Consider the following 72,089-nt stretch of genomic DNA (forward strand, 5'->3'; position numbering starts at 1 on the left):
AAAAGTTCTGGCTGGGGAGATAACTCGAGGTGGAGGGCTGCTGGAACCACTGTTTCAGTTCTAATTTCTCCAGAGGAGGGAGGGCGGGTGGGAGGCTGGGACCAGAGGAACGAGGCAGCTGTCAAGGACAAAGCTCATGGCCAAATCCAGAAGATGATCCAAAAATTCAGGAAGCTGGGGCAAAGCCAAAGCCATTGGCCCTCCCCAGCATGTTAAGACCGTGGTGGTGAAGGGAGGAGAGCACCAGAGATGAGGCAGGCAGCCATTATGGGGACTAATCTAGCTAAGGTCATGGTCTGGGCAATCTTTGCAGTGTGGTTAACCAACTCCCACACATCCACGACCTCTTCCCTGAGTAGCCCTCCACTTCCCTGCATTAATTGAGGATTGGCTTTCCTCTGGTAATACCAATTCCTTTGCAGCCACCTCACGTGGAATCTGCCCCTTCTCAACACATCCTTCCACATTGCTCAGAGTTGTTATCACCATGCTGGTGCCCAGTGCCACTCCCAGCTGCCTGTGCTCTTGTGTTAAAAATCCCTTTCCTCCTGAGCCTCAGTTCCCCCAGCCATCACCCAGTCTCTACCTCCATTACCATGGTTTCCAACCACCACTTGGCCTTTATTCATTCTGTCAATGGCCTAAAAGATGGTTTGATGTTGATGGCTGTTGCGTCTGGCCCACAGCTTCCCCTTCATCCCATATCACCCCACGGGACTGCAGCATTCACAATGCCAGACTATACAATCGCCAGACTTCTCAGGTCCATGATCCTGCATGCCCAAGTCTCTCTTCTCTTCTGCATATAGCACTCGCTTCTACGCAACATTCAACAAACAGTAACCAGCATCTACCAGAGCCTACCATTCACTGTGCACTGGGAATGGTGCTGGGGATACTCAAGTGAACAAATTCCCTGCCCTTGAGTTTATAACCTAATGTGAGAGAGAGTCACAGAGAAGAAGAACACGGAGAAACCCAATCTTGTGAGAAGAGTGGGGCAACAGAGCCCCTTCTCAGTGAAAAGCGTGGCCTGCAGTGTTGAGATGGTAGGTAACCCATCCGGGCTAGAGAAGGACCCCATCAGTGGAGCCCATCAGAGGGATCCAACTCCAGTAGAAGACTAGGGGAAATTAGCATTAGCTACATAGTGTCTCACAAACCCTGTTAAGGGTTCTGATTAAGTCTTCAGATGAAGAAAACAGATTACCAACCAGTAATCAAGCTAGAAGCCCAGTCCTAAGCATAGGATCTTATTCATCTCTGTAACCTGGCATCTAATGTTATACGAGCTCACAGGAGGTGCTGGATAAATGTTTTCCACAAAGAATTCATCCATGATGAACATAATAAGCAGGATAAGAGATAGAAGGGAAAGCTACAGCACATTCATTCTACAGGGCAGCAAGCAGGGAGGCTAGATTCCTAAGTAAGACCAATTCTAGGTCCCACTTACCCTTGTTCATGGTGCTCCTAAAATACTCTACCTCTTGGTTTTCCAGGGACCAGGCCTGGCTGAGACTACAGGGGGGGGAGTGATAAGCATCAGGAGCTAGATGGGCATGAGACAATCATGGCTCACTCCAGCTCAGCCTAGCTCAGAAGTAGTATGTGGCAGTAAGAGGAACCTGAAGCCAATCCACCTTCCAAATGAAGCCTCTTCTACACGTTTTGTTGTGATGAGAACTGACCTTATTGGAATATGGACCACCAGACTCTAAAGCAGCACCTGCCCAACCTGGATCCCTGGCAGAATCCCCAGACCCACATGAGTCTTCAGAGGTGACCAGGGAACTCATGGGGGTGTTTTTATCATCCTTAAGTTTCAACATAATTTAAGGCTGTGCAGGCTAACCAAGTGTCCTTGTTCTCAACTCAAATTAGAACCAACTCAGTGTGCTAACACCAGTCATGTAGATCAGAAACTTTGATTAGAGGTTATATGTGCATTTGATTAAATTTAAATGGAAAAAATGAATCAAATATTTATCATTAGGTACAGTTTGCTTGACAAAATCTTTCAAAACATGTTGTACTTTGCAGGGAGTTAATAAAAGAGGTCCTTTCGGTGCAGAAAAGTTGAAATCATTTGACAAGAAGCAAGAAAATGCTTAGATATTTCATCAGCTTTTTACATGAGGCCAGAAGCATCTCATTCCTTGCCTGAAGAGGTGCTGAAAATGTGTGTTAATCCCAGCCTCTTCTTCAGAGAACAGCGCAGCTTAGAGGAAGAGGCTGGTTTACAAATCAAGCATGTACCCTGCCTTTCCTATACAAAGCATGTCTGAAGGTAATCAAAGAGTTAATGAAGTGTCTTCTTTATAGAAATATTCAGCTGTAGCCCTTGCCCACCATTCTCCGTATCATTTAATAAGAGAACACAAGCTTCAGATGTTAACAAACCTGGAGTTGAGACCCAGGTCTCCTATATGATGAGTACCTGACTTTGGACAAACGTAGCATGGAAAACATGCAGCTGCAAATATCAAAAATGGAACTTGAGAAACTCAACAGAAGACCATGGGAGGAAGGCCAGGGGGGAAATAGATACAGACAGAGAGGGAGAAAGGCAAACCATAAGAGACTCTTAAATACAGAGAACAAACTGAGGGTTGATGAGGGGGTGGGGGAGAGGGGAAAATTGATGATGGGCATTGAGGAGAACACTTGTTGGGATGAGCACTGGGTGTTGTATGGAAGCGATGAATCATGGGAATCTACCCCCAAAACCAAGAGCACAGTGTACACACTTGTACGTTGGCCAATTTGACAATAAATTATATTTTTAAAAAATGCCAATAAATGGTGGCTTAAAAAACTGTTTTTTTTTTTCTCAAATAACAGGAGGTCAGCTACAGTAATCTCAAAATGAAACAATTCCATAAGAGCATCATCAAAAAACTAGGCGCCAATGCAATTTCTGCTCCTATCTGAGTATGCATAGAAGTGTTCATCTTCTTTTTGGTATGATCACTGTTACTTCTCTAGCCTTTGCATCCACATCCCAGGCAGGGAAAACAGGGATGGGAAAGGGGCAGAAAGGATGCACCAGCTGAATCTATTTTTATCAGGAAAACATTAGCTTATCTGGAAGCCTCATTCAGCAGATTTCTGCTTATGTGTATGTATTGGCACATTGCAGGGAGAGTCTGGATAATAGCCAACTGGAAAAGAATTGACATTTACTGAAGGCATATAATCAAGTACATATACATAAGGATTTTCTTCAAATAGAAATAAAGACCTAAAATTATAAATTAATGACTCCTATCGAAACCCATCACATGTGTTAAAAACTAGTTCAGATGTTTTAGTTCTAAATATAGTTAACAATATATTTAAATGGGTTAATAATGGGGGGGAAGGAAGGCTTGAATGAAGGAAGGGAAAAGGAGTTGGAGAAGAAATAAGGAGATGAAAGGAGAAAGGTAAGGAGAAAATCTCCTTGATCTCTTGTGTTGCTTTGAAAATTGGTAAATAAAAGTAAAAGGAATCAAGCATTTTATCTGCCTTTTCTGTACAAAGCATATCTGAGCGTATTCAAAACCATAATGAGGGGATTCTCTCTATAGCAGTCTCCCAACTTCCAAGAGAAGTGAAGAGTGATAAAATTACGACCTAACATTTTGTGAACTCGAAAGATAATGGATCCAGGCAATGATGATGAAGTACTGCTCACATCACAGAAAGCCCATTAGATGCGAGGGAAAAATACACCACCATCTACAGACTGCGTTATTCTTGCCCAAAACTCCAAACTGAATCTATCAAGCTTCTAGATCTAACTACCAATTTACCAGAGATAGAGAGGTAGTGGAACATGTTAAATGATGCCACAGGGATTCAACCAGCAAAGTCCAGAACATGGGAAAGGCTACAGGCCAAACAGGTAGTTTTGCCACAAGTAAATTACAAAGGGAATAAAAGACTAGAGAAAGACATGGAAGAGGTTTCTTTTTAAAATTGAGGCATATCCAATAATTTAATGTATGACATTTATTTGACTGCCAATAGAAAGAACTATAAAAAGAATATAAACTGGGACGCCTGGGTGGTTCAGTGAGTTGTGCGGCTGACTTCAGCTCAGGTCATTATCTCATGGTTAGTGAGTTCAAGCCCTGCATCAGTCTCGCTGCTGTCAGCATGGAGCCCACTTCAGATCCTCTGTCCCCTTCTCTCTCTGCCCCTCCCCCAGTCATACTCCCTCTCTCTCTCTCTTAAAAATGCATAAACATTTTTTTTAAAGAACATATACTAATTGGAAGAATTTGAGCACTGACTCAGTATTTCATGGTTATAAGCAATTATTTTTAATTATGTAGATGTAAAAATAGTATTGTCATTATGTTTCCTTAAAGAGTACTTCCTTCTTAAAAACTTGCTGAAAATCTATATGGATTAAATTATGTAATGTCCAGGATTTGCTCTAAAATAATTCGGGGGACAGGGGGAGGATGGAGGAGGTGGTTGGAGGCACACGCGATATAACATTGGCCATGAGTTGATAACTTGAAATTGCCTCATGGGTACATGGAAGTCATTTATTATATTATGCTCTCTACTTTTTATATGTCTGAAATTTTCCATAATAGTTTTTAAAATGCTAACCAACCTCAGAATGAATAGCATTAGGCAAAAAACACCACTGAACTTAGCCCAAAGTGAAGAAGCCATTCCGAGCCAGTCATTTCCCTCAGAACTGGTGACAATTTCTCCCCAATGCCCTATTTGAGGATCCTACAGTTAACATCAGAACCAGAGAGCCCTTAAGCAGAAAGCAAAAGTATAACAAAACCTATGATTTCCATGCAAGACCTCTCCTTATATCTTTTCTGTGTATCATCTTCACAAAACCCTGAATTTTAAAAATCTCTTTAGATGTTATTATAAATACATAAACTGTATCATCCTACCTTACCACAAAAATAAATGTATAATGTCCCTAAATGATCAAAGACAGGTAAATAGCTCCTGAGGGATGTTGACTTTACAGAGCTTCTTTTTTTCTCTCCAGGGAAGCTCCAGGTTTACACATTGACATATATTTTCACATAATTATGAGAAGTTAAAGAAAAGAAAATGTGACCACAGAGAAGTAAGAGCATTTTCAATATATTCCAAATTAAATTTGTCCGTTCACTTAGTCAACAAATATTCGAGTTGCCTACACTCCACTGAGCATTGTCCCAGGGTCTAAGAAATGGTGCTGAGGAAAAACAAAAGGTACATCTTTTGCCAGGTAGAATTCCCAGCATGGAGAGACCTCAGGAGACAGAGCATAACCAAAAACACCTATGAGTTAGTGTAAATGGCAAACGAAGTTCACAGTAGTATTGTTCTCAATGTCAAAGAGACGGAATGAGCCCAACTGTCTATCAACAGGTGAATGTAAAAAATAATGTGGTAAATACATATCATGGAATATTATTTGACCTTAAGAAGAAAGGACAAGGACACCCTGGCACCTGGTACAGATAGATGGATGAACCTTAAGAACATTATACTAAGTGAAATAAGCCAATCACAAAAGGACAAATACTGTATGAGTCCACATATATGAGGTATTTCAAATAGTCAAGTACATGGAGATGGAAACTAGAACAATGGTTGCCAGCGCTCTTGGGACACTCATTCTAGGGGAAGCCAGACCTTATAAGTGGTCCAACAAGTCTGAGCCCACCAAACTGGGGAGGTCACTTATAGGTACTCTGGTTGTCAGATTTCATTGAGCTCCTGGTCAACAGTCAGTGCTAACGTGGCAGCCAGGTGCGGGAGCCATCTTGGAAATGCATCTTCTGGCTCCATTCTGGTCACCAGCACTGTCACCATGAGGAGCAGAAATAAGTCATCCCCATTGAGTCCTGCCCCAAAGAAAATAATAGCTAATTGAGCAAAATAACTGATTACCGTTGCTCTCTTATGGCACTAAGTTTTGGTGGGGTTTAGACGACTCTGCCCACCATCACATCAGTGGAGAAATGAAGACTGACAGAGATTAATGCAACTTGCCTAGGGTCACAGAGCTAGTGAGCACAGCAGCTGGAATTAAAACCAAATCTCTCTGGCCCAGAACCTGGGCTGATTCTTAAATCTCATTGCTGCCACACTTCTGGTCACATCCCAAAATTAAACTGCTGTTTCTATTTCAAATCTTGCACCTTATCCCAAAACATGTCTGCAAACCCAACCTCAAACACATGCAATTTGAAAGTAATCTATTTTGCTTAAAAGCAGCAATTTGCCAGTAAAACATGGAGATTTGTAAGCGCTTGCAAAGTTGTGTGTGTGTGTGTGTGTGCGTGTGTGTGTGTGTGTGTGTGTGTGTGTCCCATCCCTCTTCCCAAGTGGTAGGGAATTGATAGGAAATTAAAAGAGACAACTTCCATTTTCTTTCAAGAGAGATTTATGACCACTGTCTACAGAATCTCAAGCTGTGAAGTGAACTGTAAAACAAAATGTTTTAAAATAATATGTTTAAAGCAAAGCAGTGTTATGTGCAATTAATGTAAAAAATATCAGAAGTGATAGTTGCTGAGAAAAAGTAAAAGTAGAGAAATATGACTTACAAGGGTACTGGCATTTCGTGAAGCACTAATCCATCAGCAAGGAGCATGAATCAAGGAGATAATCAGGTATATTAAGGACTTCAGAGTAACTTCTTACTAATCAGACATCTCAAAGTGGAACTCAATCCCTTTGTCACTGCCTTCAGCCAGCCCTTAGGATTTTGCCCTTATCCCCCCGAACCCCTCCTTAGCTGGTCACTCTATCCCCATCCTCACCACCAATTTTACACCAACATCCCACACTCCAACCCACACCCCATTCCCTCTGCTAGGAATGCCCATCATCTGCCCCTGGCCAGGATAAATCTTGCTCAAGCTACGGATTTCCACTTACATGCTAGCTCCTCACTGCACACTGGGGTGTTTTCCAATCAGAAACAGGGTACTTTTCTATGAACTCCCACAAAACAGCAAACTTAATTCAGGCAGCTCTCCGGCCAGCTTGTCAACCCGCATTTACCCAGCATACACTACATAAACACATCATTCTAGGCACTGGAGATATGATAGAGAACGAGGCAGGATATTTCTGCTTTGAGAGATAGACCTGAAATCAGTGCTTCTCACCTGGGGATGATTTTCCCCTGGGGGACACTTGGCATGTCTGGAGACATACTTTATTGTCATCCCTGGGAGGGGTGCTCCTGGCTTCTAGTGGGTACAGCCCAGGGATATTGTTAAACATCCTAGAGCCCACAACAGAATACGATTTGGCCCAAAATGTCAGTAGTGCTGAGGTTGAGAAGACCTATCCTAAACAACAATCAATAAATATGATCATTTCTGTGCTGAGATACAGAAAAAATAAATAGGAAAATGTGGTAGAGAACTGGGGCAAGAGAGGAGGAAGCTGTCCTAGAGAGGGGGTGAGTGGAGACTGGAGAAGCTGAGATTCCAACTCAACCAGTCTGGCTTGAGCCCATGGTCTATCTACTGCCTCTCCTGATGTTACAATAACACCTGCTGGTACTGAGTGCCTGCTGAGTGCCAGGACTGGCTCAGAAACACACATTCTACTCACCATCTCATCTCATTTGATCAGCCTCCTGATGTGAATTCCTCATTTCCCTAAACTGAAGGTAACTTGGGAACATGCGTTTCTTATAAAATGCTCAGCACAGCCATGCACATGAAGGAAGGAAGGAAGGAAGGAAGGAAGGAAGGAAGGAAGGAAGGAAGGAAGGAAAGAAGGAAGGAAAGAAGGAAGGAAGGAAGGAAGGAAAGAAGGAAGGAAGGAAGGAAGGAAGGAAGGAAGGAAGGAAGGAAGGAAAGAAGGAAGGAAGGAAAGAAGGAAGGAAGGAAAGAAGGAAGGAAGGAAGGAAGGAAGGAAGGAAGGAAGGAAGGAAGGAAGGAAAGAAGGAAGGAAAGAAGGAAGGAAAGAAGGAAGGAAGGAAGGAAGGAAGGAAAGAAGGAAGGAAAGAAGGAAGGAAAGAAGGAAGGAAGGAAGGAAGGAAGGAAAGAAGGAAGGAAGGAAGGAAGGAAGGAAGGAAGGAAGGAAGGAAGGAAGGAAGGAAGGAAGGAAGGGGAGATCTTTGCAGAGCATGGATGAGACTCTCAGGAGCTGACCTCTGCCAGCCTGAAGGTGATGGAGGGTAACGTATGCAGTTCTTGTGGCTGCTGTAACAAAGTGCCACAAGCTGGGTGGCTTTACACAGCAGAAATGTATTCTTTCACAGTTCGAGACAGCAGAACTCCAAAATCAAGGTATCAGCAAGGCTATGCTCTCTCTCTAGGAAGTGCTGGGTAGAATTTTTCTTTGCCTCTTTTCTGGTTTCTGCCAGTGGCTGGTGACCCTTGCTGTCTCTGGCTTGCCGGTGCGTCACCCCCTTCTCTGCCTGTGTTGTCACATGGCGTTCTCCCTGAATGTCTCTGTCTCTTCTTATAAGGACACCCATCATGTGGGAAAGAGCCTACACCAACTACCTCGTTTTAACCTCATCACATCTGCTAAGACCCTACATATCCAACTAGGGTCACATGCACAGAGACTGGGGGTTAGGGCTTCAATATATCGTTTGCGGGGATACCAATCAGTCCGTAACAAGTAGAAGGGGCACGAGGGAGGGAACACCAACTTCCATAGGCCTGAAGTGGTCCGGCTGCAAGTGAGAACCACAGCAGCCAAGGCCAATCTCATAAAAGTGGCCGTAAGGCACTTCATAAAATCAGAGCCAGCTGCAGTGGGGAAGAAGCACCAGCATTATGACATCAGTGACCCTGACACTGCAACTGGCCAGCCCAGGCAGACAGCGCACATCCCTCACCTCCTCTCTGCTTTGGTCCCTCATCCAGAAAGTAAAAACTGGCAATAAACCCTTGCATTTTCCCAGGGCTCGCATGACCAAGCACCCTCCACAGACATGAGCTGCCCGCTAACCTGTGAAGAGGCAGGACCAGGGTTATTGCCCCAACTCTGAAAGCCTCAGCTTCCTCATCTGTCAGGCATTAACTACAATACCAATCCTTACCTGCTGGGCTAGGATCCTGTGAAACAATATATGGAAAAATCTGAATCATAGTGGGGACTCAATGAATCTTTTGTGACCAAATCAGTAAACGACCTGGCACAAATATAATTTAAGTCTCTCCTTCTGGACTCACAGGTTTCCTTAATTTTTTAAGGTTTTTTTTTTAATATTTATTTATTTTTGAAAGAGAGAGAGACAGAGCACAAGTGGGGAAGGGGCAGAGAGAGAGAGAGAGACAGAGAGACAGAGAGAGACAGAATCTGAAGCAGGTTCCAGGCTCTGAACTGTCAGCACAGAGCCCGATACAGGGCTTGAACTCACAAGCCGTGAGATCATGACCTGAGCAGAAGTCGGACGCTTAACTGACTGAGCCACTCAGGTGTCCCCTGAGTTTTAAATACAGTGACACAAGTCCACATCCTACATGTTTCTGCATGAAAGGCAGGCCCCCTGTATACATCTGTGGATTGGATTGGGGGGGAAGGAATTTCTGGTGCATGTAGCCTCCCATGTGTGGCCTCTCTCCTCCTGTTCCAAATGCCTCCTCCCAGGTTCCTCCAGCCTGTGTTGGCATCTTGCATATGCTCCTGCTGGCTGGCTTCTGTTCTCTCTACATCTCCTCACCCCATGGAAGATGGAGACAAAGCATCCAAACACAATGCTGTTCTGTGAGGCAGGTGGTCCTGAGAGCTTCACAAACATGCAAAGTCCTTGCAGTATGAGGTAGAAGAGAAATTCGCTCTAGGGCATCCATCACTGCTTCTAAAGCTCATCGGTCAAGCCTTCCCAGGCCCTCTCTCTCCCGGGTGTACGCCTCCTGCCATGTTGTCGGGACCTGGATTCTCCCAACAGATCACCTCACCCATCACCTGTACCCCACCCACCCCAGTGGGCGGGTGCCAACTCTCGTCCTCACCCGGTTCGCTGACTCCCACCCCCCCGAGTCTCTAAGATCCCTATTAAGAACCTGAAAAATCCTATTGCTGTGTGATATGAAAAGGTTTTAGATCCCTCTGGTCAATCTCCCCACTCCAAAGTATCCTCAGGGTCCTTATCTTTTGTAGCCAAAGAGTTCATTGAATAACAATAAAGCAGAAATTCTGCTAGGAAATGTAACTGGAGAGGTGGGGCTGGGGCCAAGTGGCAGAGGGACAGGGCTGAGGGCAGTGTGGAACACACTCGGGTAGAGAAAACTGTGGCACTATCAGTGAGCATGTCCATCATGTAGATGGGCTACAGCTAAGGGGAGACATTGGAAACAGTACACAGGATGGGTAAGAGTGTACTGGTGTTCAAAGCCATTACATGAGTCTACCCAAAGAGCGCTCATGGAGAATAAAAGCGGATCAATGCCAGAACTGGGGTGGCATGACATTTTCCAGGTTTTAATTTTTTTTTAAGTTTATTTATTTTTGAGACAGAGAGAGACAGAGCATGAACGGGGGAGGGTCAGAGAGAGAGGGAGACACAGAATCGGAAGCAGGCTCCAGGCTCTGAGCCATCAGCCCAGAGCCCGACGCGGGGCTCGAACTCACGGACCGCGAGATCGTGACCTGAGCTGAAGTCGGACGCTTAACTGACTGAGCCACCCAGGCACCCCCCAGGTTTTAGAACTAAACATCCCATGTTACAGAAAACGCCTCGATACCAGGCAGTTCACAACCCACCGTGCAGGCAGCAGGAAATAAGAGGGAGATGATTTGCCCAAGGTCATCTAGCCAGTTGGCTGCGAAACCGTGCCCAGAACCCAGACTTCCTAACTCCCAGGTACTTCCTTCACCATCTGCAGGACAAAAACTAAATTGAAGGAAACAAGTAGGAAAGTGAAGGCCTAGGGTCCAAATCCTAGACGTCTGCCTTACTAGGTATATGACTTCGGCAAACAGTGACTCTCTCTGAGAGTTACTTCCCCACCTAAGAACACAAAGGTAATCCATGTCTATTCCCTAATCCCAGGAAGAAACGTAAGATCAAATAAAAACACAGAGGTGATGAAACATGAAGACTCTGTAGGCAAGCTGATGAAAGAGGGAAAGAACCGTGGACAAATGTACCTTCCCCTGACTTGGGAATCTAAGCCCAGGGGAGCTGGACTCTCTTGGCCCAGACTTCACACTGGTTTGAAAAGTTGAACCCTCACTAGAGTGTCCTCGCCACTCCTTGGAAAAATATGGTCCCACTACTAAAACTGTCTGGAGTAAAATATGTTTCTCCCAGAAAATGCTAGTGGATTTATCATGACCGGGCCATTCATCTGTGAAAAAGCAGAATGGCATTTATTGCCAATCGTTCCCTTTATGGGAGAAAAGAAACAGGGAGCCTAATAAGCTTGGTTAATTTTTTTCTTTTATGGCTCCAGCAACTGCACTAAATATTCCATCTGCTTTCCTTATGCAGTTTGGAGGTGGCTCTGAACTTCGGAAGTGTTTCGAGGAAGATTCCAGCAGAGCCACATGCTGCAGCCTCAGGAGGAGACGTTGGGTAGAAAGGGGCTCTGAGAAGCAACCCCAGTAAACACGTCTGCTGGCAGTTACAGGATCACTGATCAGTTTACAGCAAGCTGCCACTTTCAAAGATCGTCGGTCAATGGGCAAGCTATCTGTAGTGATTTGGCGGAAATAATTCTGAAATACCTTGGGCTTTTTAGTGAAATAGAAAAGCAGTGTAGGTTTCTGAAGGAAAGGGCTCTGAAGGTACACGGAGGTCTGAGCCCCAACACTAGTTAATTGTGTTCACTTGGTTGACATCAGGGGACCTCACAAGGCCTATTGCAAGCGTCCTCCCTTCAACATCCCAGCGCACCCAAATATCCACCCTGATGCTTCTGCTAATTTCATTCACCCCCCTCCCCCACTTAAGGAGTTAGAGAGCATCTGCTATAGATGACTTTCTCTGGAGCACAGCACTGCACAAACAAACAAACAAAAAATCAAAGGTGTTGTTTTTAGATCCCAGCTCTACCATTTAAATGAACTTCCTGAGATGATGGGAATATTCTCATATGCACCGTCCAATATGGTAGCCGCGAGCCACGTGTAGCGAATGAGCACTTGAAATGTGGCTGGGGTGACTGGTGAATTGAATTTTTAAGTTTATTCCATTTTAATTAGCGCAAATGTAAATCTAAATAGCCATACGTGGCTAGTGGCTATCACATTGGGCAGTTCACATCTAGCTTGTTTGAGCCTCAGCAACTTCCTCTGTAAAGTATATCCTGTGCCAGGTCGCCTTGAGGATCATATGTTATAATGTATGGAAAGCCCCTAGACTTGTGCCCAGCATGGAGTGAAGGCTGGTAAGACAATAAAGTGGGACCCTTCATGGATCTGTCTTTATTTGGCCGTGGAATCGTACTTTGAGGTGTGATATTAACTGGGGGTGTCAGGCAGCATACAGATTCCGACCAGCAGTTGTCCTGAGGCCACAAGAAAGCAATCCATCTTTTAGAGACCTTTTCCATCGGTGGCCAAGAATGTTCTGCATGAGGAAACCTACTAGCTGCTCCATGTGAGCGAATATTTACAGGAAGTTAGAAAATGCTGACTTTAGCTAAGGAAAATGCCCCTCTGTGGAGTTTCATGGCCAATTAATGCTCTGGGATTTCTTTGAGGGGATTTATAGATAAAGGCTACTAACTAACTATACAAGTGCATTCTTAATCATGTTCTTACAAACTGGAGGTTCTATTCGAGATATGGCACTGAGAGCTTCCAATGAGCAAAGGCGAGCTCTTTTACGTGTGATATTGTTAGAAAGAACTTCCCCATGGTGCTCCAAAATCCAGAGGAGAAACATGGTATCTCAGAAGAGTTTTGAGCTCTGATGTTTTCAACTCCGAGCTTCAGACTCTTCAGACATAAAAGGGGGATGGTGAAAATGTAGTGTAGGGTTGTTGGAAAGACTAAGCTAGACAGAGATGCGGTGTCGTATGTTCCATTCCGTTCCTCCCACTGGCTCTGCTTCTTCAGCTCTGGAAGCAAGCTAAAGGTGGCTAATTTCTCACAGTGTCTGTCCCCACAGTGGTAATAGCAGTGGTAGCAGAAGTAGTCACACAACTATCGTCGTAACTTGTGTTTTTACTAATATTATCACTCCTAATAATTCTTCCACAGACTTGTGAATACATAGACACGGGCCATCTTCCTTTGCCAGCCTCGGCGACCTTACCTCCATTGATACCTCTTGTGTGTTAGAGTTTCAGATGCCCCATGGTCTTAAAAATTCAACGAGCATGAACTGCTGTGCTGGAGACCAGATGACACTTGGAACTGCAATGTAGCTCACATCTGGAACCTGTCCTTCCCTCCAGCTTCACTTTCTATGCGGTTAGTGGTGGCGGTGGTCGTATTACAAGCAACATATAACATTGAGTTTTTAAGATGACCATGAATCAGGCACTATGATAAGTGCTGAGCATAGATGTTTAATCTCCACCAATAGGTGTTTAGTCTCCAAAACCACGTTGGGAGGTAGGTATTATTATTGCCTACAGATAGGAAAACGGAACAAGACAAGTAACCTGTCCAAAAAGATATAAATGAAGTTGGGAATAAATCTCTTTCCTACTGCATAATAGAGGGTATTAAAAGTGTAAACTCTGAAGTCAGCCCTGAAGGGTTTCTATCCCAAAGACAGAGACACTAGCAAGAGATTATTATATAGTAACAGTCCCAGCAAGAGACAAGGGGACCTCGACCCAAGAGTGGAAAAAGAGAGGATCAGGTGAGTGGATTCACAGGACTCGGGTCTTGATGGGGTGGGAGATGACAAGATCTTTTACTAACAGGAATGCGCTAAAGAAGGATAGGAAGAGATAGAGGAAGGGTAGCAAAGCCAGTGCCCGTCATGGGAATAGGTTCCTGAAAATTTGCAAAATGCTGAAACGTCAAGACCCTGGAGGAGAGAACTCAAATGCTTTTAAAAAGAAAGGATACGAGGGGTGCCTGGGTGGCTCAGTTGGTTAAGTGTCTGACTTCGGCTCAGGTCATGATCTTGTGGTCCATGAGTTTGAGCCCTGCGTTGGGCTCTGTGCTGACAGCTCGGAACCTGGAGCCTGTTTCAGATTCTGTGTCTCCCTCTCTCTCTCTGCCCCTCTCCTGCTCACACTCTCTCTCTGTCTCTCTCTCTCTCTCAAAAATAAATAAACATTAAATTTTTTTTTCAAAAAAAAGGATATGAAACTAAACATACTCTTACCATGCTATCCAGCAATCTTGCTCCCTAGCATTTACTCAAAGGAATTGAAAACTTATGTCCGTACAAAAACTTGCACATGGAAGTTTACAGCAGTTTAATGCCTATTTGCCAAAAACTCTGAAGCAACCAAGATGTCCTCTAGTAGGTGAATGGGGTAAATTGTGGAACACTTAGACAATGGCTTAGTACTCAGTACTAAAAAGAAATGAGCTATCAAGCCACAAAAAAGACACAGAGGAACCTTAAATGCATATTACTGAAAGGATGCATACTTTATAATTCCAACTATATGATATTCTAGAAAAGGCAGAACTATGGAGACACTAAAAAGATCAGAGGTAGGGGTTTAGGGGAGGGATGGGTAGGGGAGGAAGAGATGAATAGAGCAAAGAGAATTTTAGGGAAGTGAATATACTCTGTATGATATCACAATGATAAATATATGCCATTATACATGTGCCAAACTCATAAAATGTATAACATCAAGAGTAAACCCTGGACTTTGAGTGATTATGATGTGTCAGCGGAGGCTTATACTTGGTTTAAAAAATAAAAAGTACATTTCTGGTGAGTGATGTTGATAAGGTGGAAGGAGATGTATGTGTGGGGTCAGGAGATACACAGGAAATCTTCTCTCGACTGTGTTATAAACCTAAAACTGCTCTTAAAAATTAAGACTCTAAAAATTAAGAAAACAAAAACAAAGAAAGGACAATCACCTACAGAAAAATAACTTTGACGCTTGGGTCATCAGAATGAGCATTATTCCCAGAGACCTGGTTCTCAGGTCCCTACCTCATTAGCCATTTTTCATTTTGTAGCCTTCCCTCTGCCCTTTAAACATGCTTATCTCCAAGACAAAGTTGCAACCTCTTCTAGTGGTCCAGAGAACTCCATTTTGACCCCCACATCTGGTCCTGTCCTCTGCTCAGTTCCACTTTGGACCTCAGTACCTGAAGTGGATTTTATAAAAACCATGGGTAAACATCAGGGTTCTGCATTCGGCGTGAAAGTGTTTTCCATATTTCTTAACCAGTCAAGAGCCACTGGTATTCACTGAGCACCTACTATGAGCCAGGCACTGCTGTAGCACTTATATTTATTAGCTACTTTACTCCTTGCTTGACCTGGTGAGATAGGTACTATTAACCACCCCAGTTTTATACATGGGGATACAGAGATCAAGTAACTTGTTAAATACTAACTAGTTAAGCCAGAATTTGAACCCAAGCAGCCTGATGTCAGAACCTATGATTTAAAGCATTTGGTAAATTTTTTATTCAGTTCATCAAGATTGTTGAGCACTTAGCATGTGTCTTTCAACGTGTGAGGGACTATAGCTTCCACTTTAAATAAGACAAAGTATCAAAGCATCATAGAAAAGCAGAGTTCAGATCCCACATCAGACAGGTAAAGTGACACCCAAGGAAAGACAGTGACTTATCTAAGGTCATTTTGCCATGATAAAACCTGATTCAAGCTTCAGTCTCTCATTTCACTGCACTTTCAATGATACAAAGCAGTACATGAAAATCCTTTGAAAAAAATCTACTCTACAAGTTCACGATATATTTATTACTGTTAACATTCCTTTCCCACAAGCCAAAATGTTTTTCACACAATAGGTGGCCGACAGATATGTTTAGACTATAAAAAAGTGGACCTAGGAACATAATTTAAAATTCAAGGTCTTAGGTAAGAAAGGCCTTTTTGGAAATATATAGAAAGGCATTTTTGCAGGGCCAACATTCCATTAGTACTCCAAATCATTAATCATATTTTGTGCTTCAAGTCAACCCAATGCCTTTGCCTGTAAACTTTTAACAGATTGGAAACAGGTTACCTGCTTCCTGGACTCTCCTTCAGCAGTGCAACACTTGGGAAAAACTGCAGGGGGTAGAAACTCAGGTCCAGGCTAATGAGGCCTGGACTGCCTATAAAATGACATTGTGGAATCAGCTGATGTGTCATAGGAGCTCACAGCTCAGACCAAAGAAGCCAATCAGGGAAACAAGATGATAGCTTAACAGAGTAGAAAACTAAAGTTCCCCCAGGGGCTTTGGGCACAGTGGCTGAACAAAGACTAATGGAAGTGGAAACCAAACTCATAATTTACAACCCCAAAATTCTATGGCCTTAACCAAGTATCTTCATTTTAAAGAGATGATTCCATTATGAAGGGAAAATAATCCAGAGCTAATCAACACACATCTATTGATCAACTGCCTCTTCTCCAGAACTAGACTGAGTATCTTGAGATTTCATAGTAAGTGTTGGACATGATTTCACCCACTCAGAGTGTCTATCTATGTCGGCAATTAGCATTAGAAATATTTCGGAGAAATCTCTAAGGGCCCTTTCAATTCTTGCATGATTCTGCATTGATCCTAAAGCCACATAAAAGAATGGCTAAGAACATGGACTGGGGAACCAGATTCTGGCGCTTCGAATCCTATCTCTGACACTTACTAGCTTGATCTCAGGCAAATTACTATCTTTCTAAGCCTCGATTGCCCCTTCTGTAAAATGGAGCAATATTAGTACCTCAAGGGTTGTTGCAAAGATTAAATGAGTTAGAATCTGTAAAGCCCTATGTGATGGTTGAGCATGCGCTAAGCATTTTGTCCATACTCATTATGTCTCTGTAGACTGGAAAACCAAGGCTGACAAGTGTCTTACAGTGTCAGTGTAAGAGTGAGAAGCTCAAGGCCTGTTGCTGTGATCACATGCCAGAAGGGATGGTTCTTCCTTTGACCCCTTCAGGATTGCAGAAGGAATCCTCAAGCTACCCCACCAGCACTGGAAATGGGCAACTCTACTCAACCTGCTTGGGGTAGGTACTTGTTTGGATGTAATAATCTGTTTTTAATCTTGTGTGTAAATGAATACAGAGGTTAGTCACTGGGTGCATATTAATCTAAAATAAATGAATACATTTGAATTAATCAGATCTTCAGTCTATGTAAATTGATGATTTATAATGATATTAGCACAAATTACAACGATAAATCATTTTAAAATTAGATCCACTGTTCCTTAAGGCAGCAAGGACTCTGGAAATTTGAGCATAACTTGTGACAACTTTAAAATGTAGATTGGTCTGGCTGTAGCTTGAGGGCAGAAGCAAGGGGCCAGAAGACCAGAGGGCAATGTTGAAGCACATCCTATGAAGGGGCAATGATAATGGGATCTACAAGGTCACAAAAATAAGAAAAGAGCAAGAGAAAGTCAAGGAAACAGACACATTCTGCATTTCACAGTTTATTTTCTGGCTTGGGACAGAAGACCTTGAGACTTTGATTCAATTCACTGCAACAAGGAGAAAGTAAATTGAGGCAGCCTAATGAAAAAGAAAGATTTCAGGGGGTTCCTCCACTTACTGATGAGTTAGGGCAAACTAACTTTGCCGAGGCTGGAAATTTCATCTGAAAAGTGGGCTTCATCATCTCAACTTTAAAGTACTGCTACAAGAATTAATAGCACTGGATGCTAAGTGAAAATCCCAGTTTATAAAGAATTGAGTAGTAATTCAAAAAACGGAGTCAGACTGCCTAGGTACAAATCCTGGCATTGCCACTTGCTGGCTGTAAGACTTTCAGGTAACTCTATAGTCTTTCTGAGCCTTTATTTTCTCCATTATGGAATGGGAATAACATTAGAGCCAGTCTCTTAGAATTGGTAAGGGAATTAAATTGTTTTTCACACGTATTCATTTTTGAGAGAGAAAGAGAGACAGAGCACAAGTAGGGGAGGGGCAGAGAGAGAATGAGACACAGAATCCAAAGCGGGCTCCAGGCTCTGAGCTGTCAGCACAGAGCCCGACGCGGGGCTCGAGCCCACAAATCATGAGATCATGACCTGAACCAAAGTCAGATGCTTAACTGACTAAGCCACCCAGGTGCCCCAGGATTAGTAAGAGAATTAAGTGTAAACATGCAGGTCCTCTAACTAAGGAGATATTTGGTGAATGTTAGCTGTTAGTATAAATGATTGTCATTGACATTACCATGAATTCTGCATGGTGATATCGTGGAAAACTGACCTAAGAAGAAAGGAACAACTATGATGAGCATTCCAATGGAAGAGAGAATAAGTGGCCAGAGAATCGAGAGGAGGAGGAAGCAAGTATCTGTACAGCAGGGAGGCAAATGTACAGCATCCAGACTCAATCCTCTCCTCGTGCAAGAAAGACACTGCTGACCACATAGGATATCTCCCCTGTCACCCCCTAGACTGTCACTCTTTTCACATGTACAAGGCTAGAGAACTGCCTAAAGACAGCATTACCTAAAGGTAAAAAACTGAGCAATATTTTGCACAACAAGGGGGTCAGAATCACTCCGGGCTTCCTCTCGTGGGAATGAGCCCTGAATAAAAGATAATTAAGGTCTGTGATGAACTGAAATTTGCCCTAGTGTCCAAAGCTGTGATTCTCATCTGTAACTATTTCTAAATAAAGTACCAATGCCCTGGGATCCCTTCAGAATTTTTGAACCATCTGGCTGATGGAATCACTTCGGAGCCTTAAAAAGAAGATCCCAAGATGAGAGTAGAACACTGCTCCATAACCATCATAGGTGGGAAAGGAGAGTGAATAAGAAAGAAATTGTGGCAAGAAAGCATCATTAATTACAAATTTGTGAACCACAAGAAAATCTTTGTACACATGTCACAGAAGGACTTACTGAGGCCATTCTTCTAAGGGCTTGGGATGAGGACGTAACCACTTTTTTATGAGCTGAGTATTTGTGTCCCCTCAAAATTCATATTTTGAACTCTTACCCTTCAGCAAAATGGTTTTTGCAGATAGGGTCTCTGGGAGATAATTAGGTTTAGATGATGTGTTATAAGTTTAGGGCCCTCATGATGCAATCAGTGCCCTCCTAAGAAGACGAAGTTGTAAGGGGCGCATGGGTGGCTCAGTCGGTTGAGCTTCCGACTCTCGGTTTTGGCTCAGGTCATGGTCTCATGATCTCACAGTTCGTGGGTCTGAGCCCCACATCGGGCCTCACACTGACAGGGCGGAGCCTGCTTGGGATTCTCTCTCTCCCTCTCTCTCTGCTCCTACCTCTCTCGCTCTGTCTCTAAATAAATAAATAAATAAATAAATAAATAAATAAATAAATAACTTTAAAAAATAAGAGGAAGTTGTAAGTGCCCTTATAAGGGCATCTTACCTTGTTCTTGGACTTCCCAGGCTCCAGAGATAAGTAATAAATGTCTGTTGTTGAAGTCACCCAATCTAGCAGCCTGGGCAGACTCACTGTTATTCTATAAACAGCACTTGCCAGAGTTAGGGTAGCAATTTAGGAACATCACACCCCATCTTTAAATTACAATCCTCTTGTGTGTATAATTGTGCCTGTATGCACGCAGACACACACACGCACGCGCGCGCGCACACACACACACACACACACATTCATGACACAGGCAAACATATTTGACTGTAAGTTGCAAAATCATAACATTAACCATTTATTCTTTTTCCCCTTCAAAATCACACTTTCTCAATTATCTTACAATTTACAATACACAAAAATATAACGCTTTCCTCTAGCCAAAAATTTTCTCCCCCTGACAATCAATTTATAGCCAGCCTATCCACCACCAAATTGTTCCTCATAATGCATAACTACTATAACTTTGACGCACTGATTCTAAGTCATCAAATCATCACTAAATAAACTGTTTCTAAAAGGGTCAAAGCAGATCATGGAAAGGACACCAGAATTTTCAAAGGCACACAGCACATTTGTTCAAAGATAACCTCTTAGGAAAACACTCAACATGGGTCCAAGGAATCATGCACAAGATGTTCATTACATCACCATTTGAAATGATATCTAAAGTTAGGAAACAACCTATATATCCCTCAACAGGGGAATGGGTGGGCAAAGGTGTTTTGCCTTGTTTTGCTTTTAATGTGGCAGCTTTATAAATATTAGGTGTCCAAAAAGTATTCTTGACTGAAAAGAAAACCTTGGTGGGTATACAAACATGACATTTTTTATGTCAAATAAAACACAAATATGGGGCACTTGGGTGGCTCAGTCGGGGAAACATCTGACTTTGGCTCAGGTCATGATCTCCTGGTTCATGGGTTCGAGCCCTGTGTTGGGTTTTGTGCTGACAGCTCAGAGCCTGGAGCCTGCTTCACATTCTGTGTCTCCCTCTCTCTGCCCCTCTACCACTCGTGCTTTGTCTTTCTCTCTCAAAAGTAAATACACGTTTAAAACTAAATACATAAATACATAAATAAACAAACCACAAACACAAAATAACACTCTGTGTCGTCTATGGAGACACGTCAGAAAATGCCTCAAAAGAACGGGAAAACTGGATAACAAAGTAACCAAAGTTGTTTACTTTGAGAAGAAGGGAAATTAGGCTAGAGAAGAGATGGAAAAAGGGTATTTCGACCTGTATAAAACTCCAGTTTTAATAAGGATGCATATATATACATATACATATATATGTGTGTATATGTGTATATATACACACATTATTATTACACAGTAAAAATACCAACTTTTTAAAGAAAGTACATAAAGTCACCCAGGCCACTTGCAATATTGCAGTGCAGTTCTCATGCTAACCGTGCAGAGGAAATGTAGATTCCGCGGGTTAGAGGCACAGTCCCCAACTAGACTGCCCACACTTCAGACACCTGCCACAAATTTGGGAGTTCCCAGGCCACCTGCACTTCTGACCAATTCACTACACATCCAGAGCTTCCCATGACACCCCTCAGTTTTGATAATTTGCTGAAACAACTCACGAACTCTACCCTTATGACTACAGTTTTATTATAGAGGATATAAATCAGGACCAAGCGAATGAAAAAACACAGGGCAAATTCTAGGAGGGTCCTGAAGGCAGAGCTTCTTGCTCTCAACCTGTGGAATCAGGATATGTCACCCCTTTGGCACACTGATGTTTTCACCAACCAGAAAGCTGTCAAGTTCAAAAGTTTTACTGGGGACTCGTTACGAGGGCATGCTTGTTGGACTCATTGGCCACATGATTGAAGGCACTCTCCAGCCCCTCACTTCCCTCCCCCCCACCGGTTACTGAGAGATCTGGCTCAAAGCCCCAACCCTCTAATTACCCGGTTTGCCTTTCCAATAGGACCAACCCATGATCTGAGTCACCTCACTAGCATAAACTCAGGTATGTCTGAGCGGCTCATAAATAACAGGCTCTTATTACTGAAGAAATTCCAAGGATTTAGAGTCTCCTTCCCAGAACTAGAACAAAGGCTCGTCACATTCTTTATTATATAGTACCCTTCTTCTGGTGCCAAGCACAACTGCTCCTAACACATTTCGGGCTGCTGGATCTGTAAAGCGTCGAGGAGGCATAACCTATTAAATGTGAGCTCACATGTTACAGAAGAAGGAACATGTTAGATGTGACTAGAGAAACCGCTCTGCATTATCTATGTACATGTTATAAAACTGATTTTGTTTTCATACGTATAAATTTTCTTCTCTATTCTCTTTATTACTCTATTTTATTATTATATTATTATCATATTATTATATATTATTATTATATTATTATTATACTCTACTATTATATTCTCTGTATTACTCATCGTTGTAGTCACATTTTGGTTAAACATAAGTTTATTCTGTAATACGTCGTGGTATTCCAATCTAATGCAAAAAAAAAAAAAAAACAACAACAACCACAGAAATTTGTCTTCTATCTGCCCCTAAGTTTTCCGTGTAGCAGTGCTAATGCCACGAGCACCAGCCAAGTGGAGAAGAGCTTTAGTTATCAAGCCAGATCAACTTGGATTCAAATCCCAGGTCCGCCTCACACTCTGACTCAGTCCAGCTCCGCACCTCTCTTACTGGCACAGCATCTACATGTTCTCATTGTGATGATCAGGATACAAGAGATTCGGAACTGGCACACCATTATTCCCACCCCATGCTATTGGTCAAAGACCACCATATGGCTAAATCTGGACACCTAGTGGAAGACACCAAAAAGTTACATGGAAAAAGGTATCAATACAGAAAGGGAAAAGAATTGGGGCCAGTGTGGAATCTATCACAATAGCTAACTCTTTCTGCGTCTTTATGGGATCCTAGGATATTTTGCTAAGTATTTTGCATACATTAATACACAACGGCATTTTTAGGATTTTGCAGGTTGAGACCTTTGGGCTTACAAAGCTTAAGTAAATTAAAGGTCACACAACTGCTGAGAGGCAGAATTGGAGTTTCAGCCCACATTGTCTGACTCCAGACTCTTAAGTTCTCAACCCAAAATTATGTAGCCTTTATCAATGGCCCATACCTTGATGAAGCCAAAAAAGGCAGCACAAACCACAGTCAAGTGGCATCAGAATGACCAGCTTCTATGTTGGGATATAACTCCCCTTGGGATCAAGTGTCACATTTCCCTCATTATTAGGTCCTCTTTATCCAGACTGCCTGGTTTTGAATTCCAGTTCTGTAACATCGAACATGGTTGGCTAGGATAAGTTACTTGACCATTCTGTCTTAATTTCCTCATATGTAAAAGGAGAATAAAAGTGAAATATCTCTCTTAGAGGAGTGTTACATAAATGAAATGATCGAATAATTAGTCATTATTTAAAACAAGGCTATCTAACATTTACATAGGGCCTCCTATATGCCACGCATTATTCAAACTCTTTTTTATAAATCGCCTCATTTAATTCTCACAGGGACCTATAGGGATGGCACCATTATTTTTCTCAGTTTATATTTAAGAAGGCTGAGACACGAATAATTTAGGCAACTTTTCTCAGGTCACAGAACTAATAAATAGCAGAAGTGGGATCCTAACTGGGCAATTTGCCTATCTATTTCAAACCAAGAATACTCTATTGCAAACAATATCAATGACTCTTTTCTTATGGTCAATGCTGTGTTATTTCAGAGAAAGTACTCAGGGATTACACCTACGCAAGGGTTCTACACTGGGCTCTTTAACCCCTGTCTGTGAAAAGACAACCTAATGCTCCAAAGGAACCAGATAATGAACTTGGAGGACTCCCATTTCTTAAAGAGGACAGCTGAAATACTAGGGCTGCGGGACTCCCACCAGGCTGTTCCTCTCACAGCAGATTAAAAACAAATAACCCTCAAGAGATCCACTTGTGAGGCCTTAAACTGGATCTTCTGACAGAGAGCTGAGGAGGCACTTCACAAAGTCAGGACCCTAAAGTGTGACTGCTTCTATGAAGATTGATCTGAATGACTCCAAATAAATAAAAATGCGCTGAAGATGGTGTCTTCAGCTTTGAGGGCTGAGACATTTAGTGTGAGCACCAGATACGTGCACGCGGGCGCACACACACACACACACACACACACCACCTACAGTTGCTTTATGGCTCAGATTCCTGTCTTTCCCAAAGCCAAGCCCCGTCTTTTCTGGTGATTTTTTTTAAACTGGAGATTGGAGGGTCACGATAATATGGTTTCCATTTCATCCCATAATCAGAACTGGGTAATACAGCTGGGAACACAGACACACAGAAAGACTGACTAGCCAGCCCAAGGTCTAATTGCCGGATGAGGCAGAACCAATGTGAATCCCATATGTCTCTGCCTTTCTCACCTCTGCCTTCGTCCTCGCAGCTACACTGGTGTTTGGGAAGAGACGGCCTCGGTAAGCGTGATCATCTCTACCCAACTGTGCACCAGAGCCCCTCTGAACCCTTCACGTCATCTCACCTCTATCGATAAAACAAAACAAAGTAAGTCAGGGCAGGATGATAAGAGAACTGGGTTCACAAACACAAAACAAACGGTCATTCTTTCAGTCTGTGTCACTTAATACATTTGTAAGAAGTCATGAGTTCATTCTCTAAGCTAAAAAAAGAAAAAGACTCGGGGTTCCTGGGTGATTCCCACGGTTAAGCATCCAACTTTGGCTCAGGTCATGATTTGACGGTTCGTGAGTTCGAGCCCCACGTCGGGCTCTGGGCTGACCACTCGGAGCCTGGAGCCTGCTTCGGATTCTGTGTCTTCCTAGCTCTCTTTGCCCCTCCCCCATTCGTTCTCTCTCTCTCTCTCTCTCTGTTTAAAAAATAAGCACTAAAAATCTTTTTGTAAAAAAAGACTCCAAAAGATTTTGGTCTATTGGTGGTTCTCATGAAGTGATATTTACAGATATTAAGTAAAGTGATATTATAGTGCATGGATTATAGAGGAAGAGTCTCAAGTTACAGAGACTGGTTAGGCAGTAGCTAGTTGCAAAGGCAATTCCGCATTCGCCATGCCATTTACTCTTCCTGTACATACAAGAAGTCTACATTTCCTAGTCCACCCAGCGATTAGGTTGAAACTACAACTGAGTTCTAGCCAATAGAAGATGGGCAAAAGTGATATAAGACATTTCCAGCCATTCTCTGTGAGCAATTTATTCTAAAGAAATACTTGTAAAAGTTGCCTGAAATTATATCACAAGAATATCAGTGTAGCACTGTTCTTACTAGTGAAAACTCAGAAAGAGACCAGAAGTCCAAGAGGGGACTAAATAATTGGTGTATCCGCAACTTGAAATTGCGTGCAGCCTTCAAAATGAATAAAATAGTCCCCATAATTATGACCATTTTATGTCATACTAACCCTTCTAGTGAAAACAACCTAAAAACTGGTTAAAATACATTTTAAAAAGATACTTTTTGAAACTATCAGAGAGCAACCAAGGCAGGTAAGAATTAAGGGGTCAGAATCCCAAAAGGAAAGAAAATGTACTAAGATGAGCCATACTCCATGGCCATTTCTGCCCGTTAGGGCTTTGCCAATCTGCAGCAAGGGGCACCGAAGATAAATAGAAAGCAAATAGAATTACAGCAGTCTCGCTGAAACAGAAAGACAAAAATTAGAATTAAAGGTGATGAAGGCAGCCAGGAGTGGAGGGGTCCAGAGAAAAGGGCACCAGAGCAAAGTAAGCCCAAAATTACTCATGCAATTTTGCCCAATTACTCCCTAATTCTTAACTGTGGATTCATGGAGCTAGCTAATGGGGGAAAAAAAGTCAAACAAAAAGCAGCTGCTAAGAAGTTTAAAATCTAAGCAAAGATTTAGGCATTCTTATGGTAGTAGGGCAAGATAAACTGGAGCCCAGAATCCATCATGGAAGAAGACCTCAGTAGAAAACCCAGGTTTTAGATTGAGAATGTTACATGGCTATGCCCCCAAAGTAAGGAAACAGCTAAAAAATAAGCCCTGATAAAGCCAGAAACGTAGCTTACTTGGATCAATTCTTATACATTATATAACTGCAAGAAGAAAAGTAAATCCTCTCTCCAGGAAAGTAGTGTCATTCACAGCCTCTGAAATTTTCCATACACGATATTGGGCATTTAATGAAAAAAATTATAATTCATGCCAGAACAAAATAACAAATGATCAAAACCCAAAAGAAAAAAATAGATGATAGAAACGTCTCCAAAGGTGATCACACAATTGGATTTTCATACAGACATTAAAGAAATTATAGTTAGTGAACTCAATAAGATACAGGATAAGATATAGAGTTTTACTATCTATAAACTGATATCTATAAAAAATACCCCAGTAGAAATTCTAAAAATAAAAAATATAATAACTAAAATTAGAATACAAAGCAGATTAAAGAAAACAAAGGAGAAAATCAGTGAACTGAAACAAATCATTAAAAAATGTTCATATTGATGCATAGAGTGGAGACATGAATATAGAGAACAAAATGGAAAAAGATGCATGAAATGTGGAGGAAGAAGACAGAAGAGAGATAATTGATCAGAAAATATTTAAAGACTGATTGAGAACTTTCTAAAACATGAAAAACAACAAACCACAAATTCAAGAATATCTCAGAACCCAAACAAGATGAACACAAACACAAAAAATCACAAAAGGAACATCATAGAAAAAAAAACTGTTGAAAAACATAGACAAAGTGAAAATCTTAAAAACAGAAAGAAGAACAAAAAAGTCTCCTCTGACTTCTCAGCAGGAATTATGGAAGCCAGACAATATAATGAATTTTAAGGTGCTGAACAAGGGGTGCCTGGGTGGCTCAGTCAGTTAAGCATCCAACTGTTGATTTCCGCTCAGGACGTGATCTCACAGCTTGTGGGGTTGAGCCTCATGTCCAGCTCTGTGCTGTCAGGGGACCATGCTTGGGATTCTCTCTCTCCCTGGCTCTCTCTGCACCACCCCTTTTCCCTCTCTCCCTCTCTCTCAAAATAGATACATAAACTTTAAAAATAATAATAATAAAATAAAAAATAAAGTGCTGAAAAAAGAAAATTTACCAATCTAGAATACTTTGCTCAGTAAAATTTTAAAAAATTAAAATGAAAGCCAAATACATTTTTAGAAAAGCAGAAATGGCAAGAATATGTAATTAGTAGAAAGGAAATACTAAGGGGAATCCTTCAGGCAAAAAGAAGGTAATCCCAACTCACTGCTAACATCATCCTCCATGGTGAATAACTGAGAGCTTTTCCCCTTAAGGTCAGGAACAAGACAGGGATGTCCAGTCTCACACTGTTATTCAACATAGTACTGGTAGTCCTAGCCACAGCAATCATATAACAAAAAGAAATAAAAGACATCCAAATCAGTAAGGAAGAAGTAAAACTTTCACTATTTGCACTTGACACGATACTCCATATAGAAAACCTGAAAGATTCCACCAATAACTGCTAGAACTGATAAACGAACTCGGTAAACTCCCAGGATACAAAATCAATGCACAGAAATTTGTTGCATTTCTATACGCCAATAATGAAGCAGCAGGAAGAGAAATCAAGGAATCGATCCCGTTTATAATTATACCAAAAATATTAAGATACCTCAGAATAAACCTAATCAAAGAGGTGAAAGACCTATACTCTGAAAACTATAAAACACTGATGAAAGAAATTGAAGAAGATGCAAAGAAACGGAAAGATGTCCATGCTCATAGATTGGAAGAACAAATACTATTAAAATGTCTATCCTACCCAAAACAACCGACACATTTAATGTAATCCCTATCAAAATACCAACAGGATTTTCCACAAAACTATAACAAACAATTCTAACATTTGTATGGGACACACAAGATCCCAAATAGCCAAAGCAATCTTGAAAAAGAAAAGCAAAGCCGGAGACATCACAGTTCCAAACTTCAAGTTATATTACAAAACTGTGGTAATCAAAACAGTTTGATACTGGTACAAAAATGGACGCATAGATCAATGGAACAGAATAGAAAACCCAGAAATAAACCCACAACTATATGGTCAATTAATCTTTGACAAAATAGGAAAGAATATCCGATTGGAAAAGGACAGTCTCTTCAACAAATGGTGTTGGGAAAACTGGACAGCAACATGCTAAAGAAAGAAACTGGACCACTTTATTACAACATATACAAAAATAAATTCAAACTGGATTAAAGACCTAAATGTGAGACCTGAAGCCATTAAAAATCCTAGAAGACAGGCAGTGACCTTTTTGAATAAAAATTTGGTTACTTTTAAAGATTAATAAAATCTATAAACTTCTTATAACGTTGAGAAAAAGTAATGATGAAAGGACACAGATTACTAATATCAAAGAGAAAAAGAGCATCCTTACAATTTCTGAAGTCATTACAAAGATAGTAAGAAGACAACATCAACAACTTGTGTGAATAAGCTTGAAAGCTTGGAATAAATAGACAAATTCCTTAAAAGCATAGTTTACCAAAACTGGCATAGAATAAATAAAAGACCTGAGTATTTCTGCATCCATTAAAGAAATTTAATCCATAAGTGAAAGTCTTCCCACAAAGAAAATTTCAGTCCATAATAGCTTAACCAGCGAATCCTTTCAAATATTTCAACAAGAAATGACAAACATACATGAACTCTTCCCGGGAATAGGAAGAATGATATCTCTTCTTAGGATATTAGCATAACCCAATCCCAATATCTGCCAATGAAATTACAAAACAAAACAGTACAGACCAATCTCTGTAATGAACACACACGCGAGACTCCAAAGCAAAGTAATAGCAAACCAAATGCAGTGACGCATACAAAGAATTTATTCTGCTGACGAAGATTCTTTCATTGGCCAGACATTAGGCAAGCCTCTGTGAGCCCTGTTCAAGAAGCCCTTGGGCTTCTGCCTCCATCCTGCTGAATTCAGTTTTAGCAAGAATCCTGCTAAGTCAGTTTAGCCAGAATCCACCACCCGCTCTCATTACCTAAACAAATTTCTCATCTTCCACCATCTCCCACGTAATATCTGATCACCCTGGCCTGCCTTCACAGCAAGAATTCTATTAGGTCAGGTTGGCAAAGAACTGCCCTACACTCTTAGTAATTTTTCATCCACTGGCTCCCTCCCCCAAACCTTGCCCCATGGCTGGCTATAAATCCACACCTTTTGTTGTTGTATTCTGAGTTGAGCCTTACCTCTCTTCCTTAAGGCAAAATCCCATGGCAGTGGTCCCTGAACCTACCACAATAGTCCTGAATAAAGCCTGCCTTACTATTTTCACGAGTCATGAATAACTCTTTCAATAGCACTGCTTTCACCTCCTCTATTTATCATTACTCTAGAGGTTTTAACCTGGGCAATAAGACACAAAAAAGAAAAGAAAAGAAAAATTACAACTGAAATTAAATAGAGTGTGCCTGGGTGGCTCAGTTGGTTGAGCGTCCAACTCTTGGTTTCAGCTCAGGTCATAATCTCACAGTTTGTGAGATCGAGCCCCATGTTGGGCTGTGTCCTGACAGCAGAGCATCTGCTTGGGATTTTCTCTCTCCTTCTCTCTCTGCCCCTCCCCAACTCATGCTTGCTCGCTCTCTATCTCTTTCTCACTCAAAATAAATAAGCAAACATTTAAAAAATTAAATAAAAATGTTATTGGTCCCAAAAATACAACATGAATAGAAAATGCAAAAAAAAAAACTACAAATAAATTATGAAAGTAAATAAGTTACTTTTTTAAGATTTCTGGTTACAAAGTCAACATACAGATATTAATCATATTTCTACATCCCAGCAACAAATAATTAGAAATAAAATTTACAGGGGCATCTGGGTGGCTCAGTCGGTTAAGCGTCCATCTTCAGCATAGGTTATGATCTCGTGGTTTGTGAGTTCGAGCCCCACATGAGGCTCTGTGCTCACAGCTCAAAGCCTGGAACCTGCTTCGGATTCTGTGTCTCCCTCTCTCTCTGCCCCTCCCCACACCAAAAAAAATAAATAGATATTAATTTTTTTAAAAAAAGAAATGAAATTTACAGAAATAAAAGTAACAATACCTATCATTCAAATATATCAATACTTAGGAATCAATCTAATTATTTAAATAGCTAGACCTCTGCACCAAAAAATACAAACATTAATAAAAAAGGTTAAAGAAGAACTAAAAAATGAAGAGTTATACAACATTCATGGATTAGAAGACTCAATATCCTAAAGATATCAGTTCCCCCCAAGTTGATTTATAGATTCAATTCCAACAAAAATTTCATGGAAATTGATGAGATGATTCTAAATGAGATGAATATGGAAATTAAAAGGGTTCTGAATAATGAATATAATCCTGAAGAAGAACAAAGCTGAATGACTTACATTACCAGATACCAACTCTCATAAAACCATAATTCTAAGTGTGATGGTGGAGATAGTATAGACAACAGACAATAAAGGAATGGAATAAAGGCTCCAGAAACTGAAGTATCCACATACATACTTCTGATATAGCACAGAATTTGCCTATGAAATACAGTGGAAGAAGCTGTTATTTTCAGTAAGTGATGCTAAATCAATTAACTTTACCTCTTTCCTCACACCATACACAAAAACTGCTTTCAGATGCATCATAGATCTCATTGTGATAAGTGAAACAATAATACTTAAAGGAGATAATATAAGATAATAGATTCTTTGGGATAGGCAAAATTTTCCCAAACAGAATGCAGAAAACACTACTCATAAAATAAAATACAGATCAAATGGACTTCATTAAAAGATGCCTCAGAATGAAAAGGCAAAACACAGAGTAAGAGAAGAAATTTGCAATAAATGCATCCAAGAACATACTTACATTGAGAATATACAAAGAACTCCAATAAATATGTAAGAAGGAGAAAAACAACCCAATAAAATAAAGGCAAATACCTGTTCAGACACTTATCAAAAGAAGTTCACCAAGTGTGGATTTAAACATAGGAAATGGTGTCCAGCATCCTAAGTCATAAGGAAAATGCAAGTAGAGCCACAATAAATTACTATTTGACAGTCACAAAATTGGCTTAAATTTAAATTAAAAAAAATTCTACCAAGTGTTGGCAAAGACATAGAACATCTGGAACCTCAATTGGAACAGCCTGTGGAAATACAAATTCTTACAATTGCTTTCAAAAGCACCTATGTATAAAGGCATTATACGTAGTAGCCCAAACTACAGACAGTCTGCAAGTCCATCAAAAGCGGAATGAATAAATAAATTATAGCATGGTCATACAATAGAATACTTTGCAGCAACAAAAATGAACTAACTACTACTCCACACAACAGTGGAAGAATTTCACAGTCATAACAAGCAGAAGAACCCAGACACCAAAAAAGTTAATGTTAAATGATTCAATTTATATTAATCTCAAGAAAAGGCAAAACTTATCTATGGTAACAGAATTCAGGATAGTGGTTACACTCAGGGAGAATGGGTAAAATGATTTGGAGGGGTATAAGCGAGAATTCAGAGGTAGTGTTATCTGTCTTAATTTAAATGGTGATTATATGGCTATATTCACTTGGTAAAAATCATAAAGATCTACACTAAAGTTCTGCACAATTTACGGCATACTTTAAACAAAACAAAAAAAAATTAAGTTTAGATCTGCATACATAGACATAGGAAGATGCCCAAGCTATAATGATAAGTGAAAACAGCAAGTTGTAAAATAGTCCCTATAGTATAGGCCCCTGTTGGAAAAATAAACTTGACAAGCATAATGTGTGTGGATCCAGAATTATATGCTACCTAGAGTGAACTGAGTATGGTAGTAAAAGGCTTCCCCTCCAAGTTTATAGTTTTTACTATTTTTTTTTTCACAACAAGCATAATTACTTACTGATGGGGATTTTTTTTTAAAGAAAGTTCTGAAAAGCAATTGGGAAAATGAAGTCTTGAAGTGAACTATAATTGAAATAAAGACATGGCATCGAGAGACATTTGGTATAAAACATAATTTGAATTTGATCTTTTTTTGTCCTGAAACATGCCTGCGCACAAGAAGCGGAAGAGGAGTCTAGATGTCTGTAATGTTTCAAGCAGAGCATAACCCCTGTATCAAAATCACGTATGTTAACACAATGCCAAAAATCAAAAGGTTTTCAGGTCTTCTGTCACCCTTCCACACTGCTCTCAAGCCTTTCATATATGCTGTATTTTATCCAACTTTATTTCCCTCCAAAGTCTTCTATATTTTCCCCCTCAGGAGTAGAATGTATTCTGCCATATTACTTTCAATTACCATTTAATAATTTATGAAATTACTCAGCATCATACCTGCAGTATTTCAGTCAGGCCCCATTTCATTGTAATGAGGTTTGATTTAACATGGTCATTATAAATGCTGCTAAAGGTTAACAGGGAAAAAAAGTTTCATTCCAATGCATTTGATTTCAATCATTTAAGAATAAAACAAGCATCTGTCACTGAGATAGAACTTCCTTCTCCCATAATCATCAGGGTATGATTATTTCTATCACAAAAGTTTAGCAGAATATAAAGGACTATGGTCTGGCAGAAAGCCAACCTGTGTGAAGCGTGGTGCAGAGCAGAAATGTCCAAGGATTGTGCCATAGATTTGGGAGTAGAGCCATTCTTTGTTGTGCAGCACTGTCTTTCACTTGGCAGAATATTCAGCATTCCTGACCTTTGCCCACTAAACGCCTATAGCATCACAGTTATCGCTACAGTCAAAACTAGCCCCACAAATCTCCAAATGCCCTCTGGGGGCAACACTTCTCCCATTTCAGTACCACTGGTTTAAAGGGTTAAGCACTAGTTTGTAAATTTAGGGAGTCTTGCTTTGAAAGTCTAATTTGTGCTAGACATAATTTTTGATGTCATCGGAGGGAAAAAAGTAACTGTGATCTCAATCATCCTCTAAGGAGGGTGGATCCTTTGTTTGATGAGCCCCTACAGTGACCTGAAGGGCCAGTTTCTATCAGCTCTCAAGAGCTGATCCTGTGCATCTCTGCCCAACCCTATGTTGAGTGACCTCACGTCGGTACTTTGACATCAGCCATGGTGGGAATTTGGGGAGAGTCAGTTGTTAAACACTCCCCAGCATACCTTGTTCTTGATGCATATGACTAAGTTTTGGAAAGCAGGTAGGGACGGAGAAAAAACTTCAGAACATGGATTGAGAAAAGGAACAAAGAGCAGAAAATTGCAGCCTTACTTTGTTGTGACCATTAATTTCCAATAAATTCTTCCCAACTTAAGAAATGCTTGAAGCAAAGGAGCAACCAGTGAGGACACTGGATTTTGCCTGGATGTTGGTCTATTCATTCATTCAACAAATATTTATTGGGCACAAATCAAGTGCTACATACACACTGTTCTCAGCATCAATTGGCATGGCCATTCAAAGACAACATGCACAATTACAGAAACATGAGACAGAGGAGATCATAGTAAATTCCAGACACATTATATACAAATTTTAGGGGGAATTCTGAATATTTCCTTGCAATCAGTGAAACCCCAACAAAACATACCTGATTGTGAAAGGAATTAAGGAACTGAATTTCATATGGAAAAGCCTAATTTAACAGAGGTTTAGTTGGGGCAAAGTAACTGATTTCTTGGCATCCAAGACTGAATTGCTTTCCCTGCCTCAACCCTGAGAGCAATATCCTCCAATCTCTGAACCATGGCACTTGGGAGATGCTAAACTGAAGGGAAACCAGATGGTGACAAGTCTAGAGGCCATGTAACATGAAGAGATTGCTCTTGGAGAAGCTCGGAGGAACATGAGATCTGTCTTCAAATGTCTGAGGGTCATCAGTTTAAAGAGAAGTTAAATGTCGTCTCACTAGCTCTAAGGGCAGCAATAAAAACAATGGACAGAAATAACAGGGTGGCAGATTTCATCTCAAAAAGGGAAAAAACTTTCTTGTAGTTCACAACTTCCTGGCATTGGAGCAACTAATGACCCTACTCCACCATGTCAACAGGATAAAATCCAAGTTCTTTTACAGCTCCTAGGGTTTTCTCTGGCTGGCCACACCAGCTCCAGCATCTTCCACTCCTGCTTTGCCCCCAATGTCCAATGAAGACCAAACTACTTGCAATTTTGGCACATGCAGAGTTGTTTATTCTCTAAGTTCTTGTTTTCTGCTGAAGTGTCTTGTCACCTCTTCTTGATTTGGCTATATGCTGTTTATGGGCGTGCCCCTCTTCTCTACTCCCATAGCATTCTATATACATCTCCACCATTGGCCTTCTGCATGCATATGAATAAAATAAACCTCCGTGAGTGTATATGTTACTATAGCAGTTGAAAATAGCTAAATGGATTTTCATATAATTTGGGCACTTAATGGAATGGTCTGTATTAAAATACAGACTATTCAGCAAATATAAAATTCACTTAAGTGGGCCTTGGTGTCACTCCCAAACAGAAAGACAGCCATCATCCAGAGCAGTTAAAGCTGAGGTACAGGGAAGGAGAATAGGACTGACAACTGGGACAGCATGCCATATGGGTGGCAGGTCTACTGATGGCTAGAGAAAAAGAGTGATAGCTTTAAACAGGAATCCCAAATCAAAACTCAAAAAGATAGGTCCCTGAAGTGCAAATATGATTTGAAACTGGGCTGCTTTTCACAAGGATAACTTTTACCCAGTGTTGAGAAATTGTTTTGATCATCACTCCATAGACTAGCTAGTCCTATTTAACGTGTCTGATGACTTCCTTTGTTCTCCTAAGTCAGTGACTTGGTCAAAGTCAGAGATGTTGTATGTTCTGTTCACCATTATGTTTCCCATACTCAGCTGGAGGGAAAGGAATTAAAGTACCTGGGCTATGATTCATTTGTCTTTCAATTACCAGAGAACTTTCTAGGGAAAGAAAAAAAGGAAGATAGCCCAATCTAATCTTCTTTAAACATGCTGATAACTGGACCTTCTGGAAAAGAGAGACATGATATTTCCTAGAAGGGGGTCATTATTTACAGAATAATCTTAGCAAGATGTCCCTGGTTTAGAATCTCTTGGGGTAAACAAACCTAGAATCCATGGATTTATGTGGCATAATTTCCCAGAGAATGTCACATAAGTAGTACAAATATCTGAGGGTATAAAATGGAACTGTTTCCTAACCCAAACCCTCTCCTCCAGGTGTAGCAAACCACAAACCTCACTTAGCAACTTCACCTATTAGATTGGGCCAGAAATTCCATGCGTGGTTCAGGAAGGAAGGACCTGGGAAGTCGTATAGAAGATCCCAGACTTCTCTCTACTTCACTTGTGCAACTAGATTGCTTTCACCTCTGAAATTATTAGTAAATCTTGGTACTGTGTAAGATCTTTGATCCTTATAAGTCTGATTCGAGAATCCAATCCTCTATGTTAGCTAGGGTAGGCATTTATTGAGGTAGCTCAATAAACTGACTAAACCAAATACCTAGATAGAATGTGCCTTCTTATAAGTAAGTTAGTTCCCATTGCTGGAATTATTACAACTGGATATGAAAGGCAATCTTTTCAAAGATACCATCTAATGAAATTCTGTGTTTGATGACTGCTTTTACTAGATTAAAGTTTAAAGGCCTCCAATGTTGATATTAGTATTCTATGTGTTAATATTCTATAACATAATGATCAGTCTTTGAAAGCTTCAGGGTCTGTGCTCAAATCTCACCCCAGACCTCAGTGAAATGAGAAGCAATCTGCGAAAAGAGAATGCTCAACTTATATGGCTCCTGCTACCACAGGCTGACTTGAGAGACAGAGCCTAGAATTTTTCATTCTTAACAAAGCCATTAAAAAAAAACTTAAGATAATTTTGATATATTGATTCTATGATCTTCATAATAACCCTGTGAGATGATAAAGGGACCAAAGCTATTTTTCTACCTAATTAGGAGACTCAGAGAGGAAAAGTGATTTTTCTAAATTCACACAGCTAATATTTACCAGAGATGGGCCTCAAATGTAAGTCCTTGGCCTCCAGAGACAATTTCTGTCCTTCATGTTCTCATACTACCTACCTCGTCCCTTCCACCTGTGGACAAAGAAGGAGTCACAAACCTGTCCAAAGCTCAATTTTCTCTTTGGCAAACATGGCAATTATAATAAGCCCTACCTCCCATAGAACATTGTGAATATTACGAGAGCAAATGTGTGGTTAGTACTTTGATAAAATTCAGAGCACCAAATAGTAGTATAATAATGATTCTATGTGTCTTCATCACATTTTATAATATCCTATCCCTTTCACATTCATTGTTTCATATTTACTCCAATCATCATTCAAGGTGGACAGGGTGGCACAAAAAACAATAAGATACCTAGGAATAAACCTCACCAATGAAGTAACAGATCTGTACTCTGAAAACTATACAACACGTATGAAATAAACTGAAGAGGACGCAAGGAAATGGAAAAGCATTCCATGCTCATGGATTGGAAAAACCAACATTGTTGAAATGTCTATACTATCCAAAGCAATCTACATATTTAATGCATTCCCTATCAAAACACCGCCAGCATTTTCGTAGCACTAAAACAAAGAATCCTAAAATTTGTATGGAAGCAGAAAAGACCTTAAATAGCCAAAGAAATCCTGAAAAAGAAAAAGAAAACCAGAGGCATCCCCATTCTGGATTTCAAGCTATATTACCAAGCTGCAATCATCAAGACAGTATGGGACTGGCACAAAGACACACAGATCAATGGAACAGAATAGACAACTCAGAAATGGACCCACTATATGGTCGACTCATCTTTGACAAAGCAGGAAAGAATATCCAATGAAAAAAAGACAGTCTCTTCAGCAATGGATGATTCCAGGATCGTGCTAGTGCTATGGATGTGGCAGTGAGTGAACCTAACAGGAGCCTTACTTTCAAGGAGATAGCATTTCATTGGGGAAACTCAATACATACACACATACATACATAAAAACACACAGAGATCGGGGCACCTGAGTAGCTCAGGCAGTTAAGCATCCAACTTCAGCTCAGGTCATGATCTCATGGTTCATGGGTTCAAGCCCCACATCAGGCTCTGTGCTGACAGCTCACAGCTTGGAGCCTGCTTCCAATTCTGTGTCTCCGTCTCTCTCTGTCCCTCCCTGCTCATGCTCTGTCTCTCTCTGTCTCTCAAAAGTGAATAAATGTTAAATAATTTTTTTAAAGAATGTAACCACAACTTAAAAGGTTAAATGAAATGATTAAAGGTGAGAAACTGAAAGTAGAATTCCTTGAATCACCTAGATGGTTCAGATGGTTCAGTGGGTTGAACGTCTGACTCTTGATTTCCACTCAGGTCATGATCCCAATTCTTTCTCTACCTCTGTCTCTTTCCCCTATTCATATGCTCCCTCTCTCTAAAATAAAAAAAGAAAAAGAACTCCTTATTGTCTGATTCTGAAACCCCATCCTAAATGCTACAAAGATTTTATAAAACATCCAGAAATGTCACTCCCTCTCCTCTTGACAAATTTACAGCTTTGTGAATATGTAGGGCTTTTTAAAATGTCATGTGTATTATACAAAAAATTTAACCCATCTAGGAAATAAGGTATGCGACTATGGGTTTCACAGTGTTTAAAGATCACAGGCAAAGAAGCTTCATTCTCCAGTCCGTATGTGCAGAAATCACTCTTCAGTGGGAAAGCCAAGAGAGGCTTTCACCACCAATGAATTCCAAGCACATAATGCAGATGCAGAGGTAGGCACACTGTAGATGTTCTCTGAATCTTTGGTTTTATAAATAATTACATTTCTGGCAGAAGTTTAAACAGAAAGATGATAAAGTAATCTTGAATTTTTCCTGATCCACGTAGCTAATGTTTCCCCCAAAATTCACTTAGCCAGAATTTCACCGTCTTCATCAGTAAAATAGAGATCAGAGTACCTACCTGTTAGATCTACTGTGTGAAGAATTCCAGCTGTCTGCGAAGATCTATTCTTCCTTTCTGCCTAGGTGCGGAGCTAGATTGCATTTCCCAGCCTCCTGTGCAATTTGGCATGGTTGCACGACTGGGTCTGAACCAATGGGATGCACGTGGACGTGATGTGTACCATGTCAAGCTGGGCCATAAAACCTCCAAATTCCTCCATGTTCTCTTTCCTGTGGCTACAGACCAATAATGATGACTGGGACAGCCTTGGAAGCCATGTGTTGAAGACAGCAGAGCCACTGTCAACCTAAGTCCCTGGAAGACTTCATGGGGCAGAAGCTGTCTCTCCACCACCAGTCACCTCTGCTGACCTGGGCAACCATTCCTGCTAGACTCAGGTAAGAAGCAAACAAGTTTCCCTGTGTTTGAGCTACTACCTTTCTTAATTTCTTTCTGGCTGCAGTTTAGTCCACATAAACTAATACAAATGTTAATGTACTCCACACTTGTTAAGGATTATTTTTCCTCAGTATCATTATTCTAAGCTTGGCTCTTCCCCAGTTTAATTTTTATGACATATGTCAGCTTTAAAGTCAACCTGTTCATGTTAATTATATGTTGTTCACAATGAAAATATCTCTTTGTTGCCACTCTACAATCTCTCCCAACCGTAACTTTTATCGTGGCAATTCTAAGTCAAGGGAATTCAATGGTTCCTAACACCAATTATTCCAAATTTGGAATGATCTGCTGCAGTAAACAAACTAGTCACACCGTGTGGAAAGAGGTAGTTTATGGAATTGGTTAATTCCCAGTCACAACTAAGTACACTGAAACCCAGATAAGTGTGTAATACGGTGTGATTTGGGAGTTCCACGGAGGCTCTTCCCTTCTGGCATGTCTGCGATTTACAGAGCATTGCTGGAGAAAGCAATTTAAACTTTAAGCTGAATTTTTTATTTTTTATTAATTTATATTTTTAAAGAGAGAGGGAGGGAGGGAGGGAGCAGAGGAGAGGGGCAGAAAGAAAGAGAGAGACAGAGACAGAGACAGAGAGAATCTTAAGCAGCCTCCATGCTCCACACAGAGCCTGAAATGGGCTCAGTCTCACGACCCTGGGATCATGACCTGAGCCAAAATTGAGTTGGACACTCAACCTACTGAGCCACCCAGGCATCCCTACACTGAATTTTTTTTTCTATTTTTAACTTTTTTTCTAATTTGAAATTTATTGTCAAATTGGTTTCCATACAACACCCAGGGCTCATCCCAACAGGTGCCCTCCTCGATACCCATCACCCACCCTCCCACCCTCCCTCCCGCCCCCCATCGACCCTCAGATTGTTTTCAGTTTTTAAGAGTCTTTTATGATTTGGCTCACTCCCTCTCTAACTTTTTTTTTCTTCCCCTCCCCCATGGTCTTCTGTTAAGTTTCTCAGGATCCACATAAGAGCGAAAACATATGGTATCTGTCTTTCTCTGTATGACTTATTTCACTTAGCATCACACTCTCCGGTTCCATCCACGTTGCTAGAAAAGGCCATAGTTCATTCTTTCTCATTGCCACGTAGTATTCAAACAGCAACAACAACAACAAATATGGTGATTTGGACTGCTAATGGGTATAATAAGGGTTTCTAGTCTCTCCTACTTGAATCCATCTCAAACATCACTTTCAAATTATTGTTTGTAAAGCACCACTTTATCTCAGTGTTCAAGAACTTGCAATGGCTCCCTATTGTCATTTTTCCTTTCTTTCAAGACTCCCCTCCAGGCTCTGGCCCCACTACCTATAAATTCCCTCCCATGCTCTGCACTCACCAATCTTCTGCGGTCCTCGTACCTCTTCTAGTGACAGCCACCTGTCTCTGCCCCTTTGCCATCTAAGTCCTGCTCACCCTTTCGGGCTCAGTTCATTCTGCCTACACCACGATGAACGTGTTTATGCCAAACACTCCAGCTCACATCAATCTTGATTTCTGAAATCCATGGCCCTCCAGGCCAGTACTACATACAATGAGCACTTCATTCTTCACTACTTAGGTTCATACGTTTTCCTCCTCTTGTCCATGGTGGATTCTAAATTCTATAGGAAGAAAAAGTTCACAGTAAGAAACATCATAGTGGAGGTATCAAGGGAGTGGGATTCTACTCAACGAACTTGGCAAAGTTACTTGAAATCCTCAGTTGTACATCATGAAAAATGAGTTTAATGAACTATTCAACTCCAGCAATGAGTAAATGCACTTTGCATCCCCGTATCACTAACTGAACAAAGACTCATTGAGCCTCTGCTAAATGCCACACGTGATTCTAGGAGCTGACGATTCAGGGATGATTTCTCTTCTCGAAAAGGTCTCACAGTTGTGGTGAATAAGCTTGCTTTGGAACGTAGTGAGTTCCCTGTTATTAATGGCATGCAAGCAGAAGCTAATGAGGTATTTGTTGGAAGTGTCTGAAGGACGCCTATAGCCAGCAGGAGCCTAAATAGACTGTCCTGTTGGGGGCTGGGGGCCACAGCAATTTCTCACCCTCTGGAATCCAACCAGGAAGATATGGTCTCAAGGGACAGTTTGCAAAAGTCAAACAGGAAGCAAACTATTGATTCATGTAGTGATTTGGTCAGCTTGTCACCAGCTAGACCCCAAGACCTGACATTTACTGCCCACCTGCTTGTACTCACTAACCTTTGTCTTACATTTTTCCTTAAGGTCTTCTTTCCAGGTTACCTGTTAACTTGGGCAAATGAAACCCCAAAACCACCCCTCAGGTGATGGAGACTTCCCTGACAAGACCTCCCACCATCCCAGACCACCTAGAACTTTTGATCTAAACCCCTGACTTGTGGCTGCACAGATGGACCACGGAGTGACCTCTGGAATGATCTATCATTGCCTTTATTCCATTATAATACTAAAATCACCCAAGTAGGGGCCTCAGCCTCATTTACATGTATGTTAATACAATGTATGCATAGGCACTTTTCCTTATGGCACATGTGCGACCTTACGCCCGCCTCTACAAACCATGACAAGGTTTCCCCATCTAAATATTCACCCTAACCCTAAGCATAAGGAACCCATTCATCCTCTCTAGGGGAGTCATGGCTTTGGAAGCCATTCCCTGTGGTCTCCTTATTTGCTGCAGATACTTTTTCTTTGTTCGGCACCTCTTCCTGGTGCGGTTTCTGACACACCAAGGAGTGAACTCACGTTGGCTGAGTTACAAGCTCACACTGCTATAACAAAATATCACAGACTGAGCAGCTTAAGCCATGACATTTCTCACAGCTCTGGAGGCTGGAATTCCAAGATCAAGGTGCTGGTTGGTTCAGTTCCTGGTGAGGACCCTGGGGAACAGCTTCTGGGCAGCCTTTCCTAAGCAGCTGCATGAATAAGCCAGGGATCCAACTCAGCCACTGAGTCGCACTTTCTCTCCGAGGAAAGAGGGACCCTGCAAATGTTCCTCGGGTTCCTTCTCCCCTGTGGTTGCCGGACACAGGAAGGGGGCTCACCTGCAACACTGTCAATATTTTTTCAAACATGCAATATTAAGATTCAATCTGTTGTAGCATCTAGCAGCACAGAGCCCTCGTGAGCCATCAGACCATCCCCATGCCAGAATGCCAGCCCCACAAATCACTGGACCTCTTTACCATCCACAGCTCACAGACCTGGCCCCGAATGACCTACAGAAACCTCCCCTTGCACACCACACCCCCACCTGCCAGATCCCATCATTGTCACTCATCCTACATTCAGTCTTGCCCTGCGCGTTCTATGTTCCTGACTCCGGGTCGGGTGCCTCTTCCTGAACACAGCTCGGTCTCCCTCTAGCTCTGCCCCCACTGGCCACTCCAGAAAACGCTTCTCCCCCAGTTCCAGCCCTCTCACCCTTTACAGATCTCACCCAGCATCCAGTCCCATGCCTGCAAGAGGTTCCCACTTCAGAAACCAGGGCGTGCGTGTGGGAGGAGCTTGGAACATGTCTGCTGACCTTATCCTTTTGAACAGTTAAGGGTTGAGATGTGTCCCTCTTTACCCCCCTGTTAACTCCCAATGGTAATAATATAATCACTTATTAACTGCTGGCTATGAGTGACATATATGCCAATGAATCTACAAGCATTACGTTCTTTGACTCCCAAAACAGCCTCTGCGGTCAATGCTTCTATTATCAGCCTCGTTTTATAAGGTTTTTTTAGAAGCTTATTTATTTATTGTTGAGAGAGAGAGAGAGAGAGAGCAAGCAGGGGAGAGGCAGAGAAAGAGGGCGACAGAATCCCAGGCAGGCTTCGCACTGTCAGCACAGAGCCCGATGTGGGGCTTGAACTCACAGAACTGTGAGATCATGACCTGAGCCGAAATCAAGATCCAGACGCTTAGCCAACTGAGCCACCCAGGCGCCCCGTGTCAACCCCCTTTTATAATCCAGAAGCCAAGGCTCTGAGACATTGAGACCTTGAGCAAGCTCCCGTGGCTGGTAAGGGGTGGTAGTCTCAGTGTTGCTGTTAGCCAAAGGGCTGTGGCTCTCGAATGCGCTTTGAACAATACCTGGAGGGTTATGGAAAACCTCTCTTTTCGTGTTCTGCTGTTGACTCTGGAGTTCTGCTCCGCCTCTAAGAGTCATCTTTGTCTTTGCACGCTGAGTTCGAGTGGCCTGGACCTGGACATGGGAGGACAGTTTCCGGCTCCAGCAGGTTGGGATGCCCTCAGCCAGTCGTGTAACCTCTATAATCTTTACTTCTCCATCTGCAGAGAGGGGATAACGCCACCAGATTGGCCTTTCTTGCCAGCTTTCCAAAATGGTGGTGAAAACCCGGTGAGGTGCCGCATGTGAGAGCATCATGAAAAAATAAAACAGCCAAATCAAAATACGGTTGAGCAGCAGAATGACCCAGAGGCCTTGTGAAATGCAGATCGCTGGAGCCCATCTGTAGATTTTCAGACTCAGCAGTCAGGGGCGGGGCCTGAGAATCAGTGTTTCTACCAAGGTCCCAGGTGATGCTGCTGCCTTGAGGTCCCCATTTTGAGCACCACCGTCCTCTGCTAACTCCTGCCCTAAATCAAGTGGCCCAAGTGTACTCCCAAAGTCATCTTCCTTCTGTGTCAAGAAGGGTGACGGTACAGGCTGGATTTCAGCCTCTATCAGCCATCCTAGGGACATCACAAACAAAGACACAAAGGCAACGACACAGGAAACTGTCCTTCCTCAGAGAAGTTATTTGCCAGGTCAGGCTCTTGATGGGTTCCTATGAGGGCAGGGGTGCCCAGCCAAGGATCCGTGGTGACCTGCACAAGACTTACAGGTAAAATTACAGCCGCCACCAAACAGGCGGGGCCCGAGTCACAGCAGCCATATCTGAGTCACGATATTAGGATAGCACGGATTGCAAGGCCACAGATAGCTGGCTTCCGGACGGCCGTCCTGCGCCCAGGAACAAAAGTTCACCGTGCGCCCCAGCAAACCTCCCGGGAATGCTTCAGCCCAGATCTCCTGACAGCCTCGTAGGAGTTTTCCCTTTTCCTGTCACGTGAGCTATTCTCTCCTGATGCCTTTCTGAGTGTGTCTGTGGTTGATAACAGCATAATTTCCCTCGGAAAATGTCCTTTCCTTCTGTCCCTCTCATTCCCCATTCAGTGCCCGCTGCAGGGGAGGGGCAGCGGGGAGAGAATGCATAGCAGGCTTTCTCTGTGTTCCTCCGGCCGGCTGTGGCCCAAGGGTCCAGCACAGGCAGGTCCGGGCCTGGGTACGGACACCTGCCCCTGCCCTGTAGGCACGTACCGAGCTCCCTGGTGAAACGGGCAGCCGGGCAGCCCCAAACATCCCACCGTGGGCGCTGAGCTGCCACCATCACGGGGATCAAGCCTTCTCTCCTCTCCGTTCGGCCACGGGGAGCCAGTGGGGCTCCTGCTGGATGCCCCTAGGTCACCTGATGGCTGTCTCCTGCCGGGAGTCTCCCTGGGAACCAGGAAGGGGAGGGGCCGTCCTCGATTCCTTGCCTTCAGAGTTCTCCAGGGTATCCCATCACCCCCCCCCCCCCCCCCCGCCTGCAATATAGTCTGGGCTCCTCAGATATGCGAGTGACTCATTTTCCATCCATCAGATGAGACTTAAATAAATAAAAAGGTACTTCGTGGGGCGGCTGGGCCTAATGATAAGCAATTATAGGAAGCCAAATGAAGGCAGTGCTTTGTGCGGGGCCTGTGAAATTGGTTAAGCAAAAAGAATAATGGCCCGTTTCAGTGATTCATCCCTTTGCTCATTTCAGAGGGAGCATTATCTCAGTTAAGTGATGCAATTAATATGAAAATGAGGGAATCATTGTTTAAGGAGATGAGAGGAAATCGGGGAGGGGGCTGGATGCCACCGTGGGGAAGAATAAGGGCCAGTGAGAGGGAAATTTGCATAGGTCAGGAGCAATGTGAAGCCTTTAGCACGTATTCAAAGCTTAGCTTGCATGGTAATACGTGGCCATTAAATTCCCATTATGGTGACCTGTGTCCAACACAACTCAATTTTTCAGAATCTTAATGATAAAAAGTTAATTACGTTAAGGTGAAAACCTTTTGTGCTGGGCCCTAAAATAAAACACCGAAAGGGGACCGTCAGTACCTGAGGATGCTGCAGGTAGAGCCAGGGGGGCTTAAATTACTGTTTTATTAACCATAACATGATTTGCAGGTTGACTTTTTTGTGTGAGCTTTGCAGATCTTTTGTAACGAAGTCAAGAGTGATAAATAAGGTGTTTGCCTCTTCTCTTTGCTTTTTTCTTTTTTTTTAAATCCCCTTCTTGGTTCTCTGGTGGTGTTTTTCCACTCAGCTGCTAGCAGACTGTTCCAAGGACTGGTCTGCATCCTTGGACATGGACAAGGAAGAGAACAGGGATCTAGGACCGGGCAGGTGGCAGACAGCACAGAGGATCAAGAGTCCCTGGACCAAGATCTGCTGCTGGGCTGTCACCAGCTCCCTTGGTGACTTGGGCTTGGCGTTTTATAGCCAAGGGCCTCCAAGCAGAGGGGAGGAAAGGAGCGTGATCTGGTGTTTACAGCGTGGAGCTTCTGCCGTTTATCTATCCGCTCTCTGGGCTTAAGCCAAGTACCTAACCTCTCGGAGTTTCAGCATCCTCTAGGGCAAGAAATCCTTCCTTGCAGGAATTGTGAGGATTTGGAATCAAGCATCTAGCACATTTCCTGCCCGAGAGGGTGGGGGAGGGAGGAGCACTGCTATTGATGCGGTTTGGGAACTGTGGGGCTGACAGCCAAGAAAGAATTCTTGAGACATATTTGGTGCAAAAGGTGATTTTATCACAGCAGGGGGACAGGACCCAGAGGGCAGAAAGAGCTGCACTGGGGCTGTGATGATGAGTGACCATTGCTCACTACAGAGTTGGGGGAGGTAGAGGCAAAAGGGAGGCCTCCAGAAGGATTTTCATATGCTAAAGAGGACTCCTAAGATCCTGGAGGCCTTGCTAAGCTAAAGTTGTTTTCCCTCTGGTAAGGTGTTAACATTAAGGCATGACAGTCGGGAGTTTATTGGAGGAGTGTTTTACCCCGCCTATCTCAAATATTTGTCAATGGGCTGCAGATTATAAAGAAATGGAATTGTATTTATGTTTTCGTCTTGCCTTTGTTCCCCACATCACCCTGGAGGGGAGGGTGGTGTTAGGGCTCCAGGAAATTGAGTCTATGGGTTTCTGGAGGTTAAGCTGTTGATACGATTGCCTTTTTCTTGTAATTTACTAAGACATTTGTACACTGATGATGTAAAACTGCGGTGTTAGAACCTACGCTTCACCAGCAGCGGGAATGCAGTAAACATGAGTTCCCCTCCCAAGGTGAGCCTCCATTTCTTCCATTGTGAAGCCAGAGAGTGAATCATGATTTTAATAGCCTGACAAGATAGAAAAGTAGCAAAGACTGCCTCTTCCCCCCCCCCAACCTCCCCACCCCCGACACAATGCAACACTGGCAACTCCCAAAATAGGGAAAGGAGGGTTGACACATCTCTAGAATTAGGGGAACATCTAGAAGAATCCAAGGAGCCAGAGGAGGTGAGTGGGCCCCCTGGAGATGGAGTGGAGGTGGACATCCCAGAGGAAAAGATGTCCAGGGCAGACCGCTGCAAGCCAACAGTAAAAGCCACCAGAAGTGGGAGCACTGAACTACACCTGCACGGCTGACCAAAGCCTTCCTCCTCCCACACCTCCAAACCCAAAAGCCAGGTATTTGCAACTGAGAGAGAAGAAAAGCTCAGAGAATCAATGCCAGGGCAGAGGTAGGGGCTATAACTGAGATGTGACACTCTCTCTTCCACAGGAAACTCAGCGAAAGAAACAATGGCCAAAAACTTTAATGCTGACAAAAACAAAACAAAAACAAAACAAAAAATATCATCTCAGAGGTGAAAATAACACAATATCCAAGGAGTAAAACGACCCTGGTAATAGTAAAAACTTACCCATCACTGAGCATATGTAAGGCATGGTTCTACATGCTGCAAATATCAGCCTCTTAGAGCCTCACAACTACTCATTATCCCAATTTTAAATGTGAAAGAAGGAAAGCACAGAGAGGTCAAGTGATCTGTCCAAGATCACACAGAAGCTGTGTCTGCTGACCTGGGGCAGAACTGGGCTTTGAAGGTAAGCAGTCTGGCTCCAAAGCCTGTGTTTTACCACCACACTTTACTGCAATTCAGACAGAAATGCAACAAGCTAAATTATCTGTGCCAGATGAAGAAATTTAATATACCAGATAAAACCAAAATTAAAGAACAGTTTATTGAATATCCCCAAAGAGACGAGGAGGATATCCAAGACATAAGCCAGGAACACAAAATTCATTTTCAAAAAATAACACAATAAAGACACTATGCATGAAAAACATGATACTGGTAGCTGAAATAAAGAATTCAATAGATGAGTGGAATAACGGAATGAATATAGCTGCAAAATAAATCAATAAATTGAAAAGTTAAGTCAAAGATGCTACCAATAGCCTCAGGAAGAGATAAAGGGATAAAAGGTATGAAAAAAAGTCTGTCAGTCCTATCAGCATACACACAATAGGGCCCCTAGAAAGAAAGGAAACATATGAGGGAGAAAGTACACAAATAAATGACTGATAATTTTTTTCAAATTAGAGAAACCTATGCGATTGGAACATTTATAGAATCCAAACTTACAACAGACCACCCATACTTTAACTCAACAGAGAAAAAGAACATCAATAAACACTTGAAAAATGACTTAAAAGCTTCCAAAGAAAAAGGTCACCTGCAATGGAACGAAGATCCAGTTGACATCTGATTTCTTAGAAGCAAGACAAATGCATGGAAAAACTCTGAAGCTAACATCTTACATCTATCTGAACTTCTGTTTGAATGCCAGAGTAGTTTCAGGTGCATGGGATGTCACTTGAATTACCACACAAAGACTCTCTTTGTTATTTGGGTTTTTTTTTTAATTTATTTATGCACCTACTTTATTTTTTTTTAATTTTTTAAAATTTTATTTAAATCCAGGTTAGTTAACATATAGTATAATAGTTTCAGAAAGAGAAGTTAGTGATTCATCACTTGCATATACTACCCAGGGCTCATCCCAATAAGTGTCCTCCTTAATGCCCATCACCCCCTTAGCCCATGCCTCCCACCCAGCACCCCTCCAGCCTCCCTCAGTTTGTTCTCTGTATTTAAGAGTCTCTTATGGTTTGCCTCCCTCTGTTTTTATCTTATTTTGCCTTCCCTTCCCCATGTTCATCTGTTGTATTTCTTAAATTCCACATAAGGATGAAATCATATATTTGTCTTTCTCTGACTGACTTAGTTTGCTTAGCATAATACACTCTAGTTCCATCCACATTGTTGCAAATGGCAAGATTTCATTCTTTTTGATTGCTGAGTAGTATTCCATTGTATATGTATACCACATCTTCTTTATCCATTCATCCATCAATGGACATTTGGGCTCTTTCCATAATTGGGCTATTGTTGATAGTGCTGCTCTAAATGTAGGGGTGCATGTGCCCCCTTTGATTCAGCATTTTTGTATCCTTTAGGTAAATACCTAGTAGTGCAATTGCTGGGCTGTAGCGTAGCTCTATTTTTAATTTTTTGAGAAAACTCCATACCACTCTTCCAGAGTAGCTACACCAGTTTTGCATTCCCACCGACAGTGTGAGAAGGTTCCCTTTTCTCCACATCCTTGCCAACATCTGTTTCCTGAATTGTTAATGTTTGCCATTCTGACAGGTGTGAGGTGGTATCTCATCGTGGTTTTGATTTGTATTTCCCTGATGATGAGTGATATTGAGCATCTTTTCATGTGTCTGTTAGCCATCTGGATGTTTTCTTTGGAGAAGTACAAAGACTGTCTTTGAAACATACTTGGAGAAGTTCTTCTATATGAAAGTTTTATTTCAAACTTTACAAGACATGAGATGTATAGTAAGCTAAAAAAAAACCCAGAAAATATGGCTGAAAGATGTTTGAAAAAGTGTAATAACTACATTAAATATTAAGAGACTAAACTCACTTCTGGAAAGACAGAGACACATGGATTGGATTTAAAAACAAGATCTAGTCAGGGCGTCTGGGTGGCTTAGTCAGTTAAGCCTCCAACTCTTGACTTCAGCTCAGGTCATGATCTCATGGTTTGTGGGATCGATCCCCCGTGTGGAATCAAATGCTGGAAGCACAGAGCCTGCTTGGTATTCTCTTGCTCTCTTTCAAAATAAATGAATAAATTTAAACAAGATACAGGAATTTGTTGTGTACAACAGACCCACTTCAAGGACTGTTTCAAAAAGCTGAAAATAAATAAATGAATGAGCTGTAGCAGGCAAACATGAAATGGAATGATGATTTTGATACCAAAAACTAAATTCATTAATTAAGTAGGAGGCAAAAAGAAATCAGAAGGGGACAAAGCATAACACTATATGCTACTAAAAGAAACAGTAAGTCAAGAAGCTAGATAAGTCATGAATGATATCTGTACCCCAAAATATGGCATTTAAAACTGTTGATGTTCATGTTATATGTTTAGGTTCTTGCAGTCCTGGAGATAGTAATAAGGTCCCCAAGTGCCACCCCAATACCGCATGCTGTTTTGTTAATCCTGCCCACACCTCTGTTAAAGTCTCTTTAGTTGAACCATCTGAGTTGAATTCCATTACTTATCAGACCTTAACCGATTTCACTTTACAGTTTACAACCCTCTGGAAACAAAAGTCCATATTTGTATCCAGAACAGGGCAGAAAAAAAGGGGTAATATATAGGTTCTGGAGTCTGACAGACCAGGGATGAGGAATTCTACTGCTCCCACTTGTGTGACCCTAGGCAAAATGTGCCCAAATTCTCTGAGCCACAGTTTCCACAAATATAAATATTATGCAGTAATACCTGCTTCATAATGTTTTCTGAGAATTCCCAACATAGCAATCACTCAATAAATTTTGGGGATGATAGAAATACTAGAAATGGTAATATTAATACTACCACGGATGCAATGCTAACAATAACAAAAGTTGTGGTTCTTGATATTATTACTGGGCTTTTTTATAGTGCAAGTAGTCCTCCATGATCAATTATACTAAGTGCACAAAAGCAAGGGATATATTCTTTCTTCAATAGTAAGAAAACCCAATTTATAATTATGATATTTTGATAAGTGTTTAAAATACCCATAGTTACCTACCCTGAAGTATTGCTTAATCTGCCTTTGAGGTGAACTATTTAATATATGAAACAACACACCGGGTAGATCTTACTCGGAATACACTCAGATGAGGTTTCACAGAATTGGCCACACTGGATGACACCTGGATGTTGAGGAAAATGCCAAGACTGGGGTAACAATGGATCAAAGAGAGAAAGCAGGAGGAAGGAGATGTGTTCATCAAACAAGTGGGTTGACGGCATTTGGAGGATAAATAAGGGATATGCAAATATGACAGGCAGTAAAAAATCAACAAGACTCAGGAAATCAGAAGGATGAGGTGAGGAATCAGGAACTCGGGAGAAGTCAAAATAGTGAGGAGATTGAAATTGAAGCATCCTCCTGTCCCCATCCGGAAGCCACTTAGATTCTTCCTGGTGGGACACAACACTCCAGAATCTGTTCGTAAACCTCAGGGATTCATGACGAAGAAAAGTATCCAAAAATAGTAGTCCCAGTCTCATGAATGAATATAGCCTATCTTTAGCCAACTTGACTCATTTTGCAGATGAAGGCATTCTTAAAGACTCACACATTCAATACCAGTGGCTCCCAAGCATGGCTTAGCATATAGTCACCTGGGCAACCTGTCAGAGCATACATTTCCAGACAAGAGAGCTCTGGAATAAGAGCCCAGATCAGTATCCTCAACAAGTGGTCCCGATCATTATTCTGCAGCTAGACAGGAAGATGAGCGCAGGGCACAAGCAATGTGTGGAAACACTGTTCTGTAGAGCCCCAAGTAGTGCCCCTTCCTCACAAGGGCAATGCTCAATATGTTTGCTTGCTCGTTGACTTTCTTGGGATATTGGCGTGTCCTATTAATGAATTTCTTCATTAAATAAGTGTTTACTACATATCGACTATGGGCATGAATGAAGAATAAGGCGATTCCTGACCCCCCTGAAAGAATTCAAAACGTAGAAAGAAGATCAGGCCTGGGCACTATGAACCATAGCACAAAGTTGAGTTAAACAAGCACTGTAAGCAAGGCATTACGGCAACAGAAAAGAAAGGAGCTATTGATTTCAACTTGGGGTAATCAGGAAAGACTCCATAAAAGAGGTTCATTTGAACTGAACCTTAAAAAATGAGCAGAATGTAAATTATAGATGAAAGAAGGAAAAGTGCTCCGTGCTAAAGGAATAGCACAAGCAAATGCTTGGACAGGTAAGAAGACAGGAGGCATGTTTGGCTAATGATGACTAGCCTAGTATTGCTACAATATCCAGGGCACATCTTCTGGGACCAGATGATCAAAGGCTCTGAGAATCTCTCACGGACGTTGCACCTTTGGTAACAGGCTGTGGGGGAGAGGGTAGATTTTTAAGGAAGACAGTAGACACGATATAAGCCTTGTTATAGGGCAATGACTCTACCAAAGTGTACATCAAATATTAAAGGGGTAAAGGACTAGAAGTGGGGTTGTAATGAGCCGAACGAGAAAGCGGGAGGCTCGAACCAGGGCAATAGCACTGGATGTGGGGAGAGAGGGGGTGTGACGGCCCTAATCTCAGCAATATCACTTACTGAATGCTTGTCCTTGGGCCAAGCAGTTATTCTCGCTGAGTCTCAGTTTCCCCCTCTGTAAAAGGAGATTAATAATTACCTACTAGGGCTCCTTCCCTGGATTTTTATGGGATGTGTGATCACCAAACTCTTGTCAAGTGCGTTCCCAGGATAGGAGTTGTTAACGTTAATGGTCATGATGAGGTTTCCATCGGTGGAAAAGCAGGCAGGCAGAGGGAAATAAGAGATGGCAGCCCTGAGGACGGCAGGCAGGCCTTGCCCTTTTCTCCAGCACTTCCCGCTTTAAGCCGTTTGAAGCTCTTATGAAGCCCCCTAACCCACAATTCCAACAGATTGTAAATCGACCACCACAGCTTTATCTTGCTCATTCAGGACTCTAACGTAGCCCTTCGTGGTGCATCTGAGCTCACATGTCTTCCCAGGAGTCACATTCCGACAGCTGGCCATATTTAGAAAGGAACAGAAAAGCCCACCTCTCACCTGAAGCTTAATGTCTGTAGGCAAGTGAGACAATGGTACGAATTTCCTTATTGACCAGATGGGCCATCTTCCCCGACAGGAGGAAGGGAGGTAACACAAAATGTAGATCCTTGGGGACAGGACTGGGGCTACTATGCTGAATGTGTATTTCATTCTTTTCTGGCAGACAGAGGTGGCAATAGAAGGTGACACTATTCAGCCTTTTAAGTGATCTATGTGACTTCAACGTGAGACCATCAGGAGCCTTAAGCAGGAATCCCTGTGGCATTCTCCACTTGCCCTCCATTCATTTTTTTCTCCCTCATCTGTTCCCCAAAACCCCTTCCAGACCCCTCTCCCGAGGCCCAGTCCTGACCGACATTTGTTCATAAATATCAGGAAGAAATATCAGGTTCCAAATGCTCCATACTATGATTTTTGACCCCGAACCTGCTTCTCCTTTGTCACCTCTCCAAAAAGCCCATAGAAACCCACTCTCCCCAAGTCCACCTGGCCATCAGGTGCTGTCAGTCCCCAAGCTGACCCCCAAGCCCACGTGGATGTCCCGAGCAGGGACTTGGCCAAGACAAAAGTCATGACTCACACCCATTTGCTCTTTTTTAAAATGTTTCTATTGGAATATAGTTACCATACAATGCTACATTAGTTTCAGGTGTACAATACAGTGATTTGACAAGTTTATATATTATTCTGTGCTCACCTCAAGTGTTGTGTACCTACCTTCAGTGTACCTACCTTTGCTCTTTGCCACACCATACAATCCCTTGGGTGATATCAAGGTCAAAAAGGAGCCAAATGGCTCCAAGTAGCCCTGAATCAGACCTGATATTAAAACTATGAAGGCAAAAAGCTAGGTAATGGCCAACTGATTTATGGAGAGACCAGAAAGCCGGGATATTAATTAGGATCATTATATCCCTTAATAATGAGATTCAGTTGACTTATAACGAGTTATAGGCACACTGTCTTTCACTCTGCATTGTTAATTGTACTTACTCATTTTTACAGTTGCTAAATTACAAGACATGCTATAGTTGTGAAGGATAAGGAGGGATTTATGTGTGTTCTGTGCTAGGCTGTGGGATAGAAAGTAAAATTGAAAGTGTTAAAGAGTCCATGAGAAGGCCAATGTTATTTTCCCCGACGCACAGTCCCCAGATCCCGAGATAAGAAATCCTCCACAAAGGAGAAGGCCAGGACAGCCATCTTCCTCTGCAACCATTGCAACCAGTCTTCAGCCTGAGGCTCAGGTCTCCTAAAGCAGTTTGCGATTCCAGGAATGGCTCCAAATCTGTCTCACAAACACCTCCCAGGAGACCCACGCCTTCTTCGCTGTCCAGACTCTGCTGGGAGAGAGCCATCTTCGAAGACCAAAATTATCACCATCATCATCATTAATTTTCTCCAACATTCTGTGTGACCTTGAGCAAGTCCCTACCAAACTTGAGACACCATTTCTGGTCTGTGGCATGTGAGTTGGAATAGCTTGAACCTCCATCACACAAGACCTCACATACAGGAAGTGCTCAGTTCATATCAGCTGGCTGGTGGAACCAATCACAGCAGCGTATGGGGAGCCCAAAATGACCCAAACTCAAATCTTCTACCCGAGCAAATTATCTCCCACCTTAGTGCAATTTCTGCCTCCCAGGCAAGCTTCACCTACTTGACTTAGCAGGGAAGACGGAAACAAGCAATGATTTCACCCCTCAGACAGAAACCTCTCCCCTTCATACAGGAAAGGCACCTGCCTCACCAGCCCTCTGTATGTTGTAGACTGTGTCTCGTTAATCAGCCACACAAACATGTACCCACAGCATTATATACAGAGACAATGACATTGGAGAAAGGGTATCTTAACGGCTTAACAAGACTCTGCCTTGTGAAAGATGTTGTGTTTTTGTTTTAGAAGAAACAGTGGACAAGGTATTTCAGCTAGGGGGTGAGGCCCCAGGGAGCATGCACGACTGAAAATAGATTCTTGCTCTCCTGCCTTCTAAAAAAGATAGGTTTTTCTGGCTGCAGGAACTTTGTTTTGTTGAACTCCTAGGTGTCTTGGCTCTATAAATCTAGGGACACAACCCGGGAGGAAGAATTTGCTCTACTTAATAAAGACATGGAGAATCTGGAGCTCCCCCAAAGAAAACCTAGGAAGGAAAATCCCTACGTGGTATGGAGGCTTCACCTTGGATGCAGAAAGGAGAGGAGAGAGTCCCAGAAGTGATGGGGATTTGGGGAGTGATATTGCCTCTGGTGTTGAGACAGACGGTGGGAGAGTCAATGCCTCTGTCTGCTGACAGTATGAGGCAGGGTGAGAAAAACCTTTAGCGACCAACATGAAAGCTACAAAATGTGTAGCAGGGTCAAATTAAAATAGGTTTAGTGAGGTCTTTGCGCAGCCAAACTAATCAATAATAATTTATAAATTAATGCTATGACAGTTTATCCATTCTAAGATGCACATATTGTTTTTGCACACTTTAATATCTTTGCAGGTCAGGATTCACCTTACAACTGATGGGTGTATAGAGTAATTGACAATCTCAGGGCTTTTCTTTCTTTTGGATAAGAATGGTGTGTCTTACAATCAACATATGTCACATTTTTTTGAAATATGGTGGTTTTTTCAATAGATTCACAGGGGCACCGGGGTGGCTCAGTCGGTTAAGCATCAACTTTTGATTTCAGCTCAGGTCATGATCTCACGGCTTTGTGGGTTCAAGCCCCACATCAGGCTCTACACTCACGGTGTGGAACCTGCTTGGAATTCTTGGTCTCCCCCTCTTTCTCTGCCTCTCCCGCACACATGCTGTCTCTCTCAAAATAAATAAATAAACTTAAAAAAAAAAAAAAAAGAAGAAGAAGATGTATCAATGACTTCAACTCTCCAGACCACGATTCACAAATACTGGCATTATCACAGTCCTCAGGGTTACCAGGTTAGATCCTGGCCAGCTAAGACAAGCTCTGTTAATTTTTCATTTAAACTGACATCTCCCAGAGTTCAGAGAGTTCTTATCTGATCTCTAGCATGTGATAGAGCACCGAGCAGAGGCAAATTTAATTTTACCTGACACCTTTGCCACAAGCTGATTAGCCAGCTGACAATGTGCTTTGATTAACTCAATGGGTCATAAATATTTTGAATCTTTCCATTTTTGGATCACCACAAGGAGAGGCAACTCAGAGCATTCCTCCTCCATAAACGAGTCCTTTTAAATCCACGTATGAGGTTCTCCCTCTGCAAAAGCTCTTCCCATTCAGTTAAGGAAACATACATGATTTTTATTTCACTCTTTTCTTCTCAACGAAGAGACGTGAGCTTCTGATTTCATCTTTGCTTCGTGGAGACTCTGGAGACAAAACCTCCAACACAAGGTCTTTTATAAGACCAAGGAGCACTGCAAGGGCCCTTTCCTCAACCATGCTACAGACCTTTAGTAAAACCCCCAGACACACTGCACACACACATCCACTCACACACTCACTTATACACATGCTCACACACACACACACACACACACATTTCTTGTTAAGGATCACAATTTTTGTATCTAGATAGACATAGGGGCAAAACACCCAATGTGTGTGGTTGAGGGAGCTGCTGGCATCTATAATGCACTAATAGTAAGTAGAATCACTCATGTACAAAGATTAAAAATATGTGCCAAGCAGAGAAAGGGGGTCCAAGAATTTTTGCTGAGGGGCACCTGGGTGGCTCAGTCTATTGAGTGTTCGACTTCAGCTCCCGTCATGATCTCATGGTTCATGGGTTCAAGCTTTGCACTGCTTCGAATTCTGTGTTTCCCTCTCTCTCTGCCCCTCTCTTGCTCTCTCCTTCTCTCTCTCAAAACTAAATAAATATTAAAAAAAAATTTTTTTAAGGAATTTTTGCTGAACCTTGTTGTTCGGGTGACTGAGACCAGATCAGCAATAGTTCGACTCTATGATCACTCACTGTGTTCCAGACACTCACATACAGTATCACTAACACCCAAGACGATCCTGCAAGGGAGGTGCCATGGTCCCAGAGGCTATGCAATAAGCCTGAGGTCACAAGATCAGCAAAGACCCGGGCTGGGAGTCAGACCCAGGACCATCTAGTACCAAAGTGCTAGCTCTTTCCCATTGCCAAGTGGCTTGTCATATCATCCATCGCCTCCTTTTTCCAGCCCTCGAAAGAGTTTCCCTGCTCTCTCTGTTAGCCTGGCTTCTCAGAAGGAGACTCCAGCAGCATTGCCAACCTCCAGGTGGTGAGTAACCTTCTCACTAACCTTGTGTTCCTCATTCAGTCCTGACAGATAGGAACAGTCCTTCCTTTCTGAAAATGTCACTGAGCAATCTTCAAGGGAAAAAAAGGCGACGCTGACATTCTACTTTTCCTGTGACTCCCTGGAGAACGTTTAATCCCCGTGACCTTGTGGCTATTTAAAAAGAGCCAATCCCAAGACCCTGTCAGTTGGTGACAGCGAGCATTTTGTCTAATGGGCCCGAGGGTGGGCACAGTTTGCAATGGGGAAGGGTAACATCTGGCCGGTGTTTAAAAGGCAAATGGGGTTTCTCAATGATTATTATTCATCAATAGTGTTCTGCATTGTTGTTTATGGAGAAAAACAAATCCCAAGCACAGATATTCAAAATCTTCACTGTTTTTACATTGAGCCAGCAAGATACTGCTTTCTGCTGAAGAATCAGAGGAACTCCAATTTGATTTTTATGACACCAAAACCAGAATATTATGGTATTATTAAGAAGCATTAAAGCATAACAGCCATGGACATTAATAACTACCACTTACTAAGCCAGACCAAATGGCCTTGGTGATTTGCATTATCCAATCATATCCTCATAATAACTCTCTATATGTAAAACTATTCCCCATTTTACAGATGAAAAACTAAGTCAGAGACCTAGGGCTGGACCCACCCTGTGAAACGTTTGCCCCTGCCTATGACACGCTTAGTATAGACACGATACTAACTTTAGTAACTTTTAGCAGCATTTAACACTGCCATGACAACCAAGCCTCATTTCAGGTTTTATAGCATTTTCTTTTTACTTCTTTGTACTATACAGAAGTATCCATCGGCAATGGGTTGGAAATTACATAACAATTTGTCCTACAGGACAGATGGCTTTAGAAGCACTCTTCCAAAAAAAAAAAAAAAAAAAACCAAAAACAAAACAAAAACAAAAAAAAAAACCAAAAAACTAAAACAAAAAAACAAACAAAAAAACCCACACAAACTCTTGCTCTGGAAGAAGGGTCAAATTGATAGGAGAAAACAAATAGATTCAAATATTAACTTGCCATTTACTGATTAGCCATCCTTTGTCAACATGACTAGGCCTCCAGGGCATCCGATGGGGCCCCAGCATCCCTTTCATTTAAAGCCCTCCTAAAGATGTTAGAGCTGGGGAAGGAGCATCTGTAGTCTGTCTTGTTCACTGGTCTGCTACTAAGGAGATGCTTAATAAACATGGTCGAGTGTGTGAACAAGTGAACAGCTTCTGATGGGCAGACAGGCTTGAGAACCATTATCTTCCACATTCCCATCCACCCTCCAGATTTTACCCATGTCAACAGGCTAGAAGATTCCCATGGGCTTTCATCCTAGTAGGTAAGAAAAGCAGATAAAGCCAGAGGGTAATAGAGACTGTAAAACTCTCGTGAAGAATGGAAGGTGGGTGTGGAAAGCAAAGATGTCCACACCCTCAGCCCCAGAGCTGGGAATGTGTTGGGTTACCTGGTAAAGGAGGAATAAGGTTGAAGATGGAATTAAGGTTGCTAGTTAGCCGACCTTTAGATGGAGAGAGTATCCTGGATTGTCTGGCTGGGCCCTGTGTAATCATGGCATCTTTCAAAATAGAGGAAGGAAGAATGTTGAAGGAAAAAGAGTCCAGGCAGAAGAACTGAGTGTTGGGTCCCCTAGGGAGGACATGGCTTGGCACGTTCCAGGAGCAGAAAGGAGACCTGAGTGGCTGAGCTGAGGGAGTGAGAGGAAGAAGGAGCTGGTGGGAGAGGTGGGCAGAGGTCCATGAGGGCCTGGGAGGCCACCACAGGGGACTAGGGTTTATCCTAGGAGCAGTAGACTGCCATAAATGGTTAAGCAGGGGGAGAATACAATATAATAATGAGCTGGTGGCTTATAATCTCCTGGGTACTTCACAAGGAGCCCAAACTCAACCAAGTTCGAAATTGAAGTCATCATGTCATATATCCCGAGTCAGCAGTACTGAGATTCACCAAGTCACCTACCCAGAGGCTAAGAGTTAGCCCAGACTTCTCTTTCCGAAGCATGCTCATCAGTCCCTTCTCCTGACCTGTCATCCATGCACGTTTCCTCTGCCACATCCACATATTAGGGATGAAGGTCTCATAACTACCCCCAGCTGGAGGCCCAGGCTGTGACATTGCCCGCCCTTAACCATCCCCCACAACGCAGCAAAGCCACGTGCCCGGAAGGCACACCTGGCCATCCCCTGCTTGAAACCCTCCAACGGTCTCCTACAGTATACCCGATGAAGTCTTAACTCCCAGGGCCTGCTCTGGGGTGAGGCAAGGGAGGCCCTTTCCGAAGGCACAAATTTAAGAGGGTGCCAAAATAGTAATCAAGATGAATAATAAATATATCAACGACTTTATTGCAGTATCATTTACAAACCAAAAAAAGTTTACCTGTTTGGAGTATATAATTCAAGGTTTTGGTATATTTACAATATTATGCAGCCATTACCACATTCTAATTTTAGAACAGCTTTACCACTTCAAAAAGTGGCCTTGTGCCTGTTAACAGTAACACTCCAGCACCCTTGCCACTCACTCTAGGCCTAAACAATCAGTGATCTACATTATATCTCTGTATAATTGCATTTTCTAGATATTTCACAGAAATGAAATCATATCATAAGTGACCTTTTGCGGCTGGCCTCTTTCACGTAGCATTTTCTCAAGGGTCATCTGTTTTGCAGCATGAATCAGAAAGAAATTCATTCCTTTATTGGTGGCCAAATATTTTTTCCATTGCATGGATGTGGCGCATTTCATTGATCCATTCATCAGCTGATTGATAGCTGGGGGTCGGGGGTACGGGTTCTATCCTGCTGTCTACACTCATGTACATGTTTTGTGTGGACATATGTTTTCATATCTCTTGGGAGGGTAGCTAGGAGTGTAATTTCTGGATTGGATAACATCTCTATGCCTGAGTTTCTGAGGACATGCCAAGATGTTTTCCAAAGTCCTACCATTTCACATTAGCGCCAGTGACACAAAAGGGTTGCCATTTTCCCACATCCCCACCAATATTTGTAATGCTCTCTTTTTGTTACAGTCGTTCTAGTGAGTGTGAAGTATGGCCTCTTTGTGGTTTTGATTTCCATTTCCCAAATGACTAAGGATGCTGAGCATCATTCACATGATTATTAGCCATTCGGGTATCCTCTTTGGAGAAATGTCTACTGAAATCATTTGCCTGGGCTTTTTATTATTACTATTTATTTTTCAGTTTATTTATTTATTCTGAGAGAGAGAGAAAGCATGAGCAGGGGAGGGGTGGAGAGAGAGAGGGAGAGAATGAGAATCCCAAGCAGGCTCCATGCTGTCAGTGCAGAGCCCGACGCGGGGCTGGAATCTACGAAACGGAAACCATAAGATCATGACCTGAGCCGAAATCAAAAGTCAGACACTTACGTGACTGAGACACCCAGGTGCCCTTTTCTGGTTTTTAATTAGGTTATTAATTTAATTTAATTTATTTAATTAGGTATTATTATTTAATTAGGTATTTATCATTAAATTGTAAGTGTTCATTATGTATTCTAGATATAAGTTCCTTATCAAATATATGATTTGCACATATTTTCTCCTGTATGTTATCCTTTTACTTTCTCGATGGCATCCTTAAAAGTACAAAAGTTTGAAGTCCCACGTATTAATCTTTTCTTGATTGCTTGTGGTTTTAGTGTCACATCTAAGAAATCGTTGCTTAGCCAAAGATCATGAGGACTTTTTCTAGTGTTTCCTTCTAGGAGTTTTAATTTAAATCCTTACATTTAGGACTATGATTTACTTGCACTTAATGTTTGTGTATGGTGTGAGGTAGGGGTCCAACTTCATTATTTTGCACGTGGATATACAGTTGTCCCACCACCATATGTTGAAGAGATAAGTTATAGTTTAATGCCATGAAGACAAGATCAGTAATGGTACCAGGCTGAGCCATATGGGGACCTGAGGCAAAGAAAAAAAATCAGTAATACTTATTCATTATTATTTAAAATTTTGATATTTTTTCTTGATTACTGAGCTTTTGGAGCCTCTTTAAATTTGGCATCTGAAGTAATTGCTTCACTACTCACCCTCATCACAGTCCTGATGACTCCTAAGCTTAGCATACCAAGCCTTCCCCATTTTCTCTTCTACCTGCTCTTTGAAACGCCTGCATCTCAGCCTATCCTACCTTGACTTTTATTAGTAAAATAGAGTTTTGTTCATGTAGATTTGATCAAATACAGATTTGACCATGCTATGTCAGGCATCTGTCATTTTTATCATACTTTTCACTTAGTTTGGAACATATTTCTCACTTTCCATTGCTTAGCTCTTTCCCATCCTACAAGATCAGGTACCAACCCCTCCAGAACATCCTTGAACCTCTGGTTTGGGTTAAATGCTCCTCATCTGTGCTCCCATACTGTCTGGTTTTCTTGCAACATGGCACATGTCACCCTAGTAATGACTACCTATTACCTGTCTTCTCTCCCTCGGGATTGCTGTTCTTTGTCCCTTGTGTCCAACTATGTATGTCGTATCCACCTGAACATTCCCAGGTCCTAACACAGTGCCTGGAACATGACAAATACAAAAACATAGATGTGTAATAGTTCATCTAATGGGAGTATAGCAGGGAGAAAGCAATTCCATCTGCCTAAAGTGAACAGAATTGGTTTCCTCCAGGAACCCTGAAGAAGGACAAGAACTAAGCATCTGTCATAGAAGTCCTGTCTGGTGGAAAGTGAGGTATCCCAAAGAGCAGAGGCTGTACCCCACACAAGAGCTCCCTGATGACACTCCTATGATAGAAGCAAAGACTCCCAAGACCTCATCAGAAGCTCCATCTAGGTACAGGAGGGTAATACAGACATTCAGTAACAGGAACTGGTCCTAGGGCCCCACAAGTGAGGCGGGGAAGTGGTGGCTTCCAAAGAGGACAGCAGTGAGCAAAACGTAAGGACAAATTCCCGCTGAGCTCACTTCATTCTTTCATTCATCTATTCACTCACCAGGCATCCCATAAGCATGTATGAAACATCTTTTAGGTACTGGGCTGGGCCCTGAAATACAGGAGTCAAAGATGAGGCTCTGACTGAGAGAAACTCATAGTCAAGTAAACTGCTACAAACCTACTACATGCAGGTGGGACCCCAAGAAGAGAAGGATTTTTACCACAAATTCCATCCTTCAGTGGGTTTATTGGATCCTTCTAGTTGCCCCCCCCCCCAATCCACCCTCTACGTTTATCCACTCTACCAAACCCTGAGAGACTGAACTCCTTGGACCACACCATTGGGCTCCCTTGCCTACTGATTTACAAGTGGCCAACGTTTCACACCAACAAGAGTTAAGGAGAGAAGCAACCAGGAGGGTAGCATTTATTACCAATGCTGTGGGACTGCCATGGTCTGGTTTCATCCAAGGTCAAGGGTTCTGCTTTGAGCTTCATTCCACACAGCATCCCCATATCCTGATTCTCTTTCCCTTCTCTTCACACCTTCAGACCTACAATGGCAACTAGATTTCATAGCATTGGACTATTCATTATGCTTTCCCTAAGCCCTGTTCCCAGCCTTGTAAATAGCCCTTTATTAAATTCTTCTCAAATTACCCTAATGTGAGCGTGCCATCTGTTTCTCACTGAGATCTCGACTGATACAACGAGCTCCTAGGGGATATATGACAAGAACATCAATAAATAGAGGAATCCCTTTGGACACGTGAATGAATACATATGGCCACCCACTGGGGAAGGAGGCCATGGGGAAGAGGCAAAGCCAATGCCTTGGGATTGTTTGCCTTTGTACCCAGGAGGCTGGAAAAGGGCAGGGCACTAATTAAGTGTAGCTGGTAGTCTACCCTTAAAGGATAGCATATTTGGAGAGCTGGGAAAGTTCCTTTCCTCCAGAGAAATGCCTGGGGGATAGTAACTTTGACTTGTCTGGGAGTAGACAGCAATGAAGCATTAATGAGCTTAACCCTTAGGGGTCACTCCCTCTTCCCATGCCACCCCGGAGCCTCAGAACAAAGGAAGGGGCAAGCTGATACACTCCAGCTCTAGAGGAAGAACGAAATAAGGTTGTTTCCTAAGAGCTGTAGAAAATATCAGTAAATAAAAGAAAAAAGCACAACTCTGCCAAATCATCTCAAAGAGACAAAATGATTTCCAAGGCCTATAAAAGTTGCTTGCAACCTGACATATCTAGAGGTTAGCTGGATGTGTCCAGTGTGGGAACATCCACATCAGAGAAAGAGCATCATCAGGCTCTTCCAACGCAACACCACTGAGTATTCAAATCACACCTCTCACAACCCTCTTCCTGTTCCATTCCCCTCAAAACACCTTAGGAGAATTATTTGGTTCCCCATGTTGTTTTCTTGAAAGAAAAAGGATACTTGATGTTGAAAATCAATACATTTGGCATCAGTTTTTATTATTCCTTAGTCTTCTAGAAGCACTGTTAGCACGAGTTGTTTTCCTCAAGTCAGGTAGGCTTTGGAACAGTTAGAGCATAAGACCGCACCCCTCCCCCCCAAAAAAGCAAAGGTCAAGCCCTGGACACCCTGGTACATTGGCGAGCCCTGTCTCTCTCATCCCCTTCTTGACCAATTGATTGACTAAAATTCAAGACTTTACCTTAATCCATTTTCAATTTCATAGGTTGACTTTGCCCCATTGTTCTTCTTGACTGATTCTATCAGTCACTGTATTTGCTGCCTCTGTCAGACTAGAGTAATCCAGAAATTTGATAAGCAGGCATGACCCGGGTGATTGATAAAAATGTTAAGCAGACAGGCTTCGGTCTTCAATCCCATCCTGGTTACTCTTCTTTTAAAACTCTGGTCTACCTTTTTTCTTTGAACTGTAGAGCCCAGAACAGAAAGCAACATTATACGTGTGGTCTAATCCATGCACCACAGAGCATGGCTGTCCCCTCCCTCTCTTCAGTTCTGTGCTCCTACTGATACAGGCTACAAACAAAGTATCTCCCTACTTGAGCCTGGCTCATATGGCTACCAAAGAAAGTACCTCAATCATTCTTTGCCCTGTTGATATTAAGTCACACCAGTCTATCTTATTGGTTTTCATTTGGACTCAAGTGTAGTCCATTTGATTCCTGTTCAATTCAGCCTCATTATGCACCAACTGTTGCTTGAGCATGTTGAGATCTATTGGGATCCTGGAACAATGGATCAGACACATTCCTTGACCTCTGTCTGACTCCCTAGCACCGTCTCATCCCTAGTTCTATCACTGTATTTTAATTCCAGCAGTATAAACCACTTCTGGGTCTCCACAGTATCCTTTAGACTGTGAATACACTGTGGCCTCGGTGACACCCATGGTTGTAGATTAACACAAAGGTCCACAGGCCAGGCTCTGACCCATGCCCTGAAGCACTGGTCCACACTACAGAAGGCCCAGTAGCCAAGGGATCTGGGAAGTCTCTGGGTCAGGTGGGCAGGAGGCAGTGGGGGATGGGGGGGCAGCCTGGTCTCCACACTTAGGAGGCTCTGTGAATAGCACACGGTATGGAAGACTGAGGGCACACTGGAAATCTGTCTGTCTCTCTCTAGCTAAGGCAGAAGCTGTTCATTGCTCCCCTACATCATTCTCTTCTCTTGAGAACAGACCCCCATTTTAGTAAAGCACATATGACCATGTGCAATCAAGACAGTATTTCTCACTCCTTTACTGGAAATGGTCGTGAGACAAAGTTCTGACCGATGAGATACAAGAGGTTGTGTTATAAGGGGCTTTCGGGAAGGTTTCCTAGAGGGAGGGGGTGAGTGATCTTTTGTCGTCACCTGCTCCTGCCTGCTGCCTGTCTGGAATCTGGACGCGACGACCTGGACCTTCCATTCACTGGCTCTTCCAACAGCCATCTTACCACCATGCAGTGCACTTGAAGTTAGAAGGGACTCTGGAGGCTTGTAGAGGAGACAGATTGAAGCCTGGCCTCAAAGCCGCAATCCCAGGAGGTAGACCAGTAGTCCTGTAGACCGCCTCTACCAGGCTTCTTTGATGCAGGGGCAAGTGGGTTTCATTAACATAAGCCCCCTTCCAGAAGCCACTTTCTGCTTTGACTCTGCAAAAGACTCCTGCTCTTTGATACTGTTTTTCCAACTGTAAGATGAAACTACCAACATGACGTGGACGGAAAAGCACACTGGACACCCCACTCCTCCCCCCATTTACTCAGCACGTTCTTACTTTGAGCCTGTCAGAGGTCAAATGCTGACAAGATGCTGGGAATACAAAGGCAAAAGATTCAAGGAATTCCGTCTGCAGGATTCGTTTTATGACTATTTTTCTTACTCTTTCTTTCTTCTTTTTTTCTTCTAACAAAAACTTAGTAAGCACCAATGAAGGTGCCCTTCCTGGGACAGGCCTTGGGAACGAGGCTAGCATATTGAGCAAGTAATAACACAAAGGCGACAAATTTTTTTTTCAGTGTAAGTATGTCGCATGCAGTCATTGTTTTATTTTTTTAAGGTTATTTATTTATTTTGAGAGAGAGAGAGCAGTGCAGGGAATGAGGTGGGGAGGGGCAGAGAGAAAGATGGAGAGAGAGAATCCCAAGGAGATATGGGGCTCTGTGCTGTCAGCACAGAGCCTGCTTGGGATTCTCTCTCTTCCTCTTTCTCTGTCCCTCCCCAGCTCGCTCTCTCTCTCTCTCTCTCTCTCTCAAAATAAATAAATATAAAAGAATAATGGGACACCATCAGAGGGTTATTAGCAGGGGAGTGATAAGATCTAATTTATTTATTTTTAATTAGCTTTTTTAATTTTCAGAAGAACACTTAACATGAGATCTACTCCCTTAATACACTCTTAAGTGCACACTGCAATATTGCTGTCAACACACACAATGTTGTACAGCAGACTCCTCTTTCACAAGTCAAACTTTCTATCTGTTCCGGAGCAATTCCCAATTCCCCCTTTCCAGCCCCAGGCAGCCACCTCTCTACCTTCTCTTGTGTGAGTTTGTTGCAGGCACCTGGGAGGAATCATGGAGTGCTTGTCCTTCTGTGGCTGGCTGGCGTTACTTCACAATGATCTTGAGGTTCATGCATGTCGTCACAAACGGTGGGATATCCTCCTTTCAGTTCTGGAAGACCTTCCTGCCTGCTAGGCGGAGGTGACACGGGGCCTGGAGGAGTGGCCGAAGCAGCAGGGAGAAGAGCGAGGAGGCTTTTCAGTACCTACCCGAACTGATGGAGGCTTCAACGGGAGATGGCAGCGAGGCCAGTGACAATGACCTGACCGTTCGCATTCTGGATGCAGAACAGACGGGACTAGTAAATGGATGAACAACAGGGCTGCAGGAGAAAGGTGAATCAAATATGACTACAAGGACTTACTTCCGAGTAACTGACAAGGGAGGGTCTCATGTCCCAAGTTGGGAGCCCTCCTCCAGTGAGTGCGGTGGATAGAACAGTAAGGAAGTCTGGCTTGGCTGGGTGACTTCCACTAAATATTCGAATGGGGGGATTGCCCACTCACACTTGCATTTATTATCTCCAATTGACAGGATGGAAAACTGCAGGGCACACACTCAAGTCTGTCCGGACACAGCTTATTTCACTCCACCACATTATTTTAAACCGCTGCACCTGCAGAGGTGAGGCATGCACCGAGTGAGATCACAGATTTTGAACTGTAATGGTTATGAATGTGGGGCACTGTCTGAAGATGGGCCAGGGTGAGGAACCCACACGTGTCAGGGAATGGATAAAACGTGCCCAGCTGTGCCTGGGAGCCGTGTCCCCTGCCTGCCGGGGTCTGCCACATTTCCCAAGACAGGCTGCTCCAAAGCCAGCCTTCACACCATCGCCTCTGAATCATTCACACCACCATTGCTAAATAATTCACCTCCGTGTAGACAAAATGGGTCCACAGGCTCCCCAAACATCGTGGGGCTGGTGCATAATTTACAGAGCAATGCGCAGCCTCCCTGTGTGGGGAGAACAACGAGGCTTGGACACCTGCCAAAGTTGAGAAGGGCATCAGCTGGAATAGATAGAAAAAGCAGCTCATGAAAGAGTGTGTCAGAGAAGCAAAGGTGCCTACTGAATCCTGGATTCCCAAGGCAAAAGCAAGGCAGCAAAATATGGGGGTCAGGCTGCCTCCATGCAGGGGTTGGAGTCCGGGCGGGAGAGCCCGCAGTTAGCATGTGTTTTGGAATATTACCGATGCCACACTTTTCCTGACCGCTGAGAACCTGAGACCCAATCAATCAATGTTGTCCTTTGCAAATCAGCATTGCCTCTGGCGAGAAGCATATTTAGCAAATATCCAAGCATTTTGAGGTGGATGGGAGATAACAGCGTCTGTTTGGGAAAAGAGTAATAGGACGTGCAATTTTCTTTCCCTGGAATTCTCTCCTGTCCACCTCTTAGGCACTTGAAAAATTCCTCCTCCTTTTTCAAGAACCATTTCCATGGTCGCCTCCTCCAGGAAGTCTGCTTTTCCTCAGGCAGACCCAGTCTCCATTCTCATAAAGAACCACATTTTGTAAATGTTGGTCTCCTACGCTGGACTGTGAGCTCCTCAGTGACACAGACTCTGTTTAAAACTGTAATCCTAGTGCACAGCTGGGTCCCAGCCACATAGGTGAAATGTTTGTAGAATGAATGAAAGAAATAAACAAGACAAATGCCGTGACTTACAAAATCTCTTCCCCGGACGTTGCATGGAGTATTGCTGCTTTGAAGATCAGCATTAGATCAGAAGAGGATGTCAAAGTGTGTATGAACGAACACAGACGATTCACAGAGGTTACGCTGCATCTTCAAGAACCATTCTGCACCTTGCTCTCTGTGAATCGATACTTCCGTTTCTGACCACCTTTCAGCTTCAGCTCCTTGAGTTTGGCGTCAGGTTCGTGCTGTAATGACCTGACCCTGTTTTGTGTGGGTTGGTTCCTAAATCAGGCAGGCATATTTTCAATGTGAGTTTCTAGCCCTGTCACTTAGAAGCTGTGTGACCTTGGTTTTGTAAGTTTACCTCTCTGGGCTTTAGCTTCCGTATTTCTAAAACAGGCAGATTAGTGGTGTAGGAATATTAATAGTACCTACCTCATTACGCTGTGAATATTAAATGAGATAACGCAAGTAAAGATCTTAGCACAGAAGCTGGCACATAGTAAGCATTGAATAAACATTGGCTATTACTATTGTTTTCACTCTGTTCCAAGATATGTGATTTGTACTGTCTCTAACAAGCCTTCTATCACGTCTATCTGCATTACCGTCTTCAGCTTGGCTCTGAGATTTGCTGTCTGAATACCTAAATCCCAGAATGTGTTTGCCAACCACAGGCTCCACCCTTCTGGGTGATGACCTCTCGCCTGTCTCTGGAAACTTCTAAAGATCAGGATTAAAGATTTGAATTACCTTGAATTATTTTTAGGTTTTCAATCTTTGCGATTTTGAATACAACTCCTCACAAAGACTGGACTATAGAAAGCCCCAGCTTCTGTTTAGGTTATTTCTACTTGATCCCAAAGACACAATGACACTTAGAATTTAAATAGCATTTACTATATGCTTGGCATTTTCCAAAGTGTTTTACATTTTGTCCTCAAAACAACCTACACGGTACCAGTTATGGTCCCACTTTGCGAATGAGATATTGAATGAGATATTGAGGCACAGAAATGTATTCTTTGTAGGCAGGTTGGGCTCGTCATACTGTATTCAAGAGAGCTTGCAAATTGGAGCTAGGTGACAAGTTCACATCCATGGGAAAAGAAAAACATGATCACCCCCAAAAGGTTTAATCTTTCCCAATTTTAGACATCAAAGAGGGGGCAGGTTCTGGTATACAAAACCAAGCAAAGCTTAGATGGGCAGGAAAAAAAAGGAATCTCCTTTTCTTCTGAGCTCACTTTTTAGCTAAGATTTTGATGTAGCTAAATGCACTTGAAAGAAGGTACGGGAAATTGGCCCTGGCCTCAAAGAAAGGTGTGGACAAGGGCAAAGCAGGTAGATTGCCTGAGGGGGACCCAAGGCTGCATCAGGGAGCAGGTATCTTTTTTTTTTTAAACATTTTATTTATTTTTGAGACAGGGAGAGACAGAGCATGAACAGGGGAGGGTCAGAGAGAGGGAGACACAGAATCTGAAACAGGCTCCAGGCTCTGAGCTGTCAGCACGGAGCCCGATGCTGGGCTCAAACTCATGGACCGCGAGATCATGACCTGAGCCGAAGTTGGATGCTTAACCGACTGAGCCACCCAGGCGCCCAGGGAGCAGGTATCTTCTAAAGCAAAGTGCCAAGTAGTACACTGTCTGGAGTTAATTCCATTCTGTGTCCTGGGAGCCCTGCTACCCATTTGTGCCTGCCTCGGTTGTACCGCGGGGAATGAGGAGTGGATTTAGGTACACCTTGGGCACATATGAAAGTAATATGGACTGTGTCTGAAGACAGCCTTGTAGGCAGCAGCAGTCATGAGAGTCCAAGGGGGTGGGTGTGTCTCAGGGATGAGGAAGAACCCTCCCCCACCCAAGGGAGCTCCCCCATCCACTGCCATCTGACACAGATGAGGATTCGATTGCATCCAAGGCTCCCGCATATTTCTTTACCTGCCCAAAGGTGAGAGAGGCCCACAGGACAATGAAAATGGAGGCCCCGCTCAGCTAAACCTGGAGGCTGCTCTAGGTCAGCCAGCTGGGGTCCCAAGGGAAGAAAGAAAATAAATTAAACTCCTTCATCTGGAAAATAAATACCAAATGGCAAGTGATTGTGTGCACCGCATGACTGAGAAAGGGAGGTTTAATTCTCTAATTATTGCCTCTAGTGTCCCCATGGAGATAAATAGCAAGTTGGTGGGGAGAGATAATCAGGGCATAAATACTGTGTCTCCTTGTCTTCTCTTACTTAATGATATAATAAAAATATTTCCCCTTAGGTATTCAGTTCCAGTGAAAAAAAAATTCTTGAGATAATATTTTCATCTTAAGCTCGGTTCAAAACAAATCCACGGAGATTAACTGAGCAACTACTATGATAAGGTGTTCAATGCTGGGGCTGCAGAGCTCAATATGGTGGGTTCTGCTGGGGAAGCAGTAAGTCTAACCTCCCTGCACACTCCCCACAGCACACATTCACATATTTCTAAGAAACTTTAGGTCTCAAATGGGTTTTCTAAAAAAGGCACCTTTGTTTATAACATTTGCCACGAAGAGTCTATGATTTCACCAATATTCACCTATGTCCTGTTTGAAAGATTGTATCTATTAAGCAAACTGGCAAACTATTATTAAGTAATAATTAATTTCCACATTTTATATTTAAAACTTCCAATAAGAGTTTCTTTCCAGAAATAAAGTCATCATGAGTCAATAGAATCCAAGCCAAAATTTATATATTCATTTAACAATCATATATAGAGTGAGTGCCTGCTTTGTGACAGGCATTGTTTGGGGTACGTGGAACAAGACAAAGAACAAAATGTTAAGAAAAAAAAAATTCCAGGTAGCATCAATTCTACTGGCAAAGGGAAGTCAAAACTAATTTACAAGAAAATAATAAGTGAATCCTGTTATGAAATGTGTATTATATGGTGCATTATAAAATGATATTATAAAATACATTATATTGTGTATTATATTGTATTGTGCATTATATATTGTGTATTATAAAATGGTAAGAGTTATTAGAAAAAGAAAAGCAACGTAAGAGCCGTGTCCGTGGAGATATGTGGAGGGGAGTGGTGAACGTGAGGAGTGTTAGCTGTAATTTCGGCACAGGATTTGTGGAGAAAGTGCCAGTCAGAGAAGCTAAGAGTGAGCCACACGGGTATGTGGGGAGTGAGCAGTCTAAGCAAAGGTGGGAACAGCAAAGTACGCCTGGAGTGTCAGGGGGACAACAGGCTCAGTGCAGCTGGACAGAATCGAAGGATAGTGCTGTAGATGACCAGAGACGGCGCTGAGAAAGAGGTGGCGGAGGGCTGTGTTGGACGTTGTGAAGACGCTGCTCTACTCCAAGGGAAACGCAGAGCCTTGGAAGACTTTTTAAACCAAGGAATGACAGCATAAGACTTGCGTCCCACTTCCTAGCTTGTGTACTTTTCTTTAGCCTACCTGGAAAATAGCCAGCGGGCTTCCTGAAATATTGGAAATTCCTGAAGCAGCTTCTGGGATCACGTCTGAGCTACAAGAAAGGTACAGAAACCCAGGTGTGGTGCCCCTATTGGTTTTATAAAGAAGAACACAGAAACCCTGAACGGGCAGTGGACTAGCCTATGGCCCACGTCTGACCCACGGCCGGACCCAGGACTCTGGAAGCCAGGAAAGTGCTCTCCCCTCCCCATCATGCAGTAACCAAACTGAATAGGCAAGAAGTAACCAGTCTTGGTGCATTTATTTAACTTTGTTCAGCTCACCTTTGCTGGCCAGGTGCCATGCTAAGTGCTTTACAGGCGTTCTCCCTCTGAAGACGTGCAGACTCCATAATGGAGGAGTTGTTCTTCCCAACTCATGGCGAGAACTGAGACCCAGAGGGTTTCCTGCACTTACGCATGGCACAAACTACACTTAGGGGAGTCAGGATTCAAACCTAGGCTCCGCACCTGACTTCAGAGTACCTCTGTGCCACTGCAGAGGAAGATTTATAAAAGTACTGAACCCAGTTTCATATTTATTTGCATTTCTGCACCCGATTATTTAGCTTCTTTTCCACTTCGTGACTCTCACTGGGACTTTCTGTATATGTTGATTTAAACTCACAAGCTTGGGGATAAATTCTAATGAGGAAGTGAGGTCATTACATAAAACACTTAGGCTACAACCAAGCACCTTCTAACATATGGGAAAGATAGTTTCTCAAGAATAGGAATGAGTCTCACTGCCCAGATCAAGTCAACACTCACTCCCAGGAGCTCCTCTGCTCCCTTCCTCAAGGGGAAAGAGACCCCTCCCAGTTCCAGACACACACAGTCCTGACAGCTGTCCTGTGTGCAGCCCAGACTATGGGCCAGGCATTTAATCTCCATAATCTCCAAACTTCTCAGCAACCTCTGAAGCAGGTGCAATCATCGAGACTCAAGTAAGTTCAGGAATTTTCCCAGAATCTCACAGCCGGTGAGGGGCAAACTCCACCCCACACTGCCTTGGAAATCCACCTGTCGCACTGAGCAGAAGACCTGAGTTCAAGCCCATTTTCAGGTGTGAATAAATGCCAGGAAGGCAGGAAGCTCATCTCTTTTGGTCACACTGGATCCCCAGCACCCACATCTTAGTACTGGGACGCTTGATGGCTATTTGCTGAATGAATGAATGAACGAATCTCCTCTGAGGCTCAGATTCCTAATGTGTAAAACTCTGATTTCACAAAGAGATGGAACTAGGAAGAGGAGAAAGGGCTTTGTGAGGCACAAAGGCCTAAATAATAGTTATTCTGAATCATGATGCTATGATTTGACCTTGTGTTGCTGTTATGTCTGTGACTTCTTTTCTCCTAATGGCCTGTAAGCAAGCTGTGGTATCTGATGGGACATTATGCCACCATGAGTTTGGATGAATAACTAACCAGGAAAAGGGTTTCATTTTGGAGGGGGGTGCGGGGGTGACAGAAAAGAATAAAAGGCTTAAATCAGAATATCTGTGCACCCCTTCAAAGAGCACCTATGTACTGTAGGCTGTGGGACCTGGCCCTTTAAAAACAGAAACAACAAAAATTTGTCTCTCTCAGGAGTGACAGGGCTCTCTCAAGGTCGACTTCAGACTTGTGGGTCATTCTCCTTTAGCACCTGTATCAACTAGCAAAAATAACTACAAAAATCAATGGATGCTACATGCTGGATGGGGAGAGACTACAAAACAGAGGATTATCCTTCCTCAGGAAGACATGAAATAAAGGGGAATTGATTGAGGCTGTCAGGTCCCTCCTTTCATCGGGGCCTTGGGAGGGAGGGCTCAGAGCCCACAGAAGGGCGGGTTGCCTTTCTAACAGCACAGGGTCCCCTGGGAATGCTTTCTTTTTATGCCAAGCTGCTTCTAAGGCCCAAACTGGCTTCCTGTTCTTCTCCAGGGACCTGGCCTGTTTTCTCACCAAAGTCACCCTGTCATCCTCAACATCCTCTCTGAGTTATCTCCCTGAAGCCTGCTCATGGAGGGACACCCTGGCTCCTCGGCCCCAACCCACACACCCTTTATTCCTGCCACCAGAGATGTGCATGAGGGCCCTTTCTGCCCACCCACCCCCCTGCCCCTGGGGAGAGGCAGGGGCTCACAGCAGGCATCCAAACCAGCCTGTGGTTCCACACTCCAGGTTGTGCCTGAGGAATGCCCGGTGCCCTGATGGCCTCTGGCTGTCTTCTCTCATCCCTGCCCTGTCCTCTAGAGCCTGATCCCTGTCATTCCCATCCACCCTCCACTCACTACACCCCCTCCCCTCTGGCCCCACTCTCTCTGGATTCCTAGGAGTTTCCCAAACCATTCGTTTTAATGGGTACCTGGGAGTTTTCTCATCAGACATGGTAAAGTGTGCAGAGAAATGACTGTCATGAAGGAGGACGTTTCCTTATTCTCACACCATGCCCTGTGGAGCCACAGGAAGAATCACCATTCAGTCAGGAGGAAAGGTGGGGGGTGCCGGGGACAAGAGCCTTTACTCTTTACTGTTGTGTCTACAGGACAGACCAGGGAGGGAGTACAGAGTAAGCAGGTGTGAGATTGGCTGGTGTGAATCATTTAAGTGGGATCTGGGGCCTAGGGTCTGCCCCCACAG

This window comes from Acinonyx jubatus, chromosome B1 (assembly GCF_027475565.1).
Source record: "Acinonyx jubatus isolate Ajub_Pintada_27869175 chromosome B1, VMU_Ajub_asm_v1.0, whole genome shotgun sequence".
In the NCBI taxonomy this organism is placed as follows: Eukaryota; Metazoa; Chordata; class Mammalia; order Carnivora; family Felidae; genus Acinonyx; species Acinonyx jubatus.